The following is a 72,089-nucleotide window of genomic DNA, read 5'->3' as shown; positions in this document are numbered from 1 at the left end:
GCACTTTTAACAATTCCCATTTTCTCAAAGCAGCTTTACAGAAGTATGGAAACAGAAGAGAGAGAAAAAAGAAATAAATATATAATAAAAAGCAGAAGGAAAAAATAAGGATAAAAATAAATAAATTAATATATAAAATTAAAGTTTAAAATTATTACAAAAATATTAACTTATAATTTAAAATACTATATATCTATCCCTATCCCTAATGATCGAGACGGAGGTGACGGCGGCAAGGAAAAATTTGGGTGACACTGGACAGAAAATAATGTAAATGTAAATAATGTCCTTTCTACAACAGTTCATAACAGTTCATAACCGAGAGCTCCTGAGGAACTAATGGGTCATCGCAAATTCTCAGTTCAGCACAGACCTGATTGCTGATAAAGACCAGAACATACAGCTGACTGACTCAAAATTGATTCAAAGACGTCTCCAGGCAGCTCCGTCAACAACAATCCCATGAGACACTGGCTGACCATGCTGATGAATCTCTGGCTCAGTATTGGAACCTAGGAAGATTCCTGTAACTCCATCCTGTACCTACCAGATGTCTTACAACAGTGTGCCTGTGTTGCATCTCAGTTGCAGCTTTACATGATGCTGGAACTGATGAGAGCTTGATCTGAGCGAGAGATGAGATGAGATGAGGTTTATTAAATTAAGAATTTTATCAACTACATCCATGTCATATTCAGATGGACTGAAATTCTGAAATTCTGCTCTATCCTGCTTCCGATCTCTATTTATTTCTTAACTAAATAATTGAATTTTAAACCTGATAAACAAACAATACTCATAAAATAATTAAATAAAATACATGGTAAAACATAAAAACATATTAACTTTAACTTGTAATTATTAAGTTAATTTTATGTTATTACAGTGTTGTTGTTTTTTAAGTTTGTTTTTTTAAAAGCTAATCTGTTAAACTCACTGTGAGCGTCTGAGGAAAGCAACATGATCAGGATGAAGCCCAGGACCAGAAACACACGACTCATCTTCATGTTCTCTGAATGCATGATGAAGGCTTTTTGAGATGCCTCTAAAATTGCAGGCTTTTATAGGTCTCTTTCACACACACACACACACACACACACACACACACACACACACACACACACACACACACACACACACACAAACATACAAACACACATCCCTCCCCCACCATATTTTCCTTTAAACATACAGGGACAGGAAAGTGTGAGAACTGATAAAAGTATGTCCAGAGTGTTGAGTCATCAGGATGAAGTGGATGTAGACTCTAGAGACTAGGCTAGGCTTTTTTCAAATAATACTGTTTATTGCACATAGTATTATTTTAAAATTGTGTTCCCTGGAGTTCAGATGTATTGCAAATGTTAGAGTATTTCCTTATTTTAAACTTTCTGAGAACGTCTTGGGTAACTAGCTAATTGAATCGGGTGTATTTGAAATAATCATAATAAGAAAATGTACAAAGGAACTATATTTGAACATTGTGAAACATTGGCCTGCTGTTGACCTTCAGCACTACATGTAATAGAGATATACTGCAATACTAAAGACAAATGATTGATGATGAAATGCTGGCAAATACTGACATAGTAGCACATGATAGATGGTTCAAATACTTCTTTTTCTTAATTTGCATGTCTTTTGAGGTACATGATGGTCCTTTAATACAGAAGACTGACTAAGATCATTTTTCTGTAGTCACCTGATGTACAATTTTTAAACTTCTTTTTGTTTCCAAAGAACAAAATCCTAGACTCCTCTAGATTTATCTTATTGTCTGTCATACCTTAAAATAGCATATTCTTTCAAACCATTTCATATCTACTATGACTATCAGTTTGGTTTAGGGATGCACCGATCCGATATTTTGGAGCGGTATCGACGCCGATCCAAGCATTTTGAGTGGATCGGGTATCGGTGGTGCGTGACCGATCCAAATCCGATACCCGTGGTCATGTGTGTCGGAACCATTATATGTGGGTGGGACAGGACCCACCCACTTTTTAAGACCAATAATATTGGACCCACCCACTTTTACCGTCTCTATTCAGCACATATGTCTTTTTTTATTACTTTTCAGAGCGCCGCCAGTCGAATCCATTCTGCTTGAGGAATGCCCTGATAAATTAAACTCCATTCCGCATTTTACCTACCACATTGACCACGCTCCTGCTTCCTCAAATCCATGGGCGTCGGAACCATTATATGTGTGTGGGACAGGACACGCCCACTTTTTATTTACTTCCGACACCTGTGGTGGTTGATTAATGAACAGCAAACACCATTCACTATTGCTTAAGCTTATAAGAAACACTTATATAGTAAAATACATGAATGAAAATGAATAAATTTTATGGGCAATATGTTGCACAGCCGCCTGCGACAGACAGGCACGTTTAGCAGGCGCCCTTTCCATTTACCTCAGTGTGTTAAACATGTTGCTCATTTGGGTGCAAGGTTTACTGTTTAATGCATTTTGTTTCAAGAGTTCTAATTTAAGATTCAGTTTAAAATAGTGCCTTTTCTTCAGAAAATAATTGAATTTAATAATTGCAGTATATATGGTTTAGATTGTTATACCACTAACTGTTAAAAGTACTGTTTGCTACTGCATTAATACTTTTTTAAGGTTTCTTGTGTTTTCATTTTTTATCCTGTAATATGGGCATTTTTGTATTTCTTTGCCAGAAACAAATAAATCTTAATAACTAAGCGAGTTGTTTTAAAGGTAGAAGGTAGAAAAGATCACAGATATCAGATCGGTATCGGTATCGGCCGATACTGGCCGATACTGCTGGTATTGGATCGGAAGAGAAAAAGTGGTTTTGGTGCATCCCTAGTTTGGTTATTATCTTATTGTGTTTGACATAAAAGTCATATTGCATTACAATACACTCTGTGCCCAGGCAGGATAAACTACAGTACTAAGTTTGGGAAACTAACTTTTAAAGACAGCCATAAAATTGCCATTTTTTTTAAACAATAGTGGTCAAACTATAGTAATGGTCAAGCATTTTGTAGTGACATATCCCTTCCACAAACCTTTTAAATAAAGCATATATTTATTTTTATTTTATAAATACAATCTAATTACAATTACAGCTTTAATTAGTCTTGTGAATGACTACTACAACTTTCATGTTCATCAATCCACTCTGTCACCAGTCTTGCTGTGTGCATTAGCGCATTATCTTTCTAATACCCTGCACCATCTGAAACACTGGGTGCAAATGCAGAATAAGAGTAAGTCCTTGTGTCTTACTGACTGAATGTGATTTATAAATGATCCATAAATTAATATGATCGATTGGAAACAGGTGAATTTAAGTCTGGTGACGTGATTACCAGAGTCAGTTAGGCTTATACCTGTATCAAAGTTCATTATAGATAATAATGACTACATGATGATAATGTTTTGAAGTTTCAAGGAAACACACAGTTCTGGGGAAATATCGCATAACATTGCTACCTCATTCTTAACTGTCATGCTGCTAAAAGTACATAGTTTAATGGAATTTATGGAAATAATGATTTGTTTTAAAACTTAAAGTCATGACTAGTTGAGAGATCATGATTGTAGTTTCAGTAAATATTGCATAACTACCAAGTACCTAAAATTGAAGATTGCACAACTATATTCACAAATTAAGCAATGGATAAAATGAGCAATGGGTATTCTGTCAGGGAAGAAATGTCAAGTGGGATCAGATCTTTATGTTGTATATTAGACATCAGAATGGTGAACTTGATATCAATGATTGTATTTATTAGAAGAATTTTCTTATTATTAATAAAACTTATCATTTTTTAAATTATCTTTATGCAATGGACTGCAATAAGCAAAGGATATCTGAAAATTTAAATTCAGGATTAACACAGAAGCAGGTGAAACCCTGGGAGAAGATGAGACAAAAGACAGACTAGTCACTCTGATGTTTAGCATAGTTACTTTGTGACAGTACCTGGATTATTTGTCAGCCACATAACAACACATTCCTGTGAAATATAATATTCAGTCAATTCAATTCAAGTTTCAATTCAAGTTTATTTGTATAGCACTTTTTACAATGGACATTGTCTCAAAGCAGCTTTACAGAACATAAACATAGAGCAGAAGGTAAACATAAGGAGAAGTATAAAGAATTAATATAATAAAAATTCAAGATATATATAGTTCACAGTATGTATGTATGTATGTATGTATGTATGTATGTATGTATGTACATGTATTTATCCCCAATGAGCAAGTCTGAGGTGACTCATGCAGCAGTGGCAAGGAAAAACTCCCTTAAATTGGTAAGGAAGAAACCTTGAGAGGAACCAGACTCAAAGGGGAACCTCATCCTCATATGGGTGACACTAGAGGGTGTGATTACAAATATACAGTCAAACAAATGCTGTATTGGTGTAAGGATCACATGGAGTTCAGATCTCCTCTTAGTACCACAGAGTACAACTGGAGCTGGTAGATCTGTAGATGTCTCAGGATTCTCATAGAGTCGGCCTCATCTCAGTGGAGGTCCGAGATCTTCATCGAATGGAAGACGATCGGAGCTGGTACAATGTCGGGATGCCTCGGGATGGGTAGAAAGAGAGAAGCAGTGGAGAGGGATTATCATATCTGCTGTTCAAAAAAATGTGCAAGTCTGATGTAATAGTGCACAAGATTATGGGATGTATTATGTGTATGCCTGACTAAAGAGATGAGTTTTTAATCTGCTTTTGAACTGGGAAAGTGTGTCTGAGCCCCGAACACTATCAGGAAGACTGTTCCAGAGTTTGGGAGCTAAATAAGAAAACGCTCTACCACCTTTAGTGGACTTAGATATTCTGGGAACTACCAGAAGTCCTGAGTTTTGTGATCTCAGATGCCCCTTTTCCACCAAAAAGAACCAGGTGCTGGTTCAGAGCTAGCGCTGGTGCTGGTTCAAAGTTGGTTCCACTGGTGAACCTTGTATGAACCAGTTTGTCTTTCCACCGGCTAGAGAGCCATCACAGAGCCGAGTCTGACGTCACTGTATACGTGTCACGTGTGCCAGCAACGTTAGTGCAGCAGCGGCAAACACAAACACATCAATGGCGGATGTTGCTTTACTGTTAATGCTCATGGCTTTGTGAACCTACATTAGCATCCAAACGCGGCGAATCCAACGTGTACGTGCAGCTCCATGTAATTTTTATAAACGGAGGTTGTAATCGAGAAAGTACATAACGTTATTTTATCATTAACACAGAAAAAATTTAGCCTTAGCATGTAGCTACCTACTATCATGTGTGCTGATAATGTATCATATTGCGTTAAAGTAAAAGTGTATTAAACATTAGTATACTTAAGGTATATTATCAAAGGCGCTAACAGTAGCCCCGCCGACAGCCCCTAACACAAGTGGTTCTTAAGTCTAGACCAGCAACGTTTTGGTGCTACTTAAGAACCACTTTTCCTGGTTCAGAGCCGGTGCTTTGGCTGTCGAAAAAGAAAGAACTGGTTCTAAATTAGGATCTGGCTCCGAACCAGCACTCAAACTGCCTCAGTGGAAAAGGGGCAAGAGAGCGTGAAGGATTGTAACATGTTAGGAGACTAGTTAGATACATGGGAGCTAAACCATTAAGAACATTGTATGTAAGTAGCAGCAGTTTGTAATCAATTCTAAACTTAACAGGTAGCCAGTGTAGAGATGATAAAATTGGGGTTATATGTTCATACTTTCTTGTCCTAGTGAGAACTCTGGCAGCTGCATTTTGGACTAACTGTAGCCTATTTATTAAAGATGCAGGACAACCACCTAGTAATGCATTACAATAGTCCAGTCTAGAGGTCATGAAAGCATGAACTAGCTTCTCGGCATCAGAGACAGACAGGATGTTTCTCAGCTTGGCAATATTTCTAAGGTGGAAGAAGGCTGTTTTTGTGGTATGGGCGATGTGATTTTCAAAAGACAGGTTGCTGTCTAATAAACACCCAGGTCTATCACTGTCGAGCTACTAGTAACAGTACATCCCTCTAAATGGAAGTTAAATTGTAAGAGTTTCTGTGTATTGGTTTTTGGACCTATAAGTAGTATTTCTGTATTATCAGAGTTTAACAACAGAAAATTGCAGCTCATCCAGTCTTTAATCTCTCTAAGGCATTGAGTTCATTTGGACACTTTAGCTGTTTCATCTGGTTTTGAACTAATCCCATGTCTTCTAATAATGTTCCCTAATGGAAGCATGTATATCGAGAAAAGCAGAGGTCCTAGAACTGATCCTTGAGGGACCCCATGATAGCTGGTAATAAACTGGAGGGTTCACCATTTAATTCTACAAAATGGTATCGATTAGAAAGGTATGATCTAAACCAACTTAAAGCCTGTCCATGAATACCTGTGTAATTTTGTAAGTGATCTAGGAGAATGTTGTGATCTATAGTGTCGAATGCAGCACTAAGGTCAAGTAGAACTAATAGGGACATACAGTCTTGGTCCGAAGCTAAGAACAAGTCATTTGTGACTTTCACAAGTGCAGTTTCAGTCATTGGTATTTATCTTACATTTATAACAATGGACATTGTCACAAAACAGCTTTACAGAAATTCAGATATAGATTAATGATGAAACAACAAAGAAATCCCTGCGACTACATGTGGAATATACATTGACATGAACCAGACTCAACAGGGAACCCATCTTCATCCGAGTGACACTGGATAGTGTGATTATAGATCATTTCTCAATTTCTCATTTCCAAGCAATGCTAAGTGTGTTGGATGGAACATAAATATCTTAAGTGAGAGTCATTTTTGATTGCATTAGAGTTTACATTTGCTGTATCGTGACATTATGGACAATTTTATGTTTGAAACTGAAACCTAAGCATAAACTGTACAGGGGCTGTAAGGGGACTGTTGTTGGTGGGTGAGGGGGCCTGACAGTATTCAGATATCACACACAAAGATTATTTACTAAAAATTAATCCTGTACTCTGCTGGCATATGTTGTTTAAAAAGCTACTGTTTAAACAGTTTAACATAAACCTGCTCTAACATAAACACCCGTATATATATATATATATATATATATATATATATATTGTAATGAGTCTGTCTGTGTTTCTGTCCTGTTTCTGTCTGCTGTCTTTCCCTGTGGCTAATTGTTTGCTCCGCCCACTCTTTGGTTTCCATGGACATTAATTGTACTCCTTCTCTCCTTCAGGTGTGTTGTCTTTGTCTCTAATTAGTTCTGCTCTGTGATTGGTTCTCGTCTGTTATTTATACCCTGTTTGTTCACTTCCCTGTTGTTGGTAGTTATAGCATTGTGCTTGTATGTATGTTGTGGTTGTTCCGGTCTCCTGTCTGCTCTGTATTCTATTCTGGTTTGTCTGCCCTGTATTCTGCTCTGGTTTGTCTGCTCTGTATTATGCTCTGGTTTGTCTGCTTGTTTGTATTGCCTGTTTCTTGTTTTGGTTCAGTAAAGTCTAAAAACTGCATTTGGATCCTCACTCGCCTGTGTCCAACATCGTGACATATATACATATATATATATATAGCATCTTGAACTTATATAGCCATGGGGGTCACAGTCCAGTGACTTCTGTGCCGGTCCCAAGCCCGGATAAATAGAGAGGGTTGCGTCAGGAAGGGCATCCGGCATAAAACATTGCCAAATCTAACCATGCGAGTTGTCAGTAAGAATTTCATACCGGATCGGTCGAGGCCCGGGTTAACAACGACCGCCATCGGCGCCGTTGACCTACAGGGCGCCGGTGGAAATTGGGCTACTGTTGGTCGAAGGAGTAGAGGAGGGAGGAGAGTGCACAGACAGAGAGAGAAGAGGAAAGGTAAGAGTGTAGGACTGAGAATAGGGACTCTGAATGTTGGTACTATGACAGGGAAAGGTAGAGAGCTGGCTGATATGATGGAGAGAAGGAAGGTGGATATACTGTGTGTACAGGAGACCAAGTGGAAGGGTAGCAAGGATTCAAGCTGTTTTATTATGGTGTGGATAGTAAGAGAAATGGGGTAGGTGTGGTCCTGAAGGAGGAGTTTGTGAGGAATGTTCTGGAGGTGAAGAGAGTGTCAGACAGGGTGATGAGTCTGAAGTTAGAGATTGAAGGGGTGATGTTGAATGTTGTTAGTGGTTATGCCCCACAGGTAGGTTGTGAGTTAGAGGAGAAAGAGAGATTCTGGTGTGAATTCGATGAGGTGATTGAGAGTATTCCCACGGGTGAGAGAGTGGTGATAGGAGCGGATTTTAATGGACATGTTGGTGAGGGGAACACAGGTGATGAGGAGGTGATGGGCAAGTTTGGAGTTAAGGAAAGGAACCTTGAAGGACAGATGGTAGTAGACTTTGCTAAGAGGATGGACATGGCTGTGGTTAACACGTATTTTCAGAAGAGGGAGGAACATAGAGTGACTTACAAGAGTGGAGGTAGGAGAACACAGGTAGACTACATCCTTTGTAGAAGAGGCAATCTGAAAGAGATTAGTGACTGTAAAGTGGTAGTGGGAGAGAGTGTAGCCAGACAGCATAGGATGGTGGTGTGTAGGATGACTCTGATGGTCTGTAAGAGGAAGAGGTCAAAGATAGAGAAGAAAACTAAGTGGTGGAAGCTGAAAAAGGAGGAATGTTGTGAGGAATTTAGACAGAAGTTGAGGCAGGCTCTGGGTGGTCAGGTAGTGCTGCCGGATGACTGGGAAACTACAGCAGAAGTGATCAGGGAGACAGGGAGAAAGGTGCTGGGTGTGTCATCTGGAAGGAGGAAAGAAGATAAGGAGACTTGGTGGTGGAATGAGGAAGTTCAGGATAGTATACAGAGGAAGAGATTAGCCAAAAAGAAGTGGGATATGGACAGGACTGAAGAGAATACAAGGAGTTACAGCGCAGAGTGAAGAGGAAGGTGTCTAAGGCCAAGCAGAAGGCATATGATGAGTTGTACACTAGGTTAGACACTAGAGAAGGAGAGAAGGACTTGTACAGGTTAGCTAGACAGAGGGTTCGAGATGGGAAGGATGTGCAGCAAGTTAGAATTATTAAGGATAGAGATGGAAGGGTGCTCACAAGTGAGGAGAGTGTACAGAGGAGATGGAAGGAATACTTTGAGGAGCTGATGAATGAGGAAAATCAGAGGGAAAAAAGAGTAGAAGGGGTGAACTCTGTGGAACAGGAAGTAGATAAGATTAGAAAGGATGAAGTCAGGAAGGCCTTGAAGAGGATGAAAAGTGGAAAGGCAGTTGGTCCTGACGACATCCCGGTAGAGGTCTGGAAGTGTCTAGGAGAGGCAGCAGTGGAATTTTTAACTAGTTTGTTCAACAGGGTATTAGAAAGTGAGAGGATGCCTGAGGAATGGAGAAGGAGTGTGTTAGTGCCGATCTTTAAGAATAAGGGTGACGTGCAGAGTTGCAGCAACTATAGGGGGATAAAGTTGATGAGCCATACAATGAAGTTGTGGGAAAGAGTAGTGGAAGCTAGGTTAAGGAAGGTGGTGGAAATTTGTGAGCAGCAGTATGGCTTCATGCCGAGAAAGAGCACAACAGATGCAATTTTTGCTCTGAGAATGTTGATGGAGAAGTATAGGGATGGTCAGAGGGAGTTGCACTGTGTGTTTGTAGACTTAGAGAAAGCGTATGACAGGGTGCCAAGAGAAGAGCTGTGGTACTGTATGAGGAAGTCAGGAGTAGCAGAGAAGTATGTCAGAGTGGTGCAGGACATGTATGAGAGGAGCAGGACAGTGGTGAGGTGTGCTGTAGGTCAGACAGAGGAGTTTACAGTGGAGGTGGGACTGCATCAGGGATCGGCTCTGAGCCCCTTCCTGTTTGCTATAGTGATGGACCAGTTGTCAGAGGAGGTCAGACAGGAGTCTCCTTGGACGATGATGTTTGCAGATGACATTGTGATCTGTAGTGAGAGCAGGGAGCAGGTGGAGGAAAACCTGGAGAGGTGGAGGTTTGCGCTGGAGAGAAGAGGAATGAAAGTCAGTCGTAGTAAGACTGAGTACATGTGTGTGAATGAAAGGGAGGGAAGTGGAATAGTAAGGTTACAGGGTGAAGAGGTGAAGAAGGTACAGGAGTTTAAGTACTTGGGGTCAACAGTCCAGAGTAATGGAGAGAGTGGGAAAGAAGTAAAGAAGCGAGTGCAGGCAGGTTGGAGTGGGTGGAGAAAGGTGTCAGGAGTTCTGTGTGATAGGAAAATATCAGCAAGAATCAAGGGGAAGGTGTACAGGACAGTGGTGAGACCGGCCATGCTGTATGGTTTAGAGACAGTGACACTGAAGAAGAAGAGCTTGAGGTAGCCGAACTGAAGATGTTGAGGTTCTCTTTGGGTGTGACAAGATTGGACAGGATTAGGAACGAGTACATCAGAGGGACAGCCCATGTTGGACGTTTGGGGGACAAAGTTAGGGAGGCGAGATTAAGATGGTTTGGACATGTTCAGAGGAGGGAGAGTGAGTATATTGGTAGGAGAATGTTGGACATGGAGCTGCCAGGCAGGAGGCAAAGAGGAAGGCCAAAGAGGAGGTATATGGATGTAATCAATGAGGATTTGAAGCTAGTGGGTGCAAGAGTTGAGGATGCAGAAGATAGGGTTAGGTGGAGAGAGATGATTCGCTGTGGCGACCCCTGAAGGGAAAAGCCGAAAGAAGAAGAAGATAGCATCTTGAACTTGTAGGTCTTCAAAGTACAGTTCAGAGCCTGCAGCCCCCCGTCCTTCTTGGGAACAACAAAATATCGGCTGTAAAAGCCAGAGTCCCGCTCTGGGAGCGGAACATGCTCTATGGCCCCTTTCCTCAGAAGCGAGAGGAGTTCCTCTTGGAGGAACACCGCCTGGTGCCTGCCCACAATCGTAGGCAACACACCCTGGAAGCGGGGAGGACGGGAGGAAAACTGGATCCTGTACCCTTTTCTCACAGTATCCAGGACCCACTGAGACACCCTAGGCAGAAGTTCCCACGCTGCCTGGCTGTCCGACAGTGGTGTCAACCTCGCACCAACCTACTGGGTGCCCTGAAACAGCGCACTGGCAGGTGCTAACCCAGGGAGATCTGTGCAAGGAAGGAGAACAGGCACAGACCCTACTGCCCCCTGAAACGGTGGAGGCGAAATAGGACGCTCCTAGGAACCCCAGCCCTCGGGCATCAGGACTCCTTCGTGACTCGCCTGGCTGAAATGACAGACGGGTCTGGGCCCAGGCACGCTGACCGGCCTCCCTAGTCTTAGACGGGGGGGCACGGGCTGCCACGCTAACCTTTTTTCACTACACTGAGTGAACTAGAAGGGGGCAAGGAGTGGCTGGATGACGGCCCAGGCAGCTCGCCGTGGCGAGGGAGAAACTCCCTGAACGCTGCCGACTGGCGTTTCACCTCCTTATGTCTGTGGACGACAGTATTCACTGCATCGCCAAACAAACCTTGAGGTGAAACTGGGGCATCCAGGAGAAAGTATTTATCCTTATCCTTTATGTCAGTTAGATTGAGCCACAGGTGCCTCTCCGTGGCAACTAGCGCAGCCATTGAAAGGCCTATGGAGCGGGCAATCTGCTTCGTGGCACGGAGCGCAAGGGCAGTGGTTCGGCGGAGCTCACATATCGCTTGAGGTCCCAACACCTCACCACCGTCAAGCTCTGCCAGCAGGTCAGCCTGGTACACCTGCAAGACTGCCATGGTGTGCAGAGCCGCACCTGCTTGTCCTGCTGCCGTATAAACCTTACCCACAAGGGCTGAAGTGGTCCTACACGGCTTGACGGAAGGGCAGGTCTCCTCCATGCGGGCAATGTAGGTGATAGAGAGCCCACGAGCGTCTCTTCAACCCTAGGCATCGCCCCATAGCCATGGCTTTCAAGCCCTATAATGGCTGAATAATTAGACATGGCTGGAGAAAAAACACGTGCCGAAAGTGGATTTCTCCAATACCTCGACACCTCAGCATGGAGGTCAGGAAAAATCGGCAGTCGTCTGCGTGCAGGTGGCCTGCGGCCTGAAGTCAGAAAGCGGTCGTCTAGCTTAGAACGGATGACACTAACTTTCTCTTCAGGCCAATCCAAATTCAACCTACCCACAGACCTTGTCACCACGTCGAGGAGCTTCGAAATCGCAGCGCGAAACTGAGCAAATGGAGTCAGGGGAGAGGGCAAGAGAAAGGGAAACACGATCTGCGAACCCCATGATCGGAGCTGCCGCGCCACCTCGGCGGACGCAGGACCCGAACCACCGCGCATGCTCCTCTCCCAAACAAACAACACAAAGAGGGGACTTCCGGTATAGCCATGAAGGCGTGAGGTCGAAGGAAGAAGGGCTCCCGACCTACAATTTCAAACTAAACTTGTTACATGCCATACAGTGTCAGACATTGTTGATATCCATGTTTAGAACATCGCTTGGTGAATTATGAGTCACATTAAACAGAAGCAACCGCACTCCTCAGCCCCACCGACCACGAGAGCTACTGCTAGCATTGACGGTAAGTTGCCAGCCATAGCCGCTACCTCCAATCTCTAAAAACAGACCATGACAGAAACTTTTGAATCTGTCTCCATGGACCAACTGATTTCTGAATTAACTAAACAGCGCATTAGTATCAGGGAAGACATTTCTGACTTGATTCGGGAATCTATTGGTCCTTTACAAAGCTCTGTCAATGCACTGAGAGAGACTGTGGATGGCTTTCAAGGCCACTTGGCCTCGGCAGAATCCCTGGCTGGGGAGAATTTAGAAAAGCTGGCAGTGGCCGAAAATACAATAAGAACTTTGCAAGCGCAGAATATATCTCTCCTTGACCGCGTTGAAGATTTGGAGAATAGATCGCGAAGGGCTAACCTGAGGATTGTGAATGTTCTGGAAGGGAGCGAAAACGGTCATGATCCCGTTACGTTCATTGCCGAGATGCTGCTAGAGATGACGGGCACGGAAATCTTCAACAAGCCACCAGCACTTGAGAGATCACCCGGTCAAAAGCCAGCTGATGGCCGTAAACCATGTCCATTTGTGGTGTGCTTTCACACGTTCCAAGAAAAGGAGCAATTACTGCGATGGTCAAGGCGACATGAAGCGAAATACAAGGGGAATCCAATCAGAATCTACCCGGATCTCAGCGCTATCCTGTCAAGGAGACGCGCGTCTTACAATGGCATTAAACAATCACTCTAACAAAAGAACTTCAGAATTTCATGGGGATATAACAGGCATGTCAGCCTTTTTGAATGACCTGAATATCCAGACTATTAATCCAGATCATAAAGAAAGATTAGAACAACCAATTGAGCTGCAAGAAATTTTAAATTCTATTAATGCAATGCAAAATGGCAAAACCCCTGGCCCCGACGGTTATCCTGTCGAATTTTATAAAGCTTTTGCTCCCAAATTAGCCCCGCTTCTCCTGAGAATGTTTGAGAATTCTTTAAACAATACGGAATTGCCACAGTCTCTCACAGAGGCATTTCTTACACTCATTCTGAAGCCTGGAAAAGATCCACTAGAGTGCAATTCCTACAGGCCAATTTCTTTGCTAAATGTTGATGTTAAAATTCTTGCCAAATTGTTGGCCTGTATAGAATATAGAATAGATACTCTTATACCAGAAATAATATCCCCGGATCAGACAGGCTTTATTAGGGGTCGCCACTCATTTACCAACTTAAGGAGACTTCTTGGTATTTTGTATTCTCCTGCATCCAGGGAGGTCCCAGAGGTGGGGGTATCCCTGAATGCAGAGAAGGCATTTGATAGAGTGGAGTGGAGCTATCTATTCGCAGTATTGGAAAAGTTTGGTTTTGGCGTTCACAATTTTTCCCAATACTAAGGGGCACAAGACAGGGTTGCCCTTTAAGCCCTCTTCTTTTTGCATTAGCAATAGAGCCGCTTTCCATTACGCGTAAATCCTCGCAGTCTATACAGTACAGGGCATTGACCGAATGGGGATGGAACACAAGGTCTCTTTATATGCGGATGACCTTTTGTTATACATTTCAAATCCAGTAGAAAATGTCCCAAAAATAGTGCGGAAACTATCCATTTTTGGCAACTTTTCAGGATACAAACTTAAACTTTCTAAAAGTGAATGTTTCCCGATTAACCCTCTTGCTTTACAAATTAAAGCTGCATCTCTCCCATTTCACATTTCTCAAATTGGTTTTAAATATTTGGGAGTTCATATTACTCGTACTTTCTCAGGTTTATATGCAAAAAAATTTTAAATTGCATTTAAATTTTTAAATAAAAAATTACCACTCATTAATAATATTAAGTCTGACCTTCAGAGATGGGATGCATTGCACTTGTCTCTAGCAGGCAGAGTGAATTGTATAAAAATACATTACCTAGATTCTTATATTTATTTCAGTCACTTCCAGTTTTTCTCCCAAAAACATTTTTCCGTTCCATAAATAAACCCATACTATCATTCTTGTGGGGGGGAAGAACCCTAGAATTCGAAAGGAGCTTCTCGAAAGGCAAAGGCCCCAGGGAGGCTTAGCTCTTCCTAATTTTATGGGCTACTACTGGGCTGCAAATCTCCAAAAAATTATTTGTTGGTATAATTCCCCTGAGGTTGATTGGTGTAAGGCGGAGGCAAATACTTGTATTTCCACATCACTTTCTGGTCTAATAACAATGAAGCTGCCATTCTCTCCCTCTAAATACTCATCGAGCCCAGTTGTACGTTCCACACTTAAAATATGGTCACAGTTTAGACAAAGGCATAAACTCAGCAACTCTTCTATGCTAAGCCCTCTCTGTAATAACCATTTGTTTCCAGCTGGTAAAATAGATCACATGTATGCACAATGGCAGAGGATAGGCTTGGCCAGGTGTAGTGATTTTTATATAAACAACACATTTGCCAGTTTTAATGACCTTTCAGAGAAATTCCAACTGTCACAGTCCAACCTATTCCATTACTTTCAAGTCCGACATTTCATTCAATCTCAGAGCTCAACTTTTCCTGACTTACCACCTACTTCACTATTGGATAAAATTCTGCAATCTCCTACTTCTCTTAAAGGTCAAATTGCAGCAATATATAAGACGATTATGTCCTCAAATGATTTTTTAATTGACAGAATAAGAGGTGAGTGGGTAAAGGACACAGGAAGGGAAATACCTGACGAAATTTGGGATGAGGCTCTTAATAGAGTAAATGGATCAACCTCTTGTTCAAGCCTCAGCCTTATACAACTTAAAGTCCTCCATCGTGCCTACTACACAAAATGTAGACTTTCAAAAATGTACCCAAATGTTGACAATTTATGCGATCGATGTAAAGGTGACAAGGTAGACCATTTTTTAGGTGACAAGGTAGACCATATGTTTTGGGCTTGTGAAAAGTTGAGTGACTATTGGACATGCATATTCAAATCATTAAATGAGGCCTTTGGTTTGAATATAAAACCCAGTGCTGAAGTTGCTATTTTTGGAGTACCAGAACACGGAGTATTACTGACAAATAAAGTAAAAAACATTATTGCTTTTGCCACCTTATTAGCAAGAAGAAGAATATTATTGGAGTGGAAGTCAGCAAGCTCGCCTAAAGCCTCAATGTGGTTATGTGATCTAGTATCATACTTAAAATTAGAGAAAATTAAATATTTAATGAAAAGATCTGTCCAAAGTTTTTATAAGACATGGCAACCCATGATTACATATTTTGAGAAGATGAAGACTCTCCCACTCACTGATCAATGTTAAATATTATCACCAATTGGAGTTTTGTTAATTGTGTTCAGACCACGAACATGTCAGGAAACTTTTATTATTGGCTATGTATTTGTGTATATTTTTATTTATTTGTTTATTTGTTTATTTATTTATTTTTATTATTAGTATAATTATTGTGTTAACCTTTGTTAACAAAACTGAGTTGAACAAACTTTATTTTATTAGATCATTTCAGTTCAATTCAATTTATTTGTATAGCACTTTTAACTATTCATATTGTCTCAAAGCAGCTTTACAGAAAAAGAGAAAAATCAATTAATAAAAATAAATATACATAAATGTAAAGTCTAAAATTTATTTTAAAAAATTTATTTAAAATTTAAATTACTAATACTAATACTGTCCCTAATGGGCAAGCCAGAGGCGATTATGAAGCTATCTATAAAAACCTAAACTAAACAAATGTGTTTTTAGCCTGGACTAATTGAAGTCTGTTCCATTACTGTGGGGTTCTGTAAGAAAAGGCTCTGCTCCCTGCTGGAGACTTTTGTACATGAGGTACTACCAAATATCCTGCACCTTTTGATCGAAGTGAAGCGTGAAGGCGTGAAGGGTCATATAAAAAGCTAAAGATCACCCAGGTACTGTGGCGTGAGACCATTAAGTGCTTTATAGGTTAGTAACAGTATTTTATAATCAATGTGAAATTTGACTGCATGGGAGACAATGCAATGAGGATAAGATGCAGCGATATGTTCATAACTTCTGGTTCTAGTTAGCTGCCGTGTTCTGGACTAACCGGAGCTTGTTTATGCTCCTACTTGAACATCCAGACAGTAAAGCATTACAATAATCCAACGTGTAGGTAACAAATGCATGAACTAGTGTTTCTGCATCATGTAATCACATCATATTTCTTATCTTAGTAATATTTCTGAGATGAAAGAATGCCACCCTTGTGATATTATTTATTTTATTTTTAAAGGTATTTTGCTGCTGCACAGAAAAACAATCCAGAGTTACTCTGTAATCAGAAATCTTACTTCTGGCTGCTTGTGTGGTTCTAGTAAAAGAAGGTTAAGTTAAGCAGGCGGAAGTTAGTAAGCATCCACTGTCTGATGTCCCACACAGTCTTCAATCTTATTAAGCTGGTGACTCACATCTGACTTAGCTGAAACATATAGCTGTGTGTCATCAAGATAACCGGTGAAGTTAATAATGATAGCTATCTAGCAGCAGCTCTTATGAAAAAACAAACTCTATTTGAGCCTGCAAGTTGCAAAATGGTGCTATTATGGAGAGGAAATGTCTCACAATATCGGTGAAATCATTATCTCGTACAGTCGGCATCCAGGGAGTTTATCGTTAATTAGAACTGAGGAAGACAAATTTATTGCGCTGTTCTTTGGGATTTTATTTAATGTAATTTTATTTGGGTTGATGGTTAATTAAGGTTTGATGTTTTGTGTGTTCAATTGTGTTTGTAGTGAAAAACTTTATTTGTGACTCCAGGCCCAATCGCTCTTTGGATGAAAAATGATGTCTTTTATAAGCATCTTATTCCTTCACTAAAGGACCTTCAGTCTATATTAAAAAATATTTTAAAGACACCAGATTCTGTTAAATTTGTTTTTGTCAATTTGTCAAACTGTTTTATTATCAGCCAACATGGCAACATGTAAAATTAACATAAATAAAGAGCCTTCTACAAACAAGTTATAAGAAATTAAATTGTTTTGCTGATAAATATGGGGGGCACGGTGGCTTAGTGGTTAGCACGTTCACCTCACACCTCCAGGGTTGGGGGTTCGATTACCGCCTCCACCTTGTGTGTGTGATGGATGGATGGATGGATGGATGGAGAGTTATACAGGCCTTGTACCAGTCTGTTATGTTGTAGAGTGGTTGAGCTAAAAGCAGGTCAGTCTACAATCCAACCATGACCTACGTTCACAAGCTCTGGGTAGTGAACTAAAGAATGATGCACTCTCAGATCAACTCAGCAGAAATGACCTTTGTTCTAACGGTTTCTGGGCTCAGCCTTACAGATAGAGTGAAGAGGGAAAATGAAAATCTATCACATCGTCTAAACTTCTGCAGAACTGTAAGAGATTGCAGTTAAATGTTTAAGATTAAATGCAAACTAATCTGACACAATCTTCTCTGTCACACTGCTCATCGGTTTCGCTGAACTTTTGCTTCATCAAATCATGCATTATTCATGAATTATTTAAAATGAATTGTGATTTTTTTTTTTACTTCCAAGATTCAGTTTTTATTTGTTGGTTTTTCAAAATGTGAATGGTGTGCATGATGCCACCACCACCACCACATTTCACTGTAGAGATGGTGTTAGTTAGTGTGAGTGGCAGAGTTAGTGTTAGGTTTTACACATAGCACTTAGAAACAAACCATGCTTGCGATTATGCTTGCGATTTCACAAAGCTCTCCTTGAGCAACAGTTTCTTTCTCACCATACAGTTACACTGATCTGTTGATACGGTGCCCCTTCGCCCTCAGTCACAGGACTCAGATGTTATTCTCTATACACACAACTCGCACATCTGCGAGTGTGTTAGTGCTTTTATACAACAGTTCCCTAAACAAGAAATGAATATCAAGTAACTGGTAGTTCAGACACATATGGACAAACATTAAATATATATACTATATGTCTAAAAGTAAGTGCACCCCCGCCATTACACTGGCATGTAGGTTATCGTCAGACTGTTTGAAACTGTATTGGATGTTTCTGTGTGCTGTAGATTTGTAATTTCCCTACACTTGAACTAAAAGTCTCAAACCCTGTTCCAGAGTGAAAAAGCCCCTGAGCTCCATGATGGTGTGGAGGTGAAGATTGGAGTAAAGAACTCAAGTGTCCTGCACAGAGCCCTGACACTGACTCAACCTCACTGAACACCTTTGGGATGAACTGGTACTGGAGTCTCCTCAACATCCTGAACATCAGAGTCTGATCTCATTGATGCTGCTTTTTGTTGTATAATTTTTTTAATGTGTTCTTACAGAAATGAACAGAATCGAACAGATTCTTTTGGATTGTTTTTACTTTTGCACTATTCTTGTTTGTTTTTACTTGATGTACAGCACTTTGGCTGCAACGGCTGTTGTTTTTAAATGTGCTTTATAAATTAATAAACTAAACTAAACTAAACTAGATTCTTTTGGTCATCATCTCGAAACCACAGACTAGAGAACTTAGGCTGCATGTAAGAAAATGCTCTGCCTACTGCCAAATAGCCTGCCTATTTGCTCGAAGTAGGCATGAAGGATCTAGATAACTATCAAAATGTTTGGTTTTAAATTAATTATCTGAATATTATGACTGATATTCTTAATTATTCCATTGCAATTATTCATCAAGTCATTGCTGCTGCATATTGATGGTATATGCTGTTTTATTCCTAGTTATTTTGTCCGTGGGCCTGGGCTCATTGTCCTACTGAAAGGTGAAGTTACTTCCAAGATTCAGTTTTTTTTCAAAATGTGAATGGTGTGCATGATGCCACCACCACCACATTTCACTGTAGAGATGGTGTTAATTAGGGCAGAGTTAGTGTTAGGTTTTACACATAGCACTTAGAAACAAACCAAAAAACACATATTTAATATGCTTGCGCTTTCACAAAGCTCTCCTTGAGCAACAGTTTCTTTCTCACCATACAGTTACACTGATCTCTTGATACGGTGCACCTTCGCCCTCAGTCACAGGACTCTGTAAGTCACTGTAGGTACTTGTTTATGCTCTGTACATTACTGTGTCAGAAGGAAAGAGAAACTTTTTGGTTTCCAAAAGATATCTTTTCCAAAAATTTGAGATTAACAGATTAATTAAAACATGCATTAAAAAAGTGCATTGAACTAAATTATTTGGTCCGTCTAATAACTCTTATGTCTAATTACACTTATCTGCACTAAGAGTATTACAAAACTAGGGCAGTTTTTACCTACAGTAGTGTTAATAACTTAGTATAATAGTATAATAACTTACAGTAGTAGCAATGAAGAATTAAGGGCTTTGCTCAAGGGCCAAGCTCAAGGACGTTTGGTGGACCTGGGATCCAAACTTGTGACATTCCAAACAGTGATCTTGACCCTTAACCACTAAGCTACCACATCTCCCACAGAACAAGATGAAGAAACATTATATTTTATAATCACTCACAAAGGCACATGTGCTGTGGTGATGTGACAATAAAAGTGACTTGACTTGACTTGACTTAACTAGATGTTTATTAATACATTATTATGACCAGAGGTGGGTAGTAACGAGTTCCATTTACTCCGTTACATTTACTTGAGTAAGTTTTTGTAAAAATTATACTTCTAGGAGTAGTTTTAAATCACTCTACTTTTTACTTTTCCTTGAGTAGATTTGTGAAGAAGAAACTGTACTCTTACTCCGCTACATTAGGCTACAATGATCTCGTTACTTTTCTTTTTACCTCTTTGGTATTCTACGCATCAATTTTAATGTTTTATTTTGACAGATAGAGAAAGGTTCTACCACGTGACTGTGTTTCACCAATCAAACGTAGTTGTGCAGTCTCGTCACGTGACCATACTCAATCTCAGCAAGGGGCCGCGTTAATTAGCAACACAGCAGTTTTGTCGAGTTTTTTTTATGTGCTCAACTTTACTCAGCGCCGCAAGAGCCGACAAACAGATGACGTCACACGCCGAACACACATATTTAAAGGGTTAGTTCACTCAAAATGAAAATTCTGTCATCATTTACTCACTCTCATGTTGTTACAAACCTGTATAAATCTCTTTGTTCTGATGAACATGAAGGAAGATATTTTGAGAAACAAAAACAGCTTTGCAACCAGAAGCTTTAGTTTACCTGAAACTAAGGAAAGTACTAGAGGCTTCCTGAAATGAATTAAAGGAGTAGAGATGTATTTCATTATTATTGCCCTTTCATCAAGGCATCAAATGTGCAACAATCACAACACAAAAGAAATGAAATGTGTGTGTGTGTGTGTGTGTGTGTGTGTGTGTGTGTGTGTGTTTCCTTCTGTTGTTCTGTCACTGGAGACACACACACAGTTTATGAGAATTTATGGCCTGCTTCGTTCTAGTTCTGCCTGGTAAAAAAGTATAAAGGTTTGGAAATTTGTGTTACTTGTGCGTATTTATTTTTTATTTATTATTATTTTATTTATTAAGTACTTGAATTTACCTGAATTATTTTAATTTAAGCTATTTTGTAATTAATTAATTTTAATTAATTTTATTGATTGGATGAGCCATAATTTGAATAATTTCATATTTTTTGAATTTTTCAATCGAAGAAGTTGAAACAGCAAGCCTCGACTTCTCCAAAAACTTGTATAGCTTCTAGTGAGTGAGAGACAGATCAGGTGTTTCAGTCCAATTTAATCAAAACTTAAAATAAAATAAACGTCAGAAAAATGTATTAATACTTCAGTTAATGATTACAAATAATCTAAATGTGTGATAAAATTCCCAACAAATGTAGGTGTATATACATCAAATCCATCTCAATACATTGTGTGTGTGTGTGTGTGTGTGTGTGCGTATACAAACGAATTTTTGTTTCTAATATATAATCAATTGTATCTTGTTGTGGGGGGGCACGGTGGCTTAGTGTTTAGCACGTTCGCCTCACACCTCCAGGGTTGGGGTTCGAGTCCGGCGGTTCGATGGGTTGGCACTCCGTCCAGGGTGTATCCTGCCTTGATGCCCGTTGACGCCTGAGATAGGCACAGGCTCCCTGTCACGCGAGGTAGTTCGATTAAGCGGTAGAAAATGAGTGAGTGAGTGAGTGTATCTTGTTGTACATAAACAAACTGTGTAATAAACTCACGGTTAGCGTCTGAGTAGAGCGCCATGATCAGGACGAAGCCCAGGACCAGAAACACACGATTCATCTCACCGCATCATTGACTATGCTGAAGATCTAGAAACAAGATTTCCCTATAAGTTCTCTAACTCATGCTACAACACACATCACCCCCATCTTATCCTCATTGCCTTGTCTCCCATGCAGTCAAATTTTACATTGATTATAAAATACTGTTATTTAACCAATTCAAAGTTATGTTGTCATAGCTAGTATTGATGGAGTCTCTGTCTGCACTTTATACATAATTTACATTGTCCATCACCTGATTAAAATCATACCTAACAATTTTCCCCTTCTCTCTCTCTCTCTCTCTCTCTCTCTCTCTCTCTCTTTCTGTCTCTATCTCTCTACCAAAAACTCTCCTACAAATGGCTAAAAAAATGATCAGCAACCAAACCCCTGTTTGTCATTAACTCACTAAATACTGTATTGCTTTCCATATGGTTGGGATTTGAACTCACAAACTTCCTTAAAATCTTTTAAAGTTTTATTTTTAGACATTTTCTAACATCACAATAAAATCTTTGCGTTAATAAAACATTCATTTCAGTCAGTGGTGCAATGATAACTTTATTTGAATCTGCACAGCATTAAGCAACAATAACAACATTAAGCGTCATAATAAATGGTGAAGAAATGGCTTTTAATGTTTTTATTTTATTAAGCCTGTGTGTGTGTGTGTGTGTGCGCGTGTGCGTGTGTTGCATCTCAGTTGCAGCATTAAGATTTATCTTGTCCATTGACGGCGACTTCACGAACACACAGGCCGGGGAATCTAGGAGTAGTAATACTGAAACACACAAACACACAATCAACACAACACAATCTCATTACTCTCCTCTCATTTAGAAATAGATGTAATTTCATGTTTTTTATATTAAATCACATAATCAAATTGTCAGATACTCACATGAAGCCTTGCTCTGTACAGCCTGATCCAGTCTTTTTAACATTCAAGATGTTTTTGGAAGGAATACTGCCAGAGAAGAAGGTGAAACAGCAGTCTTCAGGCAATGGGGCTAAAAACAAACAAGGTGCAGGCAAAGTGTAAAACATTTATTTTAGTCAAAAAGGAATTAAATTCAGGGAACATAACCTTCTTAATGTACTATTATTATTATTATTATTATTATTATTATTATTATTAAGAATAAAGATTATATTACTGTTGTTATATTAGTATTTTTTATATTATTATTATTATTATTATTATCATTATTATTATTATTATGAGTAGTAATGATAATAAAAATACTTCTACTGAATAATAAACTGTAATGCATGTTTGATTATTGATTAATCGTTATTCTAATTCTATCATTATCAAAATGTCTGACAAATATTAATTTTTAGACTCTTTTCTTTCTTTTTTATTGTGACGCTTACACTAAATGTGCAAAGAGATTTTGACTGTATATTTTTAATGCTCCTCATAAACAGGATGCAGTTTTATTTTAAACAACTAATGTTGTACAGCTACATTAAAAATTGTGTAATAAACTCACGGCTAGCGCCTGAGTAGAGCGCCATGATCAGGACGAAGCCCAGGACCAGAAATACACGATTCATCTTGATGTTCTCAGCAGGTGTGTGAAGCTCTGATATCTTCTCTGTCTCTCTAACAGCAAATTTGTCTGCATTAAGTTTAGTGGCTCATTTTTATAATAGAAAGTCAGAGTTTCCCCACCCCTGTTAGACACGCCCCCTCATTTCTTCACTTCCTCCAGTCGAGCTGAAGATGGATTACAAAGATAAATCAAAGCAACTGATCCATCGCACATCCTTTAAACATGTAACACAATTTCGAACCTATAAACACTTTTACAGTTCACCTGTAAAAACTGGACAAAATAATAATTATATGTGTAAATACATTCACACAGCAGTGTGAGACATATTTTAATGGATAGCTATAAGTGTTTAAAACAAACAGAAGTCTGGTGTGTAGACGAACAGAAGTTATTTGGCTTTGTTGCAAGAGAGGAACCTTTCACATGATGAAGGTGTGAAAATTAAGACATTCAGAATCCAAGAATTCAGTCTTCTTCTTGATAATCTTTGGCTGCGTAATGATGGTGTGATCTTCAGATCATTTTGATAATTCAGTACTGAATGTCACTGAGGCTCTACATACAGTTACAGATGGACAAGACAGAATTTTGACATTTCAGGTTTTCTTTAACAGGACAGAGACACAAACTTGACACAAAGGTGATAGTAAACACCTGGTGAAGCAGGTGAAGGCCCATCTTACCTTCAATTCAATTCAATTCAAGTTTATTTGTATAGCGCTTTTTACAATGGACATTGTCACAAAGCAGCTTTACAGAACATAAACATAAAACAAAAGATAAACATAAGGAGAAGTATAAAGAATTAATATAATAAAAATTCAAGATATATACAGTTCACAGTGTGTATGTATGTATGTATGTGTGTATGTGTATTTGTCCCCAATGAGCAAGTCTGAGGGCTCAGGCAACAGTGGCAAGGAAAAACTCCCTTAGATTGGTAAAGGAAGAAACCTTGAGAGGAACCAGACTCAAGGGGAACCCATCCTCATATGGGTGACACTAGATGGTGTGGTTACAAATATACAAGTATCACAGAGTCCAACTGGAGCCGGTAGATCTGTAGATGTCTCAGGGTTCTCACAGAGTCAGCCTTGTCTCAGTGGAGGTCCAGAAATTTCAACGCACGGAAGACGATCTTAGCATGGGTGTCTCAGCATGGGTAGAAAAAGAGAAGAGAAGAGCAGTGCAGAGGGATTAACATATCTGCTGTTCATAAGAATGTGCAAGTCTAGTGTGATAGTGCACAATATTTATGGGATGTATTATGTGTACGCCTGACTAAAGAGATGAGTTTTCAATCTACATTTAAACTGTGAAAGTGTGTCTGAGCCCCGAACACTATCAGGAAGACTATTCCAAAGTTTGGGAGCTAAATAAGAGAACGCTCTTCCGCCTTTAGTAGACTTAGATATTCTGGGGACTACCAGGAGTCCTGAGTTTTGTGATCTCAGAGAGCGTGAAGGATTGTAACGTGTTAGAAGACTAGTTAGATACATGGGAGCTAAACCATTAAGAGCCTTGTATGTAAGTAGCAGCAGTTTGTAATCAATTCTAAACTTAACAGGTAGCCAGTGTAGAGATGATAAAATTGGGGTTATATGGTCATACTTTCTTGTCCTAGTGAGAACTCTGGCTGCTGCATTTTGGACTAACTGTAGCCTATTTATTAAAGATGCAGGACAACCACCTAGTAATGCATTACAATAGTCCAGTCTAGAGGTCATGAAAGCGTGAACTAGCTTCTCAGCATCAGATACAGACAGGATGTTTCTCAGCTTGGCAATATTTCTGAGGTGGAAGAAGGCTGTTTTTGTGGTTTGGGCGACGTGATTTTCAAAAGACAAGTTACTGTCTAATATAACACCCAGGTCTTTCACTGTCGAGCTACTAGTAACAGTACATCCCTCTAAATGGAAATTAAGTTGTGAGAGTTTCTGTGTACTAGTTTTTGGGCCTATAAATAGTGTTTCTGTCTTATCAGAGTTTAACAACAGAAAGTTACAGCTCATCCAGTCTTTTATCTCTCTAAGGCATTGAGTTAATTTCGACAATTTAGTTATTTCATCTGGTTTTGAGGAGATGTATAACTGTGTGTCGTCGGCATAGCAATGGAAGCTAATCCCATGTCTTCTAATAATGTTCCCTAATGGAAGCATGTATATCGAGAAAAGCAGAGGTCCTAGAACTGATCCTTGAGGGACCCCATAATTAACTGGTAATAAGCTGGAGGATTCACCATTTAATTCTACAAAATGGTATCGAACAGAAAGGTAGGATCTAAACCAACTTAAAGCCTGTCCATGAATACCTGTGTAATTTTGTAAGCGATCTAGGAGAATGTTGTGATCTATAGTGTCGAATGCAGCACTAAGGTCAAGTAGAACTAATAGTGACATACAGTCTTTGTCCGAAGCTAAGAACAAGTCGTTTGTAACTTTAACAAGTGCAGTTTCTGTGCTATGATGGGGCCTGAAACCTGACTGAAACTCTTCGAGGATATTGTTCTCCTGTAAGAAGGAGCTCAGTTGAACAGACACAACCTTTTCTAGTATTTTAGACATAAACGGAAGGTGTGAAATCGGTCTGTAATTTGAAAGTCCATTAGGATCTAAATTAGGTTTCTTAATGAGTGGCCTAATAACTGCCAACTTGAAGGATTTAGGGACGTGACCTAAAGATAACGAGGAGTTAATAATATTAAGAAGAGGCTCACCGGCTTTATGTAACACTTCTTTCAGTAGTTTAGTTGGAATGGGGTCTAGTGAACAAGTTGTTGATTTAGCTGTAGTAATAAGTTTAACTAACTCTTCCTGACCTGTACTTGTAAAGCAATGTAGTTGTGTGTTTAGAACCTTAGGTGAGACCGGGATGCTAGTTGCTCTTATGTGTTGAGCGTCACCTATTTTATTCCTGATACTTTCGATTTTATCAGTGAAGAATCTCATAAAATCGTCACTACTGAACTGTGATGGAATTGTGTGTTCAGATTTTTGTTTTTTTGTTAGTCTAGCTACTGTGCTAAATAAAAACCTGGGATTGTTCTGGTTATTTTCTATGAGTTTGCTCAGGTGCTCAGCCCTGGCTGCTTTTAGAGCCTGTCTATAGCTGGACATACTTTCCTTATATGCAATTCTAAAAACCTCTAATTTAGTTTTTCTCCACTTTCGCTCGAGGTTACGGGTCTCTCTCTTGAGGGTGTGAGTATGACTATTATACCATGGTGCAAGCGTTTTATCTCTAACCTTCTGTAATCTGATTGGGGCAACAGTGTCTAGTGTGCTAGTGAATATAGCGCCTATGCTGTTAGTAATTTCATCTAGGTCGTCTGTGTTTAAGGGTGCAGTAAGAAGTCCAGACAGATCAGGCAGGTTATTTGTGAATCTGTCTTTAGTGATCGGAATAATAGTTCTACCGAGACGATAACATGGTGAAACGCAGTTAGCCTGTTCTACAGGTAGTGTGTACATTATGAGATAATGGTCTGTGATATCATCACTTTGAGGAATGATATCTATATCAGTGACATCTATTCTGTGTGATATTATTAAATCTAGTGTATGATTACGACGGTGAGTTGCTCTAGTGACGTTTTGTTTGAGCCCAAGTGAGTTTAGTAAGTCCATGAATGTGAGTCCTAGCGCATCATTTGTGTCGTCAACATGAATGTTAAAATCTCCTACAATTAATGCTTTATCAAAGCTAACCAGTAGGTCAGAAAGAAAATCTGTGAATTCTCTAAGAAAATCGGTGTAGGGCCCTGGTGGTCTATACACGGTCGCTAGCGCAAGAGACATCAGGGATTTTTGTTTCGTGTGCGTGTGCGATAGTGTAACATTAAGGACAAGCACTTCAAAAGACTTAAATCTATACTGTGTTCTCTGGGTAACAGTAAGGCAATCGTTAAAGATAGTGGCGACACCACCTCCACGACCAGTCTGTCGAGGCTCGTGCTTATAGATATATCCTGATGGTGTAGACTCATTTAGACCGATGTAGTCATTTGGTTTAATCCAGGTTTCGGTGAGGCATAATGCAGTAAGGCTATTGTCTGAGATTATTTCATTTATGATAAGTGCTTTGGGTGTAAGTGATCTAATGTTCAGAAGCCCAAATTTTAGGAACTGTTTTTGTTTGTTTCTTTGGCATTTTTCTGGTCTAATTACAGTAAGATTATTTCGAGAACGTCTTACATAATTACTTTTTAATCTCACTGCTCGGGGAACAGACACAGTTTCTATGGGGAGAGCTATGTGTGCATTTGTATCGATGTGTTGAGGTGAAGGATGGCTATTGAAATTTAAATTTAAGGCGTAGCTTACCAGTCAGAAGGTGTGCAGCGCCCTGGAGATGTGGTCCGAGAGGATCTCCGCTCCAACTCTGCTGGGGTGCAGGCCGTCAGCGCGGAACAGCCTAGGACGCTCCCAGAAAACATTCCAGTTATCAATAAAGTGTAGATTCTGAGCCGGACACCATGACTGAAGCCATTCATTAAAAGCAAAAAGTCTACTAAACCTTTCAATTCCTCGCTGGTACGTTGGAAGTGGTCCGGACACGATGATCCTCGCCGTGGGCGCTGTGCTGCGAACCGTCTCCACCAGGGTCGTGAAGTCTCTCTTCAGGATCTCCGACTGCCTCAGGCTGGTGTCGTTCGAGCCGGCGTGAAGAACCACAGCTCCGGTGTTTCTGCTCACGACCCTAGGTACCTGTGCAGCGACATCAAGAACACGGGCACCAGGTAAGCAGTGAGTGCGAGCCTTACCTTTAGCCACAGTAGCACGGACGTGGCGGACGATGGAGTCTCCGATGATCACAGTGTCGCGGTCCGTCTCACGAAGGGGGGCGAAGCGGTTCCGGGTGGGGATCTCGAAGACCGGCGGTGGTGGAGGGGGAGAGGTCCTCGACCGGGGCCCGGCACGTGTCCTCCGCTGCTGCACCCAGGATCCGCGGTGCCCCGGCGCTGGAGTGAACTGCCCCTGGCCAGGCCACTTCCTGGGTGCGTTGGGCCTGGACAGAGAAACACACGGAGTAGAGGTGGAAGGAGTAGTGATTAAATGCCGGGAGTTTACCTGAGACCGGGGGGCTTCCAGCGCTGCTTTCCGCTCCCGCAGCTCGGCCTGCTTCACCTGTAGGTCGCGGATCTGCTTCTCCACAGCCTCTAGCTCCAGTTCCACCGAGTGCAGCTCGAACGTGTCCTCACCTGCACTCAAAGGCAGAGACGTAACCGACATGGTGTTATATAGTAAGAGCAACAGAGATAATTGATGTAAAAGGTGTACTAGCGGTACTCGGCTAACAGGCTAGTTATGCTAGCCGGCTAGAGGCGGACACTGGGAAAACAAATAAATAGGATGTAACGATATCGAAATGTATATCGCGCGATTATTCTAGGTTTTAAGAAGTATTTGCAGATGGGAGACTTAGAGTTAGTGTGTAGTGTGTACTAGCAGAAGCGGGCTAATAGGCTAGCGGTGCTAACCAGCTAGCAGCGGGCGCTGGGAAAACAAATTAATAAAGATGTCAAAGGGTAAGGAGTTAGAGTTTAGCTCAAGATAAATCGCAATTGAGTAAAGATACTCAGCCAAGCAAACAAATGAAAGCGAGAGCTCCAAATCCGCTGCTGCTGCTGAAAACGCTGCTGCTGCTGAAAACGCTGCTGCTGCTGCTGCTGCTACCTCAATGAGCATTTTAGCTTCTGTAAATCGAATACACAGTGTAGTCATGGAAGGATGCTGTGATTCTGTGACAGGATTGTTTCTACACCGCTCTTTGGATCATAACCTTCAACAGAACTGTCTCGACTGGCACCGAGGTGGTGGAATCAACTTCTCTAGAAGTCTGAACAGCATCTTTAAACGACGGGTGAAGACCTTCATCTTCCTGAAACACTTAAACTAGCACTTTTCTCCTGTTTTTTTTTTTATCTGTATATTAAAAAAAACCTGAACCAGTTTTTAGTAGGTATGTACCGATCCGATAATTTGGATCGGTATCGGTGCCGATCCAAGCATTTTGACTGGATCGGGTATTGGTGGTCGATCATTTGGGTGCAAGGTTTACTGTTTAATACATTTTGTGTTGTGTTTCAAGAGTTCTAATTTAAGATTCACTTTAAAATATTGCCTTTTCTTCAGAAAATAAATTAATTTAATAATTGCAGTATATATGGTTTAGATTGTTATACCACTAACTGTTAAAAGTACTGTTTGCTACTGCATTAATACTTTTTTTAAGGTTTCCTGTGTTTTCATTTTTCATCCAGTAATATGGGCATTTTTGTATTTCTTTGCCAGAAACAAATAAATCTTAATAACTAAGCGAGTTGTTTACATTCTTTAGTTTTAAAGGTAGAAAAGATCACACATATCAGGTCGGTATCGGCCGATACTGGCAAACCCTGGAATCGGATCGGAAGAGAAAAAGTGGTATCGGTACATAACTAGTTTGTAGTTGATTGTATCCTAACACTGTAACCTACAGTAGTGAACTAATGTTAATGTATTCATCCATAGAGACTTACAGTACAATCACTTTTTACATCTCTCTTGCATTTTAGGAGGGAAAAACTTGCTGAGATGTTGCTGTATACTGTATGCCTGCCCATTGCTGGATGTGGCACTACCTTAGAATTCAAGAACTAGGATTTTGGGTTAGCACTGAATTGTCAGGACACAAAACTTCACAGAATCGTCACTATTTCAACAATTACACACATTTTCATATTCTGTTTACGTGGAGCGTCGGCCATAAGAATCCCTGTAAATGAGCTATTACCACAGAAACGATTATTAATAATGTTCTTTATTATTTATTAATCACCACTTCTGACCAATCAGACTTAAAAAGTATTAAAATCTTTATTAGCAGATAGCTTTGTATGTTTGTATGTGTGTGTGTTGTTATACAGGGTTACACAGTGCTATTTAAAATAAATTAATTAGTCATTAATTAATACAGTTTCATGTTATAAAAGCATGAGATTTTTTTCACTTCATTATTGCATTTTTATACATTATGCATCAACAGTTTGTTCCATTAATAAAGTTTGTCCGATTCGATTTTAGTAGATTTAATTTATTATTAGGGGGTTTTTCAGGACACACACATAGCTCTTAGGCCTCTTAACACTGAAACACACAGAGAGACAAATACACAAATCAGCCGAGTCTTATAACAGATCATTCAGAGTGAAATGAGTTAAAGAGTAACACATGTGTGTAACGTCTACAGCAGGGGTCACCAACGCGGTGCCCGCGGGCACCTGGTCGCCCGCAAGGAGCACTTAAGGCGCCCGCGAGGCATGTTCTAAAAATAGCACTGGTCAAACTATAGTCCCGTTTAAAAAAAATTTCTTGCTGTAGTTTGTGAATAAAAAATGCTTGCATTAATGTAGATTTTAAAATGACTATATTTAATTTCATTTCATTTAATTAAAAGAAAATTTAAACAAAAATGTTTTATGTATATAACAAACTGGCCTTTTCTGAAGTCAAATGTCAATATTGCGCGCACGTCACGTCCGACTCCTGACACAAGGAAGCGGTGCAGGAACGGTGAGGAGTCGGTTGTGATTTACCCCCAAAAACATGGCAGAAAAGCGACAGAAAACATACCTTTTTCACGGTGTTTGGGAGGAAGAGTTCTTTTTTACGCCAGTCAAAGAAAAGTGTGTGTGTCTCATTTGCGGGACGACTGTTGCGACGGCAAAGCGGCACAATGTGGCGAGACACTTCAGTCTGTGTCACGAAAGTTTCAATGCTAACTACCCACCCGGCGGGGCATTAAGGACAGAAAAAGACGTTAAAAATCCTTTCATGCAAGTGGACATGACATGCACTGCTGAGCAACTAAGTGCTCTGTTCAAATTGGATGCTGGACAGGTAGAGATAGAAATCCTAACGTTGTAAAATGACGCTTCACCTCAAAGCCCATCAGTCTGCATCAAACTTTTGGTGCCTTGTGGACACAGAAAAGTACAGTGGTGTATGAACAGCAGCTATGAAATTTGCCTGCCTTTTTGGTTCAACCTATCTCTGTGAATCAGCTTTTTCTAACATGAACTTTCTCAAGAACTAACACAGAACACGCGTTACTGATGCACATTTACACATAGACTCACTCAGACTTGCAGTGTCAAATTATTCACCAGATTACAGTACACTGGTGTGCAGAATGCAGTGCCAGGCTTCCCACTAACAGACATTTACAGACAAAGAAGAGATAACTTGTGTTCATTGAAAACACCATAACATTAAACTAAAAATGATGCACAGAAATGTGAAAAATTGTTCAAAAAAGACTAGATAACTTGTTGTGACTTGATTAATGATTTCCTTGACATTACTTCCTGACTTTCAAATGTTGGAACAGATAAACATAAATAAATGTTGCATGTTTAAATATTGCTACCATCATTGTTGTATAAATCATTGTTAATAATTGTGGGGAATAATTAACATTGACATGTGAGCAGTCTCTTCACCATATTATTATTATTATTATTATTATTATTAAAAAGTGATCTGTGCAATTTCGCTATTGATGAAGTTTGTATCAAACAGGTAGCCCTTCGTACTACTCAGTTCCCTTGAAGTAGCCCTCAGTCTTAAAAAGGTTGGTGACCCCTGGTCTACAGGCTGATACTCACATGAAGCCTTGCTTTGAACAGCGTGAGTCTGTCTTCATCACCTTCAGGATTCCTTTAGAATCAATTTTGCCAGTGTAGAACTTGTAACAGCACGATCCGTTATCAAAGCTTCTAGCTGAGTGAGAAACACACAGCTCATTTAACAGCTCAAAGATTAACAGCTCAATTAATCAAAAAATATATAGTAATGATCCGAATTAATAAACACTTATCATACCATGTCATATGTTTGATCTATTTTGTTCTTTAAGTAATTCTTCTTTTACTTATTTCACTTGAGGGACATTTAATCATCATGTGACTAGTCATTTAAATACAGTGTAAATATTATATTATAAACATTATTTAAATAACACGTATTTTTATTTTATAAGTATAATTAATTACTGTTATTAATATTACGTTTATATATAAATATATATATATATGTATGTGTATATATATATATACGTATATATATACGTATTAGCATACTGTGCCTAGATAAAATGGAGCTCTAACCTCAAAGTGAACATCTACAAGAACAAAAGGTAGGTGTGACTGAAAACTGAGGGAATGTTAAAAACAAAGTAGCATCAAATACTCACTTAATTGTAAATACATCTCTTAATAAACATCAGAGTAAATACCCCATGGTGTGTAGCTACATAAAATACTCACGGATTGCACTAGAGGAAAGTGCCATGTTGATGACAAGGCCCAAGCAAAAAGCCACAGAGCTGCTCTTCATGTTCTCAGGAGGTGTTAAATGATCTGCTCTGTTCTCTCTCATTTACTGTGGTCACTTTTTATTATCTCATTATATACATGCATATTTTTTTCCTCCACCCACTCAGCATTAAGACATATCTTCTCTCTCCTTATCACACCACTTCCTCTCTGGAGTGTATAGTTCAATTCAATTCAAGTTTATTTGTATAGCACTTTTTACAAGTGACATTGTCTCAAAGCAGCTTTACAGAACATAAACATAGAACAAAAGGTTAGTATAAAGAATTAATAGGATACAACATATAAAGATTAATAGGATACAAAATTCAAGATTAATATTAGATAGATTTAGTTCACAATGTGTTTGTATTAATTCCTAATGAGCAAGTCTGAGGTGACTCAGTACATTTACATTTACATCATGTGACAGACGCCCTTATCCAGAGCAACGTACATAAGTGCTTAAATCTCTAACATTGAATACATTAATGCTGGCTCACTAAGTTACATACTTAAGATACCATGAGTTTAAAACATTTGTTCAAAGTTACAATGAAAAAGTGTCAAAGGGTTTTTTTTGTTTTTTGTTTGTTTTTTTTTTAAATGCGAAAGTATAGCCGATAGAAATCCACTGAAGTCCCATAATTAAGACTGAGGGAAAGACGCAATATCAATAACTAATTAAAGGCCAGAGGGTAATTAAAAAACGATATCCAGAACGTGGTAAGGGTTGAAACACATAAAGACAAGTACAAGATCCCTGCTGAGATCTTACTGGTTTCACAATGACACAATTCTCATGAACAGTTGCAGGACCAGGAAGTAATAAGGAGGCGTAGTTCGTACTACACCATGAGCATGGTGAGCATGACCTCAGGGCAAATGTCCAGAATTCTCAGTAAAGTATCTAAATAGCTTTCAATTCAATTTATTTTATAGCACTTTTAACAATTCCTGTTTTCTCAAAGCAGCTTTACAGAAGTATGGAAACAGAAGAGAGAGAGAAAAAAAATAAATAAATATATAATAAAAAGCAGAAGGAAAAAATAAGGATAAAAATAAATAAATGAATATATACAATTAAAGTTTAAAATTACAAAAATATTAACTTATAATTTAAAATACTATATATCTATCCCTATCCCTAATGAGCCGGAGGTGACGGCGGCAAGGAAAAATTTGGGTGACACTCTACAGTAAATAATGTAAATGTACTGTAAATAATGTCCTTTCTACAACAGTTTATAATAGTGCAACTGAGAGCTCCTGAGGAACTAATGGGTCATCACAATCTCTCAGTTCAGCACAGACCTGATTGCTGATAAAGACCAGAACATACAGCTGACTGACTCACAATTGGTTCAAAGAAGAGTCCAGGCAGCTCCGTCAACAACAATCCCATGAGACACTGGCTGACCATGCTGATGAATCTCTGGCTCAGTATTGGAACCTAGGAAGATTCCTGTAACTCCATCCTGTACCTACCAGAGTCTTACAACAGTGTGCCTGTGTTGCATCTCAGTTGCAGCATTACGTGATGCTGGAACTGATGAGCACTTGATCTGAGCGAGAGATGAGATGAGATGAGATGAGGTTTATTAAATTAAGAATTTTATCGACTCCATCAATGTCATATTCAGATGGACTGAAATTCTGAAATTCTGCTCTATCCTACGGTGGCCGGGAAGTGCAAAACAAATTAACAAAAACCAAAACACTAACAAGTCAGACAACCCGGAAGAGGTTGGTATAGTTTGTGAATGGAAACTTACCACCATCGGACGAGACACCTTTCATTCACCTGTATATCTTTAATGACAGGTGTCTTGTCCAATGATCGGTAAGTTTCCATTCACAAACTATACCTAACGCTTCCGGGTTGTCTGAATCGGCACACGAAATACATTAACAAATCAGAAAACACATTAACAAATCAGAAAACACAACGACATTTCAGACAACCCGGAAGAGGTTGTTATAGTTTGTGATTGGACAAGACACCTGTCACTCAAGGTATACATGAAGTTCAACAGTCTGCCGCAGGGAAAAGTTGGAATGAATGGATGGAATTACTGTGGATTAATTCTGTTATTTTCTAATATTTAAACGGAGAACTTTACACATTACAGATAAGATTCTATACCTGTATATCTTGAGTGACAGGTGTCTTGTCCAATGATCGGTAAGTTTCCATTCAAAAACGATACACTACCGTTTCTGGGTTGTCTGACTTGTCGTTGTGTTTTCGGATTTGTTCAATTGTTTTGGGATTTGTTAATTTGTTTTGGGATTTGTTCAATTGTTTTGGGATTTGTTAATGTGTTTTCAGATTTGTTAATTTGTTTTGGGATTTGTTCATTTGTTTTGGGATTTGTTAATTTGTTTTCAGATTTGTTAATTTGTTTTGGGATTTGTTAATTTGTTTTCGGACTTGTTAATGTGTTTTGCACTTCTCGGCCACCGTACTTTCCTGCTTCCGATCTCTATTTATTTCTTAACTAAATAATTGAATTTTAAACCTGATAAACAAACAATACTCATAAAATAAATAAATAAAATACATGGTAAAACATATTAACTTTAACTTGTTTTGCGATTATTAAGTTAATTTTATAAGTTATTACAATGTTGTTGTTTTTTAAGTTTGTTTTTTTTAAAGCTAATCTGTTAAACTCACTGTGAGCGTCTGAGGAAAGCAACATGATCAGGATGAAGCCCAGGACCAGAAACACACGACTCATCTTCATGTTCTCTGAATGCATAATGAAGGCTTTTTGAGATGCCTCTTAAATTACAGGCTTTTATAGGTCTCTCTCTCTCACACACACACACATACACACACACACACACACACATACAAACACACATCCCTCCCCCACCATATTTTCCTTCAAACATACAGGGACAGGAAAAGTGTGAGAACTGATAAAATTATGTCCACAGTGTTGAGTCATCAGGATGAAGTGGATGTAGACTCTAGAGACTAGGCTAGGCTTTTTTCAAATAATACTGTTTATTGCACATAGTATTATTTTAAAATTGTGTTCCCTGGAGTTCAGATGTATTGCAAATGTTAGAGTATTTCCTTATTTTAAACTTGCTGAGAACGTCTTGGGTAACTAGCTAATTGAATCGGGTGTATTTGAAATGATCATAATAAGAAAATGTACAAAGGAACTATATTTGAACATTGTGAACATTGTGCCTGCTGTTGACCTTCAGCACTACATGTTATAGAGATATACTGCAATACTAAAGACAAATGATTGATGATGAAATGCTGGCAAATACTGACATAGTAGCACATGATAGATGGTTCAAATACTTCTTTTTCTTAATTTGCATGTCTTTTGGGGTAAATGATGGTCCTTTAATACAGAAGACTGACTAAGATCATTTTTTTGTAGTCACCTGATGTACAATTTTTAAACTTCTTTTTGTTTCCAAAGAACAAAATCCTAGACTCATATAGATTTATCTTACTGTCTATCATAACCTAAAAATAGCATATTCTTTCAAACCATTTCATATCTACTATCAATATCAGTTTGGTTTAGGGATGCACCGATCCGATATTTTGGGATCGGTATCGACGCCGATCCAAGCATTTTGAGTGGATCGGGTATCGGTGGTGCGTGACCGATCCAAATCCGATACCCGTGGTCATGGGCGTCGGAACCACTTTTTAAGACCAATAATATTGGACCCACCCACTTTTACCGTCTCTATTCAGTGCATATGTCTTTTTTTTATTACTTTTCAGAGCACCGCCAGTCGTATCCATTCTGCTTGAGGAATGCCCTAATAAATTTAAACTCCATTCTGCATTTTACCTACAGCATTGACCACGCTCCTGCTTCCTGAAATGTTTTCCTTATCTTCCCACATGTGTGTGGGACAGGACACGCCCACTTTTTATTTACTTCCGACACCCGTGCCCGTGGTGGTTGATTAATGAACAGCAAACATCATTCACTATTGCTTAAACTTATGAGAATATAAATATACTTATATATTAAAATGCATGAATGAAAATGAATATAATAAATTTTATGGGCAATATGTTGCACAGCCGCCTGCGACAGACAGGCACGTTTAGCAGGCGCCCTTTCCATTTACCTCAGTGTGTTAAACATGTCGCTCATTTGGGTGCAAGGTTTACTGTTTAATGCATTTTGTTTCAAGAGTTCTAATTTAAGATTCAGTTTAAAATAGTGCCTTTTCTTCAGAAAATAATTGAATTTAATAATTGCAGTATATATGGTTTAGATTGTTATACCACTAACTGTTAAAAGTACTGTTTGCTACTGCATTAATACTTTTTTAAGGTTTCTTGTGTTTTCATTTTTTATCTAGTAATATGGGCATTTTTGTTTTTCTTTGCCAGAAACAAATAAATCTTAATAGCTAAGCGAGTTGTTTTAAAGGTAGAAGGTAGAAAAGATCACAGATATCAGATCGGTATCGGTATCGGCCGATACTGGCCGATACTGCTGGTATTGGATCGGAAGAGAAAAAGTGGTATCGGTGCATCCCTAGTTTGGTTATTATCTTATTGTGTTTGACATAAAAGTCATATTGCATTACAATACACTCTGTGCCCAGGCAGGATAAAGTACAGTACTTAGTTTGGGAAACAGCCATAAAATTGCCATTTTTTTTAAACAATAGTGGTCAAACTATAGTAATGGTCAAGCATTTTGTAGTGACATATCCCTTCCACAAACCTTTTAAATAAAGCATATATTTATTTTCATTTTATAAATACAATCTAATTACAATTACAGATTTAATTAGTCTTGTGAATGACTACTACAACTTTCATGTTCATCAATCCACTCTGTCACCAGTCTTGCTGTGTGCATTAGCGCATTATCTTTCTAATACCCTGCACCATCTGAAACACTGGGTGCAAATGCAGAATAAGAGTAAGTCCTTGTGTCTTACTGACTGAATGTGATTTATAAATGATCCATAAATTAATATGATCGATTGGAAACAGGTGAATTTAAGTCTGGTGACGTGATTACCAGAGTCAGTTAGGCTTATACCTGTATCAAAGTTCATTATAGATAATAATGACTACATGATGATAATGTTTTGAAGTTTCAAGGAAACACACAGTTCTGGGGAAATATCGCATAACATTGCTACCTCATTCTTAACTGTCATGCTGCTAAAAGTACATAGTTTAATGTAAATTATGGAAATAATGATTTGTTTTAAAACTTAAAGTCATGACTAGTTGAGAGATCATGATTGTAGTTTCAGTAAATATTGCATAACTACCAAGTAACTAAAATTGAAGATTGTACAACTATATTCACAAATTAAGCAATGGATAAAATGAGCAATGGGTATTCTGTCAGGGAAGAAATGTCAAGTGGGATCAGACCTTTATGTTGTATATTAGACATCAGAATGGTGAACTTGATATCAATGATTGTATTTATTAGAAGAATTTTCTTATTATTAATAAAACTTATCATTTTTTAAATTATCTTTATGCAATGGACTGCAATAAGCAAAGGATATCTGAAAATTTAAATTCAGGATTAACACAGAAGCAGGTGAAACCCTGGGAGAAGATGAGACAAAAGACAGACTAGTCACTCTGATGTTTAGCATAGTTACTTTGTGACAGTACCTGGATTATTTGTCAGCCACATAACAACACATTCCTGTGAAATAAAATATCCAGTCAATTCAATTCAAGTTTCAATTCAAGTTTATTTGTATAGCGCATTTTACAATGGACATTGTCTCAAAGCAGCTTTACAGAACATAAACATAGAGCAGAAGGTAAACATAAGGAGAAGTATAAAGAATTAATATAATAAAAATTCAAGATATATATAGTTCACAGTATGTATGTATGTATGTATGTATGTATGTATGTATGTATGTATGTACGTTTGTATATGTATTTATCCCCAATGAGCAAGTCTGTGGTGACTCATGCAGCAGTGGCAAGGAAAAACTCCCTTAAAGGTAAGGAAGAAACCTCGAGAGGAACCAGACTCAAAGGGGAACCTCATCCTCATATACGAATCCAACGTGTACGTGCAGCTCCATGTAATTTGTATAAACGGAGGTTGTAATCGAGAAAGTACATAACGTTATTTTATCATTAACACAGAAAAAAATTAGCCTTAGCATGTAGCTACCTACTATCATGTGTGCTGATAATGTATCATATTGCGTTAAAGTAAAAGTGTATTAAACATTAGTATACTTAAGGTATATTATCAAAGGCGCTAACAGTAGCCCCGCCCACAGCCCCTAACACAAGTGGTTCTTAAGTCTAGACCAGCAACTTTTTGGTGCTACTTAAGAACCACTTTTCCTGGTTCAGAGCCGGTGCTTTGGCTGTCGAAAAAGAAAGAACTGGTTCTAAATTAGGATCTGGCTCCGAACCAGCACCCAAACTGCCTCGGTGGAAAAGGGGCAAGAGAGTGTGAAGGATTGTAACGTGTTAGGAGACTAGTTAGATACATGGGAGCTAAACCATTAAGAGCCTTGTATGTAAGTAGCAGCAGTTTGTAATCAATTCTAAACTTAACAGGTAGCCAGTGTAGAGATGATAAAATTGGGGTTATATGGTCATACTTTCTTGTCCTAGTGAGAACTCTGGCGGCTGCATTTTGGACTAACTGTAGCCTATTTATTAAAGATGCAGGACAACCACCTAGTAATGCATTACAATAGTCCAGTCTAGAGGTCATGAAAGCATGAACTAGCTTCTCAGCATCAGAGACAGACAGGATGTTTTTCAGCTTGGCAATATTTCTAAGGTGGAAGAAGGCTATTTTTGTGGTATGGGCAATGTGATTTTCAAAAGACAGGTTGCTGTCTAATAAACACCCAGGTCTATCACTGTCGAGCTACTAGTAACAGTACATCCCTCTAAATGGAAGTTAAATTGTGAGAGTTTCTGTGTATTGGTTTTTTGGACCTATAAGTAGTATTTCTGTCTTATCAGAGTTTAACAACAAAAATTGCAGCTCATCCAGTCTTTTATCTCTCTAAGGCATTGAGTTAATTTGGACACTTTAGCTGTTTCATCTGGTTTTGATGAAATATATAACTGTGTGTCGTCAGCATAGCAGTGGAAACTAATCCCATGTCTTCTAATAATGTTCCCTAATGGAAGCATGTATATCGAGAAAAGCAGAGGTCCTAGAACTGATCCATGAGGGACCCCATGATTAACTGGTAATAAACTGGAGGATTCACCATTTAATTCTACAAAATGGTATCAATCAGACAGGTATGATCTAAACCAACTTAAAGCCTGTCCATGAATACCTGTGTAATTTTGTAAGCGATCTAGGAGAATGTTGTGATCTGTAGTGTCGACTGCAGCACTAAGGTCAAGTAGAACTAATAGGGACATACAGTCTTGGTCCGAAGCTAAGAACAAGTCATTTGTGACTTTCACAAGTGCAGTTTCAGTCATTGGTATTTATCTTACATTTATAACAATGGACATTGTCACAAAACAGCTTTACAGAAATTCAGATATAGATTAATGATGAAACAACAAAAAAATCCCTGCGACTACATGTGGAAGATACATTGAGATGAACCAGACTCAACAGGGAACCCATCTTCATCCGAGTGACACTGGATTGTGTGATCTCAATTTCTCATTTCCAAGCAAATGCTAAGTGTGTTGGATGGAACATAAATATCTTAAGTGAGAGTCATTTTTGATTGCATTAGAGTTTACTTTTGTTGTATCAACGTGACATTATGGACAATTTTATGTTTGAAACCTAAGCATAAACTGTACAGGGGCTGTAAGGGGGCTGTTGTTGGTGGGTGAGGTGGCCTGACAGTATTCAGATATCACACTCAAAGATTATTTACTAAAAATTAATCCTGTACTCTGCTGGCATATGTTACTCTTAACAAAAATACCAATATTTATGTATGTATATATATATATATATATATATATATATATATAGCATCTTGAACTTGTAGGTCTTCAAAGTACAGTTCAGAGCTTGCAGCCCCCCGTCCTTCTTGGGAACAACAAAATATCGGCTCTAAAAGCCAGAGTCCCGCTCTGTGTACCCTTTTCTCACAGTATACAGGACCCACTGAGACACCCTAGGCAGAAGTTCCCACGCTGCCTGGCTGTCCGACAGTGGTGTCAACCTCGCACCAACCTCCCGGGTGCCCTGAAACAGCGCACTGGCAGGTGCTAACCCAGGAAGATCCGTGCAAGGAAGGAGAACTGGCACAGACCCTACTGCCCCCCGAAACGGTGGAGGCGGCAGGGCGGGCAGTAGGGGGAGCGTTCCTAAATAGGACGCTCCTAGGAACCCCAGCCCTCGGGCATCAGGACTCCTTCGTGACTCACCTGGCTGAAATGACAGACGGGTCTGGGCCCGGGCACGCTGACCGGCCTCCCTAGTCTTAGACGGGGGGGCACGGGCTGCCACGCCCAGGCTGCTCGCCGTGGCGAGGGAGAAACTCCCTGAACGCCGACTGGCGTTTCACCTCCTTATGTCTGTGGACGACAGTATTCACTGTATCACCAAACAAACCTTGAGGTGAAACTGGGGCGTCCAGGAGAAAGGATTTATCCTTATCCTTTATGTCAGTTAGATTGAGCCACAGGTGCCTCTCCGTGGCAACTAGCGCAGCCATTGAAAGGCCTATGGAGCGGGCAATCTGCTTCATGGCACGGAGCGCAAGGTCAGTGGTTCGGCGGAGCTCAGATCTCGCCTGAGGTCCCAACCCCTCACCACCATCAAGCTCTGCCAGCAGGTCAGCCTGGTACACCTGCAAGACTGCCATGGTGTGCAGAGCCGCACCTGCTTGGCCTGCTGCCGTATAAACCTTACCCACAAGGGCTGAAGTGGTCTTACACAGCTTGGACGGAAGGGCAGGTCTCCTCCATGCGGGCAATGTAGGTGAGAGATAGCCCACGAGCGTCTCTTCAACCCTAGGCATCGCCCCCTAGCCATGGCTTTCAAGCTCTATAATGGCTGAATAATTAGACATGGCTGGAGAAAAACACGTGCCGAAAGTGGATTTCTCCAATACCTCGACACCTCAGCATGGAGGTCAGGAAAAATCGGCAGTCGTCTGCGTGCAGGTGGCCTGCGGCCTGAAGTCAGAAAGCGGTCGTCTAGCTTAGAACGGATGACACTAACTTTCTCTTCAGGCCAATCCAAATTCAACCTACCCACAGCGCGTGTCACCACAACGCGACTGATTGTTCTCTCTCTCTTGTCGGCATTGCCGAGGGGGAAAGCCCCTCCCCGCCCGCGTCGGGCTCTGAGGAGTAAAATATATATTATATAAAATATATATTTTTTCTCTCCCTGCAATTGACAGACAGTGACAAACGACACGCATACACAGAGCGCTTCCTGAAGACAAAGAAAGCTGGAGCAGCGTGACGTAGATGCCCATATATGGACTTGCTGGCACGTAAACACTTCATCGCGTGTCCTTTCCGAGCTATTAAATGGCGTGTGTGCACACAGAGCTTCAGACACAACTTCCTCAAAGAAGCATTTCCATAGCGTCAGCGCTGACGCAGCGTCGAGTTCCCTCGAAAGGGAACTCTGCTTAGTGAGTGTACAGTAGAGGGCGCTACACACACACATTACTGGTACATCACTGCTGATTATTAAGTCCTGCACTGGATGGGATCCATAACATTGTTATATAATACTAGAGTAATATTTTTATCAGCAAAGAAATTAACTAATTAATATAAAACAAATCAGTATTTTTAAATCACTGAATTATACACCAATAACTTGAAACTGACAAAATAAAATAAAAATGATTCAGAGCATAAATTTGCATGAATTTTAAAGATTTGCACTTCTGTCTCAAAAATGTTTACCGTGTTTTTTTTTTTTCAGAATGATTCCTCACATCTGCATTGTTCCCATAACATTATTAACACTATTTACAGTAGGTCATGTTGTCTGTGTGTTCACCTGCAACATTCTCTTTATATTCAGTCTGTTATCTTGTGCAATATGTTTGTGTTTTCATGCTGTGGTTTCCCAGCTATTTATTAAGGTTAGTTTTATTATTAAATAATAATTAGGATAAGATGCAGCGATATGTTCATAACTTCTGGTTCTAGTTAGCTGCCGTGTTCTGGACTAACCGGAGCTTGTTTATGCTCCTACTTGAACATCCAGACAGTAAAGCATTACAATAATCCAACGTATAGGTAACAAATGCATGAACTAGTGTTTCTGCATCATGTAATCACATCATATTTCTTATCTTAGTAATATTTCTGAGATGAAAGAATGCCACCCTTGTGATATTATTTATTTTATTTTTAAAGGTCTTTTGCTGCTGCACAGAAAAACAATCCAGAGTTACTCTGTAATCAGAAATCTTACTTCTGGCTGCTTGTGTGGTCCTAGTAAAAGAAGGTTAAGTTAAGCAGGCGGAAGTTAGTAAGCATCCACTGTCTGATGTCCCACACAGTCTTCAATCTTATTAAGCTGGTGACTCACATCTGACTTAGCTGAAGTGGCAGAAGTGTAGCAGAAGTGTAAGAGATTGCAGCTAAATGTTTAAGATTAAATGCAAACTAATCTGACACAATCTTCTCTGTCACACTGCTCATTGGTTTCGCTGAACCTTTGCTTTGGGGATCATGCATTATTCATGAATTATTTAAAATTAATTGTGATTTTTTTTTTTACTTCCAAGATTCAGTTTTCATTTGTTGGTTTTTCAAAATGTGAATGGTGTGCATGATGCCACCACCACCACCACCACATTTCACTGTAGAGATGGTGTTAGTTAGTGTGAGTGGCAGAGTTAGTGTTAGGTTTTACACATACTGTAGCACTTAGAAACAAACCAAAAACCACATATTTAATAACTATGCTTGCGATTTCACAAAGCTCTGCTTGAGCAACAGTTTCTTTCTCACCATACAGTTACACTGATCTCTTGATACGGTGCCCCTTCGCCCTCAGTCACAGGACTCAGATGTTATTCTCTATACACACAACGCGCACATCTGCGAGTGTGTTAGTGCTTTTATACAACAGTTCCCTAAACAAGAAATGAATATCAAGTAACTGGTAGTTCAGACACATATGGACAAACATTAAATATATATACTATATGTCTAAAGGTAAGTGCACCCCCGCCATTACACTGGCATGTAGGTTATCGTCAGACTGTTTGAAACTGTATTGGATGTTTCTGTGTGCTGTAGATTTGTAATTTCCCTACACTGGAACTAAAAGTCTCAAACCATGTTCCAGAGTGAAAAAGCCACTGAGCTCCATGATGGTGTGGAGGTGAAGATTGGAGTAAAGAACTCAAGTGTCCTGCACAGAGCCCTGACACTGACTCAACCTCACTGAACACCTTTGGGATGAACTGGTACTGGAGTCTCCTCAACATCCTGAACATCAGAGTCTGATCTCATTGATGCTGCTTTTTGTTGTATAATTTTTTAATGTGTTCTTACAGAAATGAACAGAATCGAACATATTCTTTTGGATTGTTTTTACTTTTGCACTATTCTTGTTTGTTTTTACTTGATGTACAGCACTTTGGCTTCAACGGCTGTTGTTTTTAAATGTGCTTTATAAATTAATAAACTAAACTAAACTAAACTAGATTCTTTTGGTCATCATCTCGAAACCACAGACTAGAGAACTTAGGCTACATGTAAGAAAATGCTCTGCCTACTGCCAAATAGCCTGCCTATTTGCTCGAAGTAGGCATGAAGGATCTAGATAACTATCAAAATGTTTGGTTTTAAATTAATTATCTGAATATTATGACTGATATTCTTAATTATTCCATTGCAATTATTCATCAAGTCATTGCTGCTGCATATTGATGGTATATGCTGTTTTATTCCTAGTTATTTTGTCCCTGGGCCTGGGCTCATTGTCCTACTGAAAGGTGAAGTTACTTCCAAGATTCAGTTTTTTTTTCAAAATGTGAATGGTGTGCATGATGCCACCACCACCACATTTCACTGTAGAGATGGTGTTAATTAGGGCAGAGTTAGTGTTAGGTTTTACACATAGCACTTAGAAACAAACCAAAAAACACATATTTAATAACTATGCTTGCGCTTTCACAAAGCTCTCCTTGAGCAACAGTTTCTTTCTCACCATACAGTTACACTGATCTCTTGATACGGTGCACCTTCGCCCTCAGTCACAGGACTCTGTAAGTCACTGTAGGTACTTGTTTATGCTCTGTACATTACTGTGTCAGAAGGAAAGAGAAACTTTTTGGTTTCCAAAAAATTTGAGATTGAATGTGCATTGAACTGTGTAAAAGTGCATTGAACTAAATAATTTGGTCCGTCTAATAACTCTTATGTCTAATTACACTTATCTGCACTAAGAGTATTACAAAACTAGGGCAGTTTTTACCTACAGTAGTGTTAATAACGTAGTATAATAGTATAATAACTTACAGTAGTAGCAATGAAGAGTTAAGGGCTTTGCTCAAGGGCCAAGCTCAAGGACGTTTGGTGGACCTGGGATCCAAACTTGTGACATTCCAAACAGTGATCTTGACCCTTAACCACTAAGCTACCACATCTCCCACAGAACAAGATGAAGAAACATTATATTTTATAATCACTCACAAAGGCACATGTGCTGTGGTGATGTGACAATAAAAGTGATTTGACTTGACTTGACTTAACTAGATGTTTATTAATACATTATTATGACCAGAGGTGGGTAGTAACGAGTTCCATTTACTCCGTTACATTTACTTGAGTAAGTTTTTGTAAAAATTATACTTCTAGGAGTAGTTTTAAATCACTCTACTTTTTACTTTTACTTGAGTAGATTTGTGAAGAAGAAACTGTACTCTTACTCCGCTACATTAGGCTACAATGATCTCGTTACTTTTCTTTTTACCTCTTTGGTATTCTACGCATCAATTTTAATGTTTTATTTTGACAGATAGAGAAAGGTTCTACCACGTGACTGTGTTTCACCAATCAAACGTAGTTGTGCAGTCTCGTCACGTGACCATACTCAATCTCAGCGGCGGGACGCGTTACTTAGCAACACAGCAGTTTTGTCGAGTTTTTTTTATGTGCTCAACTTTACTCAGCGCCGCAAGAGCCGACAAACAGATGACGTCACACGCCGAACACACATATTTAAAGGGATAGTTCACTCAAAATGAAAATTCTGTCATCATTTACTCACTCTCATGTTGTTACAAACCTGTATAAATCTCTTTGTTCTGATGAACATGAAGGAAGATATTTTGAGGAACAAAAACAGCTTTGCAACCAGAAGCTTTAGTTTACCTGAAACTAAGGAAAGTACTAGAGGCTTCCTGAAATGAATTAAAGGAGTAGAGATGTATTTCATTATTATTGCCCTTTCATCAAGGCATCAAATGTGCAACAATCAAAACACAAAAGAAATGAAATGTGTGTGTGTGTGTGTGTGTGTGTGTGTGTGTGTGTGTGTGTGTGTGTGTGTGTGTGTGTGTGTTTCCTTCTGTTGTTCTGTCACTGGAGACACACACACAGTTTATGAGAATTTATGGCCTGCCTCGTTCTAGTTCTGCCTGGTAAAAAAGTATAAAGGTTTGGAAATTTGTGTTACTTGTGCGTATTTATTTTTTATTTATTATTATTTGATTTATTAAGTACTTGAATTTACCTGAATTATTTTAATTTAAGCTATTTTGTAATTAATTAATTTGAATTTATTTTATTGATTGGATGAGCCATAATTTGCCTAAAGATTATTTTGTATTTTTGTCTGTCTGATTGTTGTCGTGTTAAAAAATAAATCAGACGTTACTCAACAGTTACTCAGTACTTGAGTAGTTTCACCAAGTACTTTTTTACTCTTATTCAAGTAATTATTTGGATGTCTACTTTTTACTTTCATATTATTCTGAAGTAACAGTACTTTTACTTGAGTACAATTTTTGGCTACTCTACCCACCTCTGATTATGAGACTCATTATTATGAGTCTGAGACTCGCCTAAAGACTGATTTTATCCCTGCCTCTGTACATCTGTACATCTCACCACATCCTTCTCTCTGCTGAAGAGCTAGAACCAAGATTTCTCTACAAAATCAGAAATTCATCATTTAATCAATAAAAAAAATGTTGTGTCAATGAATCTTTAAACCAAAAACCACAATACAGTATAATATTTTTTTTTCTGTTAATAAATCAAAATCTTTGCATTAATAAATCATGCAGTTCACTCAGTGGTGCAATGATAACTTTATTTGAATCTGCACTGCATTAAGCAACAATAACAACATTAAGCGTCATAATAAATGGTTGATAAATGCGGTGAAGAAATGGCTAAGCTTACACTTTAGTATAGAAGTGTGTGTGTGTGTGTGTGTGTGTGTGTGTGTGTGTGTGTGTCTGAATTGCAGCCTTAAGGTGTAATGTGTTTTCCATTGACGACGACTTCACGAACACACAGATTCTGATTTTCAGGAGTAGCAACACTGAAAGACACACACACACACACACACACACACACACACGTCAGTACAATTTCTTCTTCTCTCATCTCATTTAGAAATCACTTTTTGAGATAATAAATCATGTAATTTAACAGTGATTGTTAGATACTCACATGAAGCCTTGCTGTGGACAGTGTGAGCCTGTCCGGTTAACCTGCAGGATGTGTGTGGGAGGAATTTTTCCATTGAAGAAGTTGAAACAGCAAGCCTCGACTTCTCCAAAAACTTGTATAGCTACTAGTGAGTGAGAGACAGATCAGGTGTTTCAGTCCAATTTAATCAAAACTTAAAATAAAATAAACGTCAGAAAAATGTATTAATACTTCAGTTAATGATTACAAATAATCTAAATGTGTGATAAAATTCCCAATAAATGTAGGTGTATATACATCAAATCCATCTCAATACATTGTGTGTGTGTGTGTGTGTGTGTGTGTGTGTGTGTGTGTGTGTGCGTATACAAACGATTTTTTGTTTCTAATATATAATTAATTGTATCTTGTTGTACATAAACAAACTGTGTAATAAACTCACGGTTAGCGTCTGAGTAGAGCGCCATGATCAGGACGAAGCCCAGGACCAGAAATACACGATTCATCTTGATGTTCTCAGCAGGTGTGTGAAGCTCTGCTCTCTTTTCTCTCTCTAAAACCTAATTTGATTAAATCTTACCATCTAACAGCAGATTTGGCTCCTCCTCTGTACATCTACATGAATCTCTTCATCTCACCCCATCATTGACTGTGCTGAAGATCTAGAAACAAGATTTCCCTATAAGTTCTCTAACTCATGCTACAACACATATCACCCCCATCTTATCCTCATTGCCTTGTCTCCCATGCAGTCAAATTTTACATTGATTATAAAATACTGTTATTACCCTATAAAGCACTTAATGGTCTCACACCACAGTACCTGAGTGATCTTTTGGTTTTTTTTTATCTGTCACACCTACCTCGATCAAAAGGTGCAGGATATTTGGTAGTGCCTCAAATACAAGTCTCCAGCAGGGGGCAGTTCTTTTTTTACAGAGACCCACAGTTCTCACTCACTCACTCATTTTCTACCGCTTATCCGAACTACCTCGGGTCACATCTGAGGCGTCATCGGGCATCAAGGCAGAATACACCCTGGACGGAGTGCCAACCCATTGCAGGGCACACACACACACACTCTCAATCACTCACGCAATCACACACTACGGACAATTTTCCGGGGGAGGAAACCAATTTTGAATTTAACCAATTCAAAGTTATGCTGTCATAGCTAGTATTGATGGAGTCCCTGTCTGCACTTTATACATAATTTACATTGTCCATCACCTGATTAAAATCATACCTAACAATTTTCCCCTTCTCTCTCTCTCTCTCTCTCTCTCTCTCTCTCTCTCTCTCTCTCTCTCTCTCTGTCTCTCTCTCTTTCTGTCTCTATCTCTCTCTACCAAAAACTCTCCTACAAATGGCTAAAAAAAATGATCAGCAACCAAACCCCTGTTTGTCATTAACTCACTAAGCACTGTATTGCTTTCCATATGGTTGGGATTTGAACTCACAATCTTCCTTAAAATCTTTTAAAGTTTTATTTTTAGACATTTTCTAACATCACAATAAAATCTTTGTGTTAATAAAACATTCATTTCAGTCAGTGGTGCAATGATAACTTTATTTGAATCTGCACAGCATTAAGCAACAATAACAACATTAAGCGTCATAATAAATGGTGAAGAAATGGCTTTTAAAGTTTTTATTTTATGAAGCCTGTGTGTGTGTGTGTGTGTGTGTGTGTGTGTGTGTGTGTGTGTGCGTGTGCGTGTGTTGCATCTCAGTTGTAGCATTAAGATTCATCTTGTCCATTGACGACGACTTCACGAACACACAGATTCTGATTTTTAGGAGTAGCAACACTGAAAGACACACACACACACACACACACACACACACACACACACACACGTCAGTACAATTTCTTCTTCTCTCATCTCATTTAGAAATCACTTTTTGAGATAATAAATCATGTAATTTAACAGTGATTGTTAGATACTCACATGAAGCCTTGCTGTGGACAGTGTGAGCCTGTCCGGTTAACCTGCAGGATGTGTGTGGGAGGAATTTTTCCATTGAAGAAGTTGAAACAGCAAGCCTCGACTTCTCCAAAAACTTGTATAGCTACTAGTGAGTGAGAGACAGATCAGGTGTTTCAGTCCAATTTAATCAAAACTTAAAATAAAATAAACGTCAGAAAAATGTATTAATACTTCAGTTAATGATTACAAATAATCAAAATGTGTGATAAAATTCTCAACAAATGTAGGTGTATATACATCAAATCCATCTCAATACATTGTGTGTGTGTGTGTGTGTGTGTGTATACAAACGATTTTTTGTTTCTAATATATAATTAATTGTATCTTGTTGTACATAAACAAACTGTGTAATAAACTCACGGTTAGCGTCTGAGTAGAGCGCCATGATCAGGACGAAGCCCAGGACCAGAAATACACGATTCATCTTGATGTTCTCAGCAGGTGTGTGAAGCTCTGCTCTCTTTTCTCTCTCTAAAACCTAATTTGATTAAATCTTACCATCTAACAGCAGATTTGGCTCCTCCTCTGTACATCTACATGAATCTCTTCATCTCACCCCATCATTGACTGTGCTGAAGATCTAGAAACAAGATTTCCCTATAAGTTCTCTAACTCATGCTACAACACATATCACCCCCATCTTATCCTCATTGCCTTGTCTCCCATGCAGTCAAATTTTACATTGATTATAAAATACTGTTATTAACCTATAAAGCACTTAATGGTCTCACACCACAGTACCTGAGTGATCTTTTGGTTTTTTATGATCTGTCACACCTACTTCGATCAAAAGGTGCAGGATATTTGGTAGTGCCTCAAATACAAGTCTCCAGCAGGGGGCAGTTCTTTTTTTACAGAGACCCACAGTTCTCACTCACTCACTCATTTTCTACCGCTTATCCGAACTACCTCAGGTCACATCTGAGGCGTCATCGGGCATCAAGGCAGAATACACCCTGGACGGAGTGCCAACCCATTGCAGGGCACACACACACACTCTCAATCACTCACGCAATCACACACTACGGACAATTTTCCGGGGGAGGAAACCAATTTTGAATTTAACCAATTCAAAGTTATGCTGTCATAGCTAGTATTGATGGAGTCCCTGTCTGCACTTTATACATAATTTACATTGTCCATCACCTGATTAAAATCATACCTAACAATTTTCCCCTTCTCTCTCTCTCTCTCTCTCTCTCTCTCTCTCTCTCTCTCTCTCTCTCTCTCTGTCTCTCTCTCTTTCTGTCTCTATCTCTCTCTACCAAAAACTCTCCTACAAATGGCTAAAAAAAATGATCAGCAACCAAACCCCTGTTTGTCATTAACTCACTATGCACTGTATTGCTTTCCATATGGTTGGGATTTGAACTCACAATCTTCCTTAAAATCTTTTAAAGTTTTATTTTTAGACATTTTCTAACATCACAATAAAATCTTTGTGTTAATAAAACATTCATTTCAGTCAGTGGTGCAATGATAACTTTATTTGAATCTGCACAGCATTAAGCAACAATAACAACATTAAGCGTCATAATAAATGGTGAAGAAATGGCTTTTAAAGTTTTTATTTTATGAAGCCTGTGTGTGTGTGTGTGTGTGTGTGTGTGTGTGTGTGTGTGTGTGCGTGTGCGTGTGTTGCATCTCAGTTGCAGCATTAAGATTCATCTTGTCCATTGACGACGACTTCACGAACACACAGATTCTGATTTTTAGGAGTAGCAACACTGAAAGACACACACACACACACACACACACACACACACACACACACACACACGTCAGTACAATTTCTTCTTCTCTCATCTCATTTAGAAATCACTTTTTGAGATAATAAATCATGTAATTTAACAGTGATTGTTAGATACTCACATGAAGCCTTGCTGTGGACAGTGTGAGCCTGTCCGGTTAACCTGCAGGATGTGTGTGGGAGGAATTTTTCCATTGAAGAAGTTGAAACAGCAAGCCTCGACTTCTCCAAAAACTTGTATAGCTACTAGTGAGTGAGAGACAGATCAGGTGTTTCAGTCCAATTTAATCAAAACTTAAAATAAAATAAACGTCAGAAAAATGTATTAATACTTCAGTTAATGATTACAAATAATCTAAATGTGTGATAAAATTCCCAATAAATGTAGGTGTATATACATCAAATCCATCTCAATACATTGTGTGTGTGTGTGTGTGTGTGTGTGTGTGTGTGTGTGTGTGTGTGTGTGTGTGCGTATACAAACAATTTTTTGTTTCTAATATATAATTAATTGTATCTTGTTGTACATAAACAAACTGTGTAATAAACTCACGGTTAGCGTCTGAGTAGAGCGCCATGATCAGGACGAAGCCCAGGACCAGAAATACACGATTCATCTTGATGTTATCAGCAGGTGTGTGAAGCTCTGCTCTCTTTTCTCTCTCTAAAACCTAATTTGATTAAATCTTACCATCTAACAGCAGATTTGGCTCCTCCTCTGTACATCTACATGAATCTCTTCATCTCACCCCATCATTGACTGTGCTGAAGATCTAGAAACAAGATTTCCCTATAAGTTCTCTAACTCATGCTACAACACATATCACCCCCATCTTATCCTCATTGCCTTGTCTCCCATGCAGTCAAATTTTACATTGATTATAAAATACTGTTATTAACCTATAAAGCACTTAATGGTCTCACACCACAGTACCTGAGTGATCTTTTGGTTTTTTTATGATCTGTCACACCTACTTCGATCAAAAGGTGCAGGATATTTGGTAGTGCCTCAAATACAAGTCTCCAGCAGGGGGCAGTTCTTTTTTTACAGAGACCCACAGTTCTCACTCACTCACTCATTTTCTACCGCTTATCCGAACTACCTCAGGTCACATCTGAGGCGTCATCGGCCATCAAGGCAGAATACACCCTGGACGGAGTGCCAACCCATTGCAGGGCACACACACACACTCTCAATCACTCACGCAATCACACACTACGGACAATTTTCCGGGGGAGGAAACCAATTTTGAATTTAACCAATTCAAAGTTATGCTGTCATAGCTAGTATTGATGGAGTCCCTGTCTGCACTTTATACATAATTTACATTGTCCATCACCTGATTAAAATCATACCTAACAATTTTCCCCTTCTCTCTCTCTCTCTCTCTCTCTCTGTCTCTCTCTCTTTCTGTCTCTATCTCTCTCTACCAAAAACTCTCCTACAAATGGCTAAAAAAAATGATCAGCAACCAAACCCCTGTTTGTCATTAACTCACTAAGCACTGTATTGCTTTCCATATGGTTGGGATTTGAACTCACAATCTTCCTTAAAATCTTTTAAAGTTTTATTTTTAGACATTTTCTAACATCACAATAAAATCTTTGTGTTAATAAAACATTCATTTCAGTCAGTGGTGCAATGATAACTTTATTTGAATCTCCACAGCATTAAGCAACAATAACAACATTAAGCGTCATAATAAATGGTGAAGAAATGGCTTTTAAAGTTTTTATTTTATGAAGCCTGTGTGTGTGTGTGTGTGTGTGTGTGTGTGTGTGTGTGTGTGTGTGTGTGTGTGTGTGTGTGCGTGTGCGTGTGTTGCATCTCAGTTGCAGCATTAAGATTCATCTTGTCCATTGACGGCGACTTCACGAACACACAGGCCGGAGTATTTAGGAGTAGCAATACTGAAACACACAAACACACAATCAACACAACACAATCTCATTACTCTCCTCTCATTTAGAAATAGATGTAATTTCATGTTTTTTATATTAAATCACATAATTAAATTGTCAGATACTCACATGAAGCCTTGCTCTGGACAGTTTGATCCAGTCTTTTTAACATTCAAGATGTTTTTGGAAGGAATACTGCCAGAGAAGAAGGTGAAACAGCAGTCTTCAGGGTTTGGGGCAATAGCTAAAAACAAACAAGGTGCAGGCAAAGTGTAAAACATTTATTTTAGTCAAAAAGGAATTAAATTCAGGGAACATAACCTTCTTAATGTACTATTATTATTATTATTATTATTATTATTATTATTAAGAATAAAGCTTATAATACTGTTGTTATATTAATATTTTTTCATATTATTATTATTATTATTATTATTATTATTATTATTATTATTATTATTATTATGAGTAGTAATGATAATAAAAATACTTCTACTGAATAATAATAAACTGTAATGCATGTTTGATTATTGATTAATCGTTATTCTAATTCTATCATTATCAAAATGTCCGACAAATATTAATTTTTAGACACTTTTCTTTCTTTTTTTATTGTGACTCTTACACTAAATGTGCAAAGTGATTTTGACTGTATATTTTTAATGCTCCTCATAAACAGGATGCAGTTTTATTTTACACAACTAATGTTGTACAGCTACATTTAAAATTGTGTAATAAACTCACGGTTAGCGTCTGAGTAGAGCGCCATGATCAGGACGAAGCCCAGGACCAGAAATACACGATTCATCTTGATGTTCTCAGCAGGTGTGTGAAGCTCTGATATCTTCTCTGTCTCTCTAACAGCAAATTTGTCTGCATTAAGTTTAGTGGCTCATTTTTATAATAGAAAGTCAGAGTTTCCCCACCCATGTTAGACACGCCCCCTCATTTCTTCACTTCCTCCAGTCGAGCTGAAGATGGATTACAAAGATAAATCAAAGCAACTGATCCATCGCACATCCTTTAAACATGTAACACAATTTCGAACCTATAAACACTTTTACAGTTCACCTGTAAAAACTGGACAAAATAATAATTATATGTGTAAATACATTCACACAGCAGTGTGAGACATATTTTAATGGATAGCTATAAGTGTTTAAAACAAACAGAAGTCTGGTGTGTAGACGAACAGAAGTTATTTGACTTTGCTGCAAGAGAGGAACCTTTCACATGACGAAGGTGTGAAAATTATGACATTCAGAATCCAAGAATTCAGTCTTCTTCTTGATAATCTTTGGCTGCGTAATGATGGTGTGATCTTCAGATCATTTTGATAATTCAGTACTGAATGTCACTGAGGCTCTACATACAGTTACAGATGGACAAGACAGAATTTTGACATTTCAGGTTTTCTTTAACAGGACAGAGACACAAACTTGACACAAAGGTGATAGTGAACACCTGGTGAAGCAGGTGAAGGCCCATCTTACCTCAATGAGCATTTTAGCTTCTGTAAATCGAATACACAGTGTAGTCATGGAAGGATGCTGTGATTCTGTGACAGGATTGTTTCTACACCGCTCTTTGGATCATAACCTTCAACAGCACTGTCTCGACTGGCACCGAGGTGGTGGAATCAACTTCTCTAGAAGTCTGAACAGCATCTTTAAACGACGGGTGAAGACCTTCATCTTCCTGAAACACTTAAACTAGCACTTTTCTCCTGTTTTTTTTTTTATCTGTATATTAAAAAAAACCTGAACCAGTTTTTAGTAGGTATGTACCGATCCGATAATTTGGATCGGTATCGGTGCCGATCCAAGCATTTTGACTGGATCGGGTATTGGTGGTCGATCATTTGGGTGCAAGGTTTACTGTTTATTACATTTTGTGTTGTGTTTCAAGAGTTCTAATTTAAGATTCACTTTAAAATATTGCCTTTTCTTCAGAAAATAAATTAATTTAATAATTGCAGTATATATGGTTTAGATTGTTATACCACTAACTGTTAAAAGTACTGTTTGCTACTGCATTAATACTTTTTTTAAGGTTTCCTGTGTTTTCATTTTTCATCCAGTAATATGGGCATTTTTGTATTTCTTTGCCAGAAACAAATAAATCTTAATAACTAAGCGAGTTGTTTACATTCTTTAGTTTTAAAGGTAGAAAAGATCACACATATCAGGTCGGTATCGGCCGATACTGGCAAACGCTGGAATCGGATCGGAAGAGAAAAAGTGGTATCGGTACATAACTAGTTTGTAGTTGATTGTATCCTAACACTGTAACCTACAGTAGTGAACTAATGTTAATGTATTCATCCATAGAGACTTACAATACAATCACTTTTTACATCTCTCTGGCATTTTAGGAGGGAAAAACTTGCTGAGATGTTGCTGTATACTGTATGCCTGCCCATTGCTGGATGTGGCACTACCTTAGAATTCAAGAACTAGGATTTTGGGTTAGCACTGAATTGTCAGGACACAAAACTTCACAGAATCGTCACTATTTCAACAATTACACACATTTTCATATTCTGTTTACGTGGAGCGTCGGCCATAAGAATCCCTGTAAATGAGCTATTACCACAGAAACGATTATTAATAATGTTCTTTATTATTTATTAATCACCACTTCTGACCAATCAGACTTAAAAAGTATTAAAATCTTTATTAGCAGATAGCTTTGTATGTTTGTATGTGTGTGTGTTGTTATACAGGGTTACACAGTGCTATTTAAAATAAATTAATTAGTCATTAATTAATACAGTTTCATGTTATAAAAGCATGAGATTTTTTTCACTTCATTACTGCATTTTTATACATTATGCATCAACAGTTTGTTCCATTAATAAAGTTTGTCCGATTCGATTTTAGTAGATTTAATTTTTTTTTAGGGGGTTTTCCAGGACACACACCTCGTACTTAGGCCTCGTAACACTGAAACACACAGAGAGACAAACACACAAATCAGCCGAGTCTTATAACAGATCATTCAGAGTGAAATGAGTTAAAGAGTAACACATGTGTGTAACGTCTACAGGCTGATACTCACATGAAGCCTTGATTTGAACAGCGTGAGTCTGTCTTCATCACCTTCAGGATTTCTTTAGAATCAATTTTGCCAGTGTAGAACTTGAAACAGCACGATCCGGTATCAAAGCTTCTAGCTGAGTGAGAAACACACAAGATTAACAGCTCAATTAATCAAAAAATATATATAGTAATGATCCGAATTAATAAACACTTATCTTACCATGTCATATGTTTGATCTATTTTGTTCTTTAAGTGATTCTTCCTTTATTTATTTCACTTGAGGGACATTTAATCATCATGTGACTAGTCATTTAAATACAGTGTAAATATTATAAAATATTATAAAAATGATTTAAATAATAAATGTTTTTATTTTATAAGTATTTAAACTTATATTTTAATTAATTACTTTATTATTAATTGATTTATAAATTATTATTTATATTACTTTATGTTCGTAGCGTATTTATTATACATTAACTATAATTCTTTAAATGTTACTTATTAAATCTTTTTATACAAATAAAATAATTTCTGTTTAATTATAAACAATATTTATTTATTTATTAATTTATTATATAATTATTAATTTTTTTTATTCAGTGTATTCATATATATATATACTGAATTAGCATACTGTGCCTAGATAAAGTGGAGCTCTAACCTCAAAGTGAACATCTACAAGAACAAAAGGTAGGTGTGACTGAAAACTGAGGGAATGTTAAAAACAAAGTAGCATCAAATACTCACTTAATTGTAAATACATCTCTTAATAAACATCAGAGTAAATACCCCATGGTGTGTAGCTACATAAAATACTCACGGATTGCACTAGAGGAAAGTGCCATGATGATGACAAGGCCCAAGCAAAAAGCCACAGAGCTGCTCTTCATGTTCTCAGGAGGTGTTAAATGATCTGCTCTGTTCTCTCTCATTTACTGTGGTCACTTTTTATTATCTCATTATATACATGCATATTTTTTCCTCCACCCACTCAGCATTAAGACATATCTTCTCTCTCTTCATCACACCACCAGGACCAGGAAGTAATAAGGAGGCGTAGTTCTTACTACACCATGAGCATGGTGAGCATGACCTCAGGGCAAATATCCAGAATTCTTAGTACAGTATCTAAATATCTTTCAATTCAATTTATTTGTTTATTTGGAATCTCTCAGTTCAGCACAGACCTGATTGCTGATAAAGACCAGATCATACAGCTGACTGACACAACATTGGTTTAAAGAAGACATGACAGTCTCTGGGTGGCTTCATACACAATAATCAGATGAGACACTGGCTGACCGTGTAGATCAATCCCTGGCGAGGTGACCACCGGGTGACGAGACTCCAGCCGGGGTAGAACATCAGGACTGACGAAGTAGCTCCATAAGAAGAGACGATCAGCCTAGGAACTCGGAACACTGGGAGCTCGGGAGTGACATTTATAGCTTGACTGAGAGAGAGAGAGAGAGAGAGAGAGAGGGAGAGAGAGAGAGAGAGAGAGAGAGAGAGAGAGAGAGAGAGAGAAAGGACAAAATTGTTAGGTATGATTTTAATCAGGTGATGGACAATGTACATTATATATAAAGTGCTGACAGAGACTCCATCAATACTAACTATGACATCATAACTTAAAGACTAGAGCCAGAAGGTGACACAGACATGAGGGTTTCCTGAGATGTAAAGTGTCTCACCACTCCACAGTCTGCAAACCTGAGCGACTTGTGATGGTGTTAAGGAGACAACATCCAGACATCCCAGTTCATCAAACACTCTGTGACCATGAACCCTCCAGATCTGCTCCTTTACCTAAGAAAAGCTATCCATAAAAATCTCGACTAAACAAATGTGTTTTCAGCCTGGACTTAAACACTGAGACTGTGTCTGAGTCCCGAACACTAATGTGGAGTCTGTTCTATAACTGTGGGGTTCTGTAAGAAAAAGCTCTGCCCCCTGCTGGAGACTTTTCTACTTGAGGTACTACCAAATAGCCTGCACCTTTTGATCGAAGTAGTCGTATATCTTTCTGATGCGCTGCTCCTGAAGCCGAACATGTGGTTCACCTGAGACTGGGAACAAGTTTATCCAAGTCTGAAACGTGATGAAACGTGACTGGGTCTTTCAGCATGACAATGATCCCAAACACACCGCCCAGGCAACGAAGGAGTGGCTTTGTAAGAAGCATTTCAAGGTTCTGGAGTGGGGCGTAGCCAGTCTCCAGATCTCAACCCCATAGAAAATCCTTGGAGGGAGTTGAAAATCTGTGTTGCTCAGCGACAGCCCTAAAACATCACTGCTCTAGAGAAGATCTGCATGGAGGAATGGGCCAAACTACCAGCAACAGTGTGTGAAAACCTTGTGGGGACTTAAAGAAAACCTTTGACCGCTGCCATTGCCAACAAAGGGTATATAACAAAGTATTGAGATGAACTTTTTGTTATTGACCAAATACTTATTTTCCACCATAATTTTCAAATAAATTCTTTAAAAATCAGACAATGTGATTTTCTGGATTTCTTTTTTTCTCATTTTGTCTCATAGTTGAAGTGTACCTATGATGAAAATTACAGGCCTCTCATCTTTTTAAGTGGGAGAACTTGCACAATTGGTGGCTGACTAAATACTTTTGTATTACTGTAATATATAATATACTTACTGTATGTGTGGTTAGAGTTGCCGTAAAACCAGATCAAAAGCATTTTGATTCGAGTAGAATTTCCGCTATGCAATTTAGACCTTTACAGCTTTAGTGAAGAGCTCATTTTAATAGAACCGTAATGATTTGTATATTTAATCATATTAAGTAAACATTAGACATTAGACTAGACATCACCAACCACCAAAACAGGGCAGGGTGAAGGTCTCACCAGCTGTTGTTAAAAAAATACTTTAGAGCAGAAATATTGAAGCCATGGCACAAGATCCGAAGCTCTCATCAACAGTAAGAATCAGAAGGCCAGCTTGGGATTCACAAAGAAACACAGAGACGATCCACAAATGTTCTGGAAATACCAAATTGTGAAGAAAGTAAGGATCTGCTCCTGATCTAGAGCATTCAACCTCAGAGGTAGTTCCATGGCTGCTTCTGAAACATTCTCATTAATCTTGATTGATCTGATCTGAATTCAGAAAGTTCTGAAAGTCAGAAATTCAGATCCATCTTGTTATTTTTTGATCTCAAACAAATAACAAATCAAAAACAAAGAGCTGGCTTTGTCGTCCTAATACTTTTGAGGAGACCGATTCATTCATTCATTCATTCATTCATTCATTCATTCATTTTCTACCGCTTATCCGAAATACCTCGGGGAGCGGGGAGCCTGTGAGGCGTCACGGGGATCTGAGGCGTCATCGGGCATCAAGGCAGGATACACCCTGGACAGAGTGCCAACCCATCTCAGGGCACACACACACACTCTCAGTCACTCACACACAATTTTCCAGAGATGCTAATCAACCTACCATGCATGTCTTTGGACCGGGGGAGGAAACCGGAGTACCCGGAGGAAACCCCCGAGGCACGGGGAGAACATGCAAACTCCACACACACAAGGCGGAGGTGGGAATCGAACCCCCAACCCTGTAGGTGTGAGGTGGACGTGATAACCACTAAGCCACCGTGCCCCCCCTACAGTCCCCGAGGAGACTGTAAATAGCAAATTAATCTTGAACCTTTGTTATGATTTTATGTCCTTTATGTGGCAGACGGTAAGAAAAACATCTTTTTATTCCTTTTTGAAAGCCAAGATCATCACCATAAACATCCCCCAAAGTTTTATAGGCTGAGATGATTTTTAAAAAGTGGACCAGATCTCAAATTCTCAAGGGTTTTGGAAAATGAGCATTTGAGATACAGTTGTGTTCTTTACTGAGATCCTTCGATATTTAAGTAGAGTTTGAGATAATATATTGAATTGATCGTTCCTTTCAGCCCTAGGTATTATCCACTTTAATATCCGTGAACGTAAATAAATCTTTTTACTTATCACAGGGATTAATTTGGACTTATTTCAAAGCCCCTTCAATAAAACTGAGCATTAAATGACTAAAACAAATGATGTCTGACGGCAGATTCCCCTCCTCATTGCAGTGAACCACATCAAAGAATGACATTAGATCATAACAAATGAGTCAAACAATAGACCGCTATTGTCACTGACTCATTTAAAAAGAGTCAGTGGATTAAACATTCTGAGATATTTTTATTCATTTATATATCTGTATATATATATATATATATATATATATATATATATATATATATATATATATATATATATATATATCTGTATATATATATATATATATATCTAACATAACCTTGTGCTGCTTTTTTTTACGTTTTTTCTTCTCTTTAGAATCAGAAAAACATTAGAAATGGAGCTTTGTGATATTGTGGAGGGTCCGACAAGGAGAATCTGAACATTTAGTCCCAAATGTCGTCATCGGCGCTCTCGTGCTTTAGCGGATAATCTCACACAGGTACTGTAGGACATTAACACATCCATTTAATCCACAAATCCCCATCCACATAATCCCTACATCATCACGGAGTAACTGTTAAATCTTCTATTGTTTAAAACACTATATGAGGTTATTGAACACTATATGAGGTTATTGAACACTACATGAGGTTATTGAACACTATATGAGGTTATTGAACACTACATGAGGTTATTGAACACTATATGAGGTTATTGAACACTACATGAGGTTATTGAACACTATATGAGGTTATACACTAGTTATTGAATTAATTCACTCCTTGTATTTATATAACGAGCCCTAATCTAGTTCTAACCGCTACAGTTTATCAGAATGTTTTTTGTCGACTTTTAGTATTCTGCCCCGCTTGTAAGCTTCCTTGTATAAGAGTACTAAAAAATGTAATATAATCCAATCCAATCCAATCCAATGTAGACTGCTCATGCATTAGCGAGACCTCTGTGGTTTCCTTTCCTGCTTATCTACTACGCTGCTGTACTGACAGTCTTAGCAAACTGGTTATAATCGACATCTCGCAGATTGTATCAGTTCGTTTTCAGTCTGCAACACAACATGTTTACTGGTTTCTCACTCCACCAAACCCACTTCCTTACTTGGTTAAAAAAAAAAAACCTTTTACTTTTACTTGAGATCACCAATAAAAAATGCTGTATCATGATGAAGACTTGAGAAAATTTGAGGCCTACAGCCAGCTTTAATACTGTAAATATTTTATTAATCCCTGAGTATAGAGCTATAAAAGGAAACTAGGTCATAATTAGCATGCCACCTAAGCATGTAACACTGTTCCCCCATAAAGGGCAGTTGTTTTTTTCCCAGACGTTTTAACCTAATTTTATTCCTTATCTCGTGGAGGATCTAAAGCACACGTACTCATACGCGACAGGTTCTCGGAACTTTATTTTACTCTTGAAACCATTTTGATACACAAGAAGACTCAGACATACTGAACCACACGAAGAACGGAACGAAGCAGACGGAAATGTAAAAACGAGCGACATGCGTAAAAACGATTGTTATGTTAAATACAAACGGAATTGTTTGTATGAACGTTTCGTAATAAATAATTAAAGTCAGCGTGCTGTAGAATCTGCTGCAGTATATACAGTATATTTGAAGACTTTAATTCTAGTTGCCAGGTTTCTGTGACCTCTGAACCACCAACATTGGAAAAACAAATAGCTGTATACGATTTGGAACATGTGACGTTTCTTCTGCCCCCTGGGGGATTTATCTACTGCTCACGTGTCTACTGGAGGAACCACAAGGCGGGTCAAAAGATTCCTGTAAGGAGGAAAAAAAATTTTAATGTTCCAAATACCAGGAAGCATCTTTATTTCGATTTTAAAATAAACGTGGTTTGGTTTCGGTCAGAAAATTGTCATAACTTGTCATAAATATTAAATATGATACAAAATTATATATGTGAACAGTTATATAGTGAAAGTTTATTAAACACTGTAATTAAAAAAAATTATACATTTCTGTATAATCATCATGTCAGGCTTTCTATTTTAAATTTTATTTTAATTCACATTTTATCTTGTAAATTTTTTATCAGAACGTAATGTTAGGGTTTAAACCATGTTAGTTTTATTAAAACAAGTCCAAAGCCACGCAGGAAAGAAAAGGCAGATTCTATCACACGCTACTTCACTATTTTATTTCAGGACTCGGTCATTATCATTTCACCATAATTTGCTGTGTCATCGACTGAAACTTGTAGTCAGTGTGATTCCACGTGGTTTTGATGACCTGCTGCTTGTGAACAGTGAAATATCAAAAAAATGTCACCATCAGACTTCATAATCATTTCATCACTGGAAACCTAATAACGGAGGAATAAATTAAGCGATGTGAATTTACTCTCATGGTCTTTATGACTGTAACACCATTAAAAAGGAATGAATTACATTGACGAGTGACAGGAAGTGACAGGAGGGTTTAATCTAAAGCACATTTAATCTTTCTAAACCTAAATGTAGATACGAGCAAAAATGTGACACGACATCTACATTTAAATCTACGCTTTAACTTAGATTGGTCTTTCTTTTTCCTTTGAGCTTTTTCTTTCTTTGTCATGTTTTATTTGTATTATAATAAAAATTCAATAAATACAATTACAAAAAAATAATAACAAATAAAAAAAATAAATAAATCAACCCGGTTTGGTCCACAGCGCTGTTTAATTGGCTTTTTTACTTCTGATCTGATTAATGCTGAAAATGAATCGGAAACAAAATGAAACGTGTTCACAAGCGTTCAACATCATAAGATAATCTGTTCATCTGATAAATGTGGAGATGGTCGCTTCTAACAGAGCTTCTGTTTAACCTTAACTGATATGATGTTTTAATCCTGTACAGTTTTTAAAGCTAAACTTCAAATCATTTACTGCTAAATGTGCTGCAAAAAACAACTAAGCAATGAATAGATTTTCTTTATTGTTTTGTAGTGATGATATAATTGTTTAATTGTCACGTTTAGGATGTTCTGTGTCTGAAGCTTTGTGGTAAAAGCCGTGCGGGTTTCTGCACCAGCACTTGCACGTAGACAAGATTTTATCTCGATGCAATTTTCTTGTTTATTGTAAATAAAGGCTATATTTAAAAATAATAAATAAAAAATCATGAAAATAAGTTGCAATACATGAATTAATAAAATAAGTCATAACATAAGTCAAACAAAATGAATTCAAATAGTTACGTTATTTGTATAATTTACTTTTACAGTAAGTAAAATGTGGATTTATCTCGAGTGACTGTGAAATCTTTCTAGAAATGATTTGTAGTTACAATAAACAATATTACATTGTCTTAGTACATATACAGAAAATGCAAATTAAATAACTGGTTGACAGTAAAAAAATATATATATTCAAATATAGAATTATATATTTTTATTTCTTTATTTATCATTATTTCATTAAACTGTTATTAATGTGACACTTCCATTCGTCACCACCTGATGGCGACAAACGAGGTTTTTAAAAGTTTATTCGTTTGTTTTATCGCTCGGATAAGCGGTAGAAAATGAATGAATGAATGAATGAATGTTTTATCGCCTCCTGGTGGAACGCGGACGCAACAGCAGGCGCTTGTCTATTTCAATGTGTCATGGTAATCTCGCCCAATATCTGTGTTGATTATTAATTATTATTAATAATTATTAATAATTATTCTAAAATATCACATTGTTATAATGGAGTATTAAGTAGTTAAGGACATTAAGGAGTCTAATCTACATCTAAATACAATTTGGAGATGACGTGTGACCTTTATAGTAAACAGGGCGTGTTTGTGGTTGACTTTATATAACAGAATGCACGACATTGCTAGCTCACTAATCTGCCATCATTTTAATATACAAACACTGTTGCTAAGAGACGGCAGAGAGAACTGGGCGGGGCATACACGAGTCCTGAGGTAAACGCGGCAATTTAATTGGTCGGTATAAATTAACCGTTAAATGGTAAATATATTAACTGGGAATATATTTACTCATATACAGATTTTAACTATTATGCAAGGAACGAGTCAAAACTTTTATATAGTTGCTTTTTTTAATTAAAAATAAAATAAAATAAAATACCCAACGTCGTCCAATGACATGTCGAGATCGACCTTGGTAGCCAATCCTGACACAAGGGGGCGGGATTTACCGGAATACGGGTAGGACATAGCAGTTCCGTCGACTTCTAAGCGGCCGCCGGATCATAACGTGTGAGTTCAGGCGCCAAAACTAAATAAGCCGAAATCAACCATGGAGGTGAAACTAGACGGACCGCTCCGTAAAGAGCTCGCAGACTCGGTGTCGTCCTGCCGGGTGCTGGTTGTTGGAGCCGGTGGTATCGGCTGCGAGCTGCTGAAAAACCTCGTCCTCACCGGCTTTAACAACATCGAAGCCGTAAGTTTCTTTGTGCGGCCTAAAAGCGTGGGTCGCGTCCCAAATCACTCCGAGGGCAACATTTAGGGCACTAGGTCGGGCGCGGACGCCGCGTTTAAGTGCACTAGATAGTGCACTAAAGTAGCGACGACGGCGTTGATTTGGGATTCAACCTAAGTTCAAGTACCAATCACCAAAGAGCTAAAGATTATATAATATAATTCTTTTTTTTTATTAATTACTTCTCACTAAATGTATTTTTTGGTGCTTTAAGCTCTATTTAAAAATGCATATAATATTTGAACTCATTAAAACTCATGTTATTTACTAGCATTAAGCTAGCGGCTAACATGCTAACACCGTGCTAAAGGAACTCATGCGTCGTTTTATTTATTTATTTATCTATTTATTTATTTTATTCTTTCTAAATTTATAGTTGTATTTTAAACCGAACAGTAATAATTTAGTCCTAAACCCGAATGTGAGACGTGTGTGTGCGGGTTTTAACCTCACGGCTAAGCTAACGTGCTAATGCTAATTGCTAGCTGTGGTGTTAAAGTTAAAATTCGGTGTGGATTTGTTTTATTTATCGCGTTTGACCTGATATACAACCTACAGCTCGTGTATTCATGTCAGTCATAATGTAGAAACTAATTGTGTTTGTAATTCAGCACAAAACTCTTGTGTTCTTGTGTAACAGACTGTAGTGAAAGTGTAAAAGCACTAAAGTCACCAATCAGTGTGAAGATGTTTAACTAGTCAAAGTTCAGGGAGAATCTGAGATGTCAGATTTTGTGACGAAGGACTGATATCAGAACCTGAACACTCGCTCACATCACAGCGAATTGTCAGTGATTACGCTTTAAGTTATTAATTATAATGGAAATTTTAGACATTTTACACGTTTATAGTCTGATGTACAGCTGTAGAACATCTCAGAGGAGTTTAATCTTCTGTTCTGCTTTAATTCTGACAGATAAAATGTCTCTCTTTGTCACCGGCGTCTCTCTTTTCTCGCTCTCTCTGAGCATCTTATCGTTTTACAATAAACTTTTTTTTTTTTTACTGAAGACTCTTAAACACTGGGAAACATTTAAAAATGTACTGCAACTGGAAACCTTCCATAAATAAAAATGTGTGTGTGTGATGTGGAAGCTCAGTTGTTAAGGTGTTGGACTACTGATCGGAAGGTCATGGGTTCGTACCCCAGGGACCAAACTGCCACTGCTGGGCCCCTGAGCAAGGCCCTTAACCCTCAATTGCTCAGTTGTAAGTCACTCTGGATTAGGGTGTCTGCTAAATGCCGTAAATATAAATATTACAATTAAATGTCTTCTTAGGAACCGTAACGTATTACAATTGGCTCGTTGGACATAAATAAACCCAGTGACTGTTAGTCTGAGCCGCTGCCTCGAGCCGTGCTGTCGGACATAAATAAAACTTCTGTCCGATCAGATTCGAGGATTCGGCGGTTGAATTGTTGCTAGATTTCAGTATTAAAGTGTTTAATCTGCTGTTTTGCCGCAGATCGACCTGGACACGATTGACGTGAGCAATCTGAACCGACAGTTCCTCTTCCAGAAGAAGCACGTAGGGAAATCCAAAGCGCAGGTACGTCCGTCCGCTCGTCTCTCTCGGTCTGTTTCGGTCTACGGCGCTGCGTTTTGTGCGTTTATTCCGTTTCTGATTTTGTGCCGCTTTATTAATTTTTGTTCCAGGTTGCTAAAGAAAGCGTGCTGCGCTTCTGTCCTTCTGCTAACATCACAGCGTATCATGACAGCATTATGAAGTGAGTCACGAGTTCTTAATAAAACTCAATAAAGATATTTAAAATGTGTTGTTTATTGTTAAGAAACTTGAGCGTTTGTGGCTAAACACTAGCCGTGAATACGAACCCAAATATAAGCGATTTACAGATACAACTGTTCATGTCCAACTTGATAAATGAAGCTGAGGGTTTGTCCAAAACCTTACAAAAAAAAGAACAGGACGGTTTTATTTGTCCTCCTGATCTTTATATTCGTTCGGTGAGATCCGAGTGTTGTGTTTCTGCGATCTTCTTAAAACGCCTTCTCGGGTTTTTTTTACAGTCCAGACTACAATGTAGAATTCTTCAGGAACTTTCAGCTGGTCATGAACGCTCTGGATAACCGAGGTATACAGATTTACCCCCGTTTCACCACAGCGTGTGTGAATTCTCCTCGTTTTGTCATTACCCGGTTTTGATCGTGATTCATTTATCGTGTCCAGCGGCCCGGAATCACGTGAACAGGATGTGTCTGGCAGCAGATGTTCCTCTGATCGAGAGCGGAACCGCGGGATACCTCGGTCAGGTCACCGTCATCAAGAAGGTGAGGCGACGGTTTGTCTTTATCAGGAATTTTCACACCGAGAACGTTTAATTTAATGAGCAACTTATCCTGCATGAGTAGATGTGCACAGTGTAACATTTTGCTTAACCTGCAGGGGGTGACAGAGTGCTACGAGTGTCAACCCAAACCCACACAGAAGACCTTCCCCGGCTGCACCATCCGGAACACTCCGTCCGAACCCATCCACTGCATCGTCTGGGCTAAATACCTCTTTAAGTACGTCTTCTCGTAACACCTTTCGTATAGGTTGTTTCAGCAAGGCAGCAGTGTCTGTGTCCGCTTTAGAGAAACCCGATACACCTGAAGATGCCACCTTTATCGTATGGATCTCATGCTGTGATGCTCTGTTTTGAGTCGAGTTGTCTACAGTGACGATTTGTCTTAATGTTCTCTCAGTCAGCTGTTTGGAGAAGAAGATGCCGATCAGGAAGTGTCTCCTGATACAGCCGACCCAGAGGCTGCGTGTAAGTGACTCCACCGTATCACCGAAACCATGTTCGATATAAAACCGTGGCGTGAGTAAGTTTTGTGTTTTTAGGGAATCTGGAAGAAACGGTAGCACGAGCTCAAGCTTCAGATCAAGATGGAGATATCAAGCGCGTTTCCACTAAAGACTGGGCTCGATCTACAGGCTACGACCCCGTCAAGCTCTTCAACAAGGTGTGAGGAATTATACAAAGTTCTAGCACAGGGTTCAATTTCAATCGCTTTATTTAAAGGTAAACGTTCGGCACGTAACGCATTTTCTCCAGAGTGTCGCTCTAAAGCGCGGTAGAAAAGTTCCGTATATTCTGTTGTGAATATTTCTTGTGAATTTCATGGGCTCACTTTTCTTTACTTTTCCTCAGCTTTTCAAAGATGACATCATGTATCTGTTGACGATGGATAAACTGTGGAAGAAGAGGAAAGCACCCGTGCCTCTGGACTGGTCTGAGGTTCAGCAGCTCGGTGAGAGGTCTTATATTAATCAATCAGCATTTTATATACACATATAATATCTGACGAATCAACCCAAGTTGTCATTTATCACAGGTTATAAATTAAAATTCCAGCTTCAGTTTGTTTTTAGTTTTTTTCCTGTTAACGGCAAAAAAAAAAACTTGTTCAAACTAATAAATATTTGTTACAGTCTATATGGCAAAGAATCTCTAACACACCCATGTCACTCCAGATGTATTCCCTGTTTGCTGTTATATAATAAGCTCCGACTTATTTTGGAAGTCTTTCCGCTAGATGTTGGATTGAGGCTGTGAGGATTTGTGTTCATTCAGCTGCAAGAGCATTAGTGAGGTCAAGCACTAACGGGTGAAGAGGCCTGAGGTTCAGTCAGTGTTCCAGTTCAGTGAGGTTCTTCTATTCCAGCCATAACCTTCACAACCATGTCTTCATGAAGCTGCCTTATGCACCGGAGCGTTGTCATGCTCGTGCTTAAACAGGTTTAGGCTTCTTGGTTCCAGTGAAGTGAAATTATAATAAATTAAACAGACATTCTGTACAATTGTGAGTTCAGATTTGTGGTTAACGGTTTTAGCCATATATGGGTGTGATGTTATGCACTTTTTGCCATATAGTATACTTTATGCCCTAAGACTATGTGTGTGTATGTGTGTGTATGTGTGTGTATGTGTGTGTATGTGTGTGTATGTGTGTGTATGTGTGTGTATGTGTGTGTATGTGTGTGTGTGTGTGTGTGTGTGTGTGTGTGTGTGTGTGCGGTCAGTGAGCAAACAAGACGAGGGGTGTCTCACAGGGCTGAAGGACCAGCAGGTGCTGAGTGTGTCTGGTTACTGTCAGCTCTTCCAGCACAGCGTCAACACACTCCGCTCACAACTGGCAGAGAAAGGCGATGGAGCTGAGCTGGTTTGGGACAAGGTCAGTTAATACACACAAACACACACACACTGATGTATTTGGGATATTGTGATCATCAGTCTCTCTCAAACACACAAACTCTGACCAAACACACACAGTTATTTCTGACTGATACTGTTGCGCTGTTCACGGTAAACACAACTCTCTGTCGTCAGGACGATCCGCCAGCCATGGACTTTGTGACGGCGGCAGCTAACCTGCGTATGCACATCTTCAGCATGAACATGAAGAGTCGTTTCGACGTCAAATGTGAGCGTCCGCTGCGGCGTGTGCTTTCTTTCTCTCTTATCAGTTCACAATAAGTCAATATTTGCTTTTGATGGATCAGATTTCACCTTAGCTTCATTCATCAGGCAGTATGACCTTGGCCTCGGCTCGTCATCCATTTGTGTTCGTGTGCTTGATGTTTCTTTTCTAGCTATGGCCGGAAACATCATCCCAGCCATCGCTACCACTAACGCGGTTATCGCAGGCCTCATCGTGCTGGAGGCGCTCAAGATCCTTAACTCAGACTTCCAGCAGTGTCGTACGGTGAGACGCGTGATTTTATGTATGTAATATATACATATATATATATATATATCCTTGTTCTTTTTTTTCTAGACTTGTTCTTACTCGCACTCGTTTTCTCTCTCTCTCAGATCTTCCTGAACAAACAGCCAAACCCCAGGAAAAAGCTGCTGGTACCCTGTGCGCTAGATCGTCCCAATCCGAATTGCTACGTGTGCGCCATCAAACCCGAAGCCACCATTAAACTCAATGTGCACAATGTCACTGTACAGACTCTACAGGATAAGGTGAGGCTTTATTTTTTTTCCCTGCACAATATGGAGAACATAGATTTAAAAAAATAAAGGTCTAATCCTCGACCTCAGGACAAAAGTACTACATAGATCCTGGGAGCGGAGATTTATGAGCATGGACCTGAATTGTGGGGGTCTAATCATGGTCTACAATAAGACCTTGAGATGATTTTAACTCAGTAATCCTCCTTAATCTGCACATACATAAACATTTTACATACGTGTTTATTCTTCAGATCCTGAAGGAGAAGTTCGGCATGGTGGCACCGGACGTACAGATAGAGGACGGCAAGGGGACGATCCTCATCTCCTCAGAGGAAGGAGAGACCGAAGGTGAGCCTGCGTTTATACCAAGTGATCACCAAATGCCAAATTCTGACATTTAAAGGTGGGGTCTCCGTTGTTTGAAAGCCAATGTTGACATATAAAATCACCAAAACAAACACGCCCCTAACCCAAATGGGTCCCACCCCTGTATCGATAGCTCCGCCCACACATACATGCGTAACCCAGGTGACTACTGGAAAGAAATGTGTCTTTATCATAGCTGAAGTGAAGAACAATACGATTGTAGATAAACAAACAAGCAAAAATGACACACAAGCATAATCATGTAAAGGACAAAGACATATATTAGTTCTGTGTAACAAAACAAAACCAACGTTACTCACCTATCGAGAAGGAAAAAAGCGCCTCGGCGTCTTAAGTAAAGTTGGTCACATATTCACAGATTGAAGTTTCCCGAGTCAATAACTCCTGAGCTAAACACTGTTACTACACAAAACACAGTGAATAATAACACGGTGTTATTTGTGTAGTAACAGTGTTTAGCTCAGGAGTTATTGACTCAGGAAACTCCAATCTGTGAATATGTGACCAACTTCCTGCTCCTTCAGTTCTCTCCAGCGCTGGAAAGATGATCCTATATTAACACGTCCTACTTCTTACCTTATCGTAAGTCTTTCTTCTCTTTCTTTCTTTGTTTTTATCCTCCATGTCAATGTTAAAACCGCTTTCTGCTAATGTCACACATGCGCACTGAACACTCTCTCCGCCCATATCGACAAGCCCCGCCCCTTTCTGCTCATTGGCTACACGTTTGTTTAGATTTTTGTTTTGTTTGTCGTCCCGACTCAGTTTTCCGAAGCATTTCTCAAACAACGGAGACCCCACCTTTAATTTATTTTTTGTTCTGCTACGTTAGTGTTTCTATAGTAACCGTTCATATAGCAGGCACGCCACAACGAACAATTTTTAAAAATTGTTTAATCGGTAAAATGGTGACGTTTTCTGTTAATAGAAGTAGTCTTGAGTACGATGCTTTGTAACAGAACAATACGGTTGTGGTGTAAAATAAATGCCAGTTCAGGGCATGATGTTATTTGGAGGTGTTGATGGTAACAGTAACTAATTCATTACAACACCGTTGCATGTAAACAGCATCTCAGTCACCTACCTGACTCTGTAAGTCAAACTTGGAACCGAACTGCATCCATGAAAATACGAACTTTTTCCTCCCTCTCTGTCTATAGCAAACAACGGCAAGCTTTTATCGGACTTCGGCATTCGAAACGGCAGCCGGCTTCAAGCCGACGATTTCCACCAGGATTACACGCTTCTGGTCAACGTTGTGCACTGGTAAGTGTGTGTGTGTTGAAGAGATTACGTCGGACCTGAGCAGCGCGGCGCTAAAAGCTTTTTTATTTTTAGCGAGGAAATGCCGAAGGATGTTGAGTTTGAAGTTGTGGGCGATGCCCCTGAGAAAGCTCCGCCCACAAGTGCTCCAGAACAAGACAAGAGCATCACCAATGGCAACAAAGACACTGCCCAGCCCTCTACCTCAACAAAAGGTAACAACAAATCTTCAAACCGTACATGCAATGTGTTTAATTTGACATATATTATGAGAGAGCTTTGTTTAAATCCCTGTTTTTAATACGTCTTTAGCTGCGGCCGAAGAGGACGACGTTCTCATCGTAGACTCCGATGAAGAACCTTCCTCCAGCACCATGGACGTTTCCACGGAGACCAGCAACCTGAAGAGGAAGCTCCCAGACACCGACGCGAGCGAAGCGGCGCCCAAACGCAAACGCCTCGACCAGCAGCCGGCCGAAAACGACGAGGATGACCTCATCACTCTAGACTAGCACGTCTTCTCGTCCTCCCTCCACACAGAGGGACCACTGTTTGTATTTTTCATACTGTTCTCATTAACGATCTTGTGTAAATATACGTGTACAAAAACCGCTGAGCGCTTCATCGATGTGTTTTTCTTTCTATTTCTTCGAATTTTACAGCAAAAAAAACAAACAGACTCGGCATTTGTTTAAAAAGGACTATTGTTAGATCGCTGAAATGAGCGTTACGGTTATTCGGGTGTATTTCCTGTTTGGAGGCGTAGAAGGCTGAAGAAAACATGTCACGTATTTTGGTGTGTTTTATCATCGACGTTGAAGACGTTCCATATTTATTATTTTTTATGAACTTGCATAAACACCAGAGGCAGGTGCTGATCTTACAGTATTTTTATTTTGTTCAATCTGTTCCGTAAGCTTTCTCTCCAACATAATGTTGTATCCATGTTTTTTAATACAATTTGATGGCAGTTATTTATTCTCCCTACGAGTTGTCTTGTGTTTTGTTCTGTTCAAACTACTTCGAATAAGTTTGGGTATTAAATACATTATTTTACAGATTTAATAAGTTTTATACAGTGTAGAACACTGGGTTGTTGTGATGTAGCAGAGTCACTGATTACATCCCAAGATGTATTGATTTGCTGTAACAGCACATACCTCAGTTTTGTTGCCCCATTTAGACTGCAGCCATTTTCTAACAATTACAAACAAATACTTATAAATCAGGGGAAGTCGTGGCCTAATGGTTAGAGAGTTTGACTCCTAACCCTAAGGTTGTGGGTTCGAGTC

At 38.8% G+C, this 72,089-nt stretch overlaps 2 protein-coding genes and 3 long non-coding RNA genes across 5 annotated transcripts; 1 reads left to right on the top strand and 4 right to left on the bottom strand.

Annotated features, from left to right (window-relative positions):
* Nucleotides 1-29,923: 29,923 nt before the first annotated feature.
* On the bottom strand, nucleotides 29,924-32,571 carry LOC132855790 (uncharacterized). The gene is made up of 3 exons (XR_009649376.1): nucleotides 32,393-32,571; nucleotides 31,733-31,847; nucleotides 29,924-30,212 (listed from the first exon to the last, which is right to left on the bottom strand). It is a non-coding gene; the product is annotated as an uncharacterized LOC132855790 (long non-coding RNA).
* A 14,339-nt stretch (nucleotides 32,572-46,910) lies between these two features.
* LOC132855789 (uncharacterized) lies at nucleotides 46,911-47,914 on the bottom strand. Its single transcript, XR_009649375.1, has 4 exons — nucleotides 47,900-47,914; nucleotides 47,479-47,698; nucleotides 47,058-47,181; nucleotides 46,911-46,926 (listed from the first exon to the last, which is right to left on the bottom strand). It is a non-coding gene; the product is annotated as an uncharacterized LOC132855789 (long non-coding RNA).
* Nucleotides 47,915-48,592: 678 nt separating this feature from the next.
* Nucleotides 48,593-49,538, bottom strand: LOC132856059 (uncharacterized). Its single transcript, XR_009649395.1, has 3 exons — nucleotides 49,388-49,538; nucleotides 48,989-49,112; nucleotides 48,593-48,701 (listed from the first exon to the last, which is right to left on the bottom strand). It is a non-coding gene; the product is annotated as an uncharacterized LOC132856059 (long non-coding RNA).
* A 2,877-nt stretch (nucleotides 49,539-52,415) lies between these two features.
* On the bottom strand, nucleotides 52,416-53,582 carry LOC132855938 (C-C motif chemokine 18-like). Its single transcript, XM_060885229.1, has 3 exons — nucleotides 53,424-53,582; nucleotides 52,809-52,923; nucleotides 52,416-52,688 (listed from the first exon to the last, which is right to left on the bottom strand). The coding sequence occupies exons 1-3, from the start codon at nucleotides 53,485-53,487 to the stop codon at nucleotides 52,619-52,621; spliced, it is 249 nt and encodes an 82-aa protein (XP_060741212.1). The 5' UTR covers nucleotides 53,488-53,582; the 3' UTR covers nucleotides 52,416-52,618.
* A 10,321-nt stretch (nucleotides 53,583-63,903) lies between these two features.
* Nucleotides 63,904-71,784, top strand: uba2 (ubiquitin-like modifier activating enzyme 2). Its single transcript, XM_060885460.1, has 17 exons — nucleotides 63,904-64,136; nucleotides 65,643-65,726; nucleotides 65,834-65,904; nucleotides 66,206-66,270; nucleotides 66,366-66,466; nucleotides 66,582-66,703; nucleotides 66,884-66,951; nucleotides 67,026-67,147; nucleotides 67,336-67,435; nucleotides 68,208-68,359; nucleotides 68,515-68,608; nucleotides 68,778-68,890; nucleotides 69,001-69,156; nucleotides 69,399-69,495; nucleotides 70,695-70,800; nucleotides 70,873-71,012; nucleotides 71,110-71,784. The coding sequence occupies exons 1-17, from the start codon at nucleotides 63,993-63,995 to the stop codon at nucleotides 71,307-71,309; spliced, it is 1,935 nt and encodes a 644-aa protein (XP_060741443.1). The 5' UTR covers nucleotides 63,904-63,992; the 3' UTR covers nucleotides 71,310-71,784.
* Nucleotides 71,785-72,089: the final 305 nt, after the last annotated feature.

This window comes from Tachysurus vachellii, chromosome 13 (assembly GCF_030014155.1).
Source record: "Tachysurus vachellii isolate PV-2020 chromosome 13, HZAU_Pvac_v1, whole genome shotgun sequence".
In the NCBI taxonomy this organism is placed as follows: Eukaryota; Metazoa; Chordata; class Actinopteri; order Siluriformes; family Bagridae; genus Tachysurus; species Tachysurus vachellii.
Note: the sequence above shows the minus strand (reverse complement) of the source record. Positions and strands in the feature narration are given on the sequence as shown.

Coding starts and splice junctions, on each gene's coding strand:
- LOC132855938 (XM_060885229.1), bottom strand. CDS start 53,487: ATGAATCGTGTATTTCTGGTCCTGGGCTTCGTCCTGATCATGGCGCTC. Junction 52,924..53,423: donor GCTCTACTCAGACGCTAACC/GTGAGTTTATTA, acceptor GTTTGTTTTTAG/CTATTGCCCCAAACCCTGAA. Junction 52,689..52,808: donor TGTCCAGAGCAAGGCTTCAT/GTGAGTATCTGA, acceptor TGTGTGTTTCAG/TATTGCTACTCCTAAATACT.
- uba2 (XM_060885460.1), top strand. CDS start 63,993: ATGGAGGTGAAACTAGACGGACCGCTCCGTAAAGAGCTCGCAGACTCG. Junction 68,609..68,777: donor GAGTCGTTTCGACGTCAAAT/GTGAGCGTCCGC, acceptor TTTCTTTTCTAG/CTATGGCCGGAAACATCATC. Junction 69,496..70,694: donor AGAGGAAGGAGAGACCGAAG/GTGAGCCTGCGT, acceptor CTCTGTCTATAG/CAAACAACGGCAAGCTTTTA.